Source organism: Mytilus trossulus, chromosome 8, assembly GCF_036588685.1.
Source record: "Mytilus trossulus isolate FHL-02 chromosome 8, PNRI_Mtr1.1.1.hap1, whole genome shotgun sequence".
In the NCBI taxonomy this organism is placed as follows: domain Eukaryota; kingdom Metazoa; phylum Mollusca; class Bivalvia; order Mytilida; family Mytilidae; genus Mytilus; species Mytilus trossulus.
The window spans coordinates 31221615-31293703 of record NC_086380.1 but is presented as its reverse complement, the minus strand read 5'-3'; the positions used below and the strand labels follow the sequence as shown (position 1 = coordinate 31293703).

The window sequence follows — 72089 nt, the reverse complement described above, 5'->3', positions numbered from 1 at the left end:
ACAAAGGAAATATTTTACTCACCTTTTTTTGTTTTAAGCAGACGTGACGAAATAAGATTTGGTGGTATTAGACATAAAACAGGTTTAATCAACCAACTTTTGTCAGGTCATGAATATGAATGTGTTTGAGCTTTTGATTTTCCCATCTATTGAGGAAATTTCGTTTTGAATTTTCCTTAGAGTTCGGTTTGTTTGTTATATTTGTTTGTTATATTTTTTGCTTTTATTTAAGTTCTTACCATTGCAACTTGAAACCATAGCATGGTGTTTTATTTCTTTTATTTCAACAATTTCATCATCCTAATAAAAGAGTGATATATTGCGATTAACATAAAATAACATGATACGTTAAATTACATTACAATAGAAAAATCTAGATTAAGAAGGCAAAAAGAGACATTTTGATATTTTTATTATGTAGGTCTATATACATTTACATATGTACCAGGTTTTTACACAATACTTGTCTTTTCATTCAAGATCTTTAGTAACTAACAACAAATTAGACCAGAATTTTTGTTTTTGTGAATTTTTTTGTGAAATTTATTAAAGTGCAGTGTCCAGAAATAATACATTTTACACTTGTCAATTTTCTTTCTTAGTGCTCTTTACGTTAAGACATCTGATAATATAAAAATCGGATTTTTTTCATTTAAATCAAAACTTAATATGTTCAAATCATAGTTAAGGTCTTCTACTTTTCTGTGTAAAGATATTTTTGATTTGTTCCGACTATTATTTTTGATTTTTCATTCTCCAATGTAGTACAGAGTTATTTCGCAGGATGTCATTGAGATGATTGGATATTATATCGAGCAGTTAGTGTGCTTCGGTATTTCAACTTGTATAGCCGAGTGATTGTTATTTTTCACATCTGAATTATTTTCATTTTATTTAAATGACCAAAAGTCTAAAGATTGACTGCAAACTAAAGATCACGTTTCACAAACTGCTTCAATCGATTTTCTGCCAAGATTTGGTTACTTAAATGGAAATTAAGTAAATGTAAAAAAAATAAACAAACGTGTACAAAAAATATATCCTACATCTCGCTTCTTTAAATCAGGTGAATTCCGCCATTTTCTATATGAGAAAATGCCTGAACAAATTGCAAGTCAGGAATATGACAGTTGCTATCCATACATTAAATGTCTTTATAATTTTGATGTACCTAATGGCTTGGGTCTTCTTGTTTAGAATTTTCCTCGGAGTTACGTATTTTTATAATTAAACGTTATCAAGAACTAAAACTGAGGGAAACATTTGTTACATTTCAACTCTCATATTTGTGTTATAAACGAACAGGAAAGGTTAACCGAAATCGCAGGAACTTTGAAAGGATCGATTCCGTGTGCATCGACATGGTAGCATCTCTTGCTATGTTAGAACAATATAGTTGAGTCACCGACATAGTAAAGGTCATTTACTACATGGTGGAGGATATTGAAACTTATGTAACGCCAATTTCAATCGTTCGTCCTTATATCTTTTTTTAATAGTTGTATGTCAGGGTTATACTCTATTGGTATACTTTACATCCGATATTTCCCTCAGCTCGTTTGTTGTAGCTTTATTCAAATTTTATAATTCTATAAATTTTAAGAGATTTCTTCTACAAAAGTGGTCTATTGCCTTGAACACAGACACAACAATAATTTAGGAAATTTTCATAACAAGTCTATGCTATTCGTTGAAGCTACTAAGAACGTGTGTCGTGAAGTTGATATATAAATACTTATCACAGTAAAAAAAGTTAAACACTTTACCTGTATATGTTCTATTCAACTTACATCCGGTAAATACAATAAAATAGTTTCACATGTATTGTTATAGAAAGTAGCAAAACAGTAGCTGGGATGGTCCGCAAATTAGTGGATCATGTTTGTTTGAATTTTAAAGTTGTATGTATCTGTAATCATCGTATAATGCGTAATTCAATACTGCATTTAAATCGCTTGTTAAGGTTGTAGATAACTTGAGATATGTCAACCAGAACTGGGTCTAATAAAACATGTAGAAGATATTGATTATTTTGTCAGGGTAGTGTGTATACTCTAATTTTATTGTGTTGTTTAAATATTATGATGTCAAGTAACTATTTACGGTATGTAGGCCGGTGAACAAGGTCTAAATTATTAGATTTTAATCGTCAAAACTACTGCATGCTAAATCAATTGATTAAAAAAATACGTGCACTTTGAAAATATTTGAATAGTCAAAATAAATATGATGCAGTTTTCAGAAATCAAGATCAAAGGTCATATGTCGTTTTCAAGGAAAAACAAAAAATGGAAATCTAATTTTAATTTAAATACCCTTTTGTAAAGTAGAATGATTAAAACATTGCCATGATGTTATGAAGATGTAATAATATTCAATAAGTTTGAACATCCCTTTGAACTCTGCGGTCTGTTTTAAGTAGTCAATAGTACACCCATGTTCATGAAATATGTACTGACTCAACATTCACTATCATATTATTACTGTATAGTCTAACCCCAAAATTCTCACTAGTAACTAGGGAGTATCAGATTTCTAAAAGTTGTTATGGTTATTAGCAGACAGTTTTTGAAAATTGTAATCAGTAGCACCCCACTGACCTGGTAGTATGTATAAGAGTTTCAGTGTCAAATATAATCTAACGGTTGTTTTGAACTGATATTATTATAAAGAAAAAGAAAGACAACGACAAACTAAGGCAATTTAAGGAGAAATTAATGATACAGGTTTAAAGACAGTTATTAATTGGTAGGTATTGAAACTAAATTTCATATATATGAATTATAAAATTGAGAATGGAAATGGGGAATGTGTCAAAGAGACAACAACCCGACCAAAATAAAAAAACAACAGCAGAAGGTCACCAACAGGTCTTCAATGTAGCGAGAAATTCCCGCACCCGGAGGCGTCCTTCAGCTGGCCCCTAAACAAATATATACTAGTTCAGTGATAATGAACGCCATACTAATTTCCAAATTGTACACAAGAAACTAATATAAAAATAATACAAGACTAACAAAGGCCAGAGGCTCCTGACTTGGGACAGGCGCAAAAATGCGGCGGGGTTAAACATGAATGAATATATTTTGATGAAAAAAAAATATGGTACATCTACTTTTATATCAGAGGAATATGTATATGTTAAAATATATTTAAGTTTATTTTTTAAAACCTGAATGCATTAGAAAGGAATATCCCACTTTAGTGTGGTCTGTTAAAATAGGATGCTTAATTTTGCAAATCTGTATAAAAAATAAAATTTCTTTTAATACGGTATATAAGTCGGTCTTTCATTTGATCAATCCTGACACCCCTTGGTGTGTTCTACGACAAGAAAAACCTTCAAATATGCATTATCTATAACGTAAACTATAAAACAGTATTTTCTGATGAAGAATTAGGCAAAATAACCATATTTGAACGTCAGTTTTGGAAGAACGATGGAACTGAATATGAAGATTCTTTAAGAAATACAACTTTTTTGGCTGAAGCTAAATTAGGCTGCAGATGTCGGAAAAAAACTCTCATTTGATGGTTGACGTTTAATCGATGAAACTCAGAGACGCAGAGAAGCATCGGAGGTTATCTATGGAGAGATCTTACACTGCATGATATTACACATACTTATGGTGGATTCCGAAAGATTTATTTTAACGATATTATATCTAATGAGTAAACAGTTGTCGCTGCAGAGGTTTTTTGCATTGACCATAGTCATGGAATTCATATTTTGATTGAGGTAGAATGAGCAACAGATTTTCAGACATACGATGAACATGCAACGCTTTTTATATCAAATATGCATACAAAACATAGCGTTGTTGTTCAAGAAATTATATTTATGGACGGAAAATACACTTTCAACACACAATTGTAAGAATTGCTGACTCAGCGCAGTGCACAAATTTCACTTACGCTATAATTACTTTTCAAAAAGAAGACAAAGTAATTTATGTATCAAGAGAATTTGAAGAGAAATTTGATTATAAGGATACATTGACAGGCCTTTGAACTAGCGACAATTTGTTTTACTCAAAGAATTGTATGTAGAAGTGCCATTGAAATTATTTTACTCAGTTTGTTTATGAATAAGAAAAGTCTCCCGAGATGATCAGGTGAAGGCGACAACTATTTATACAGTAAAATTGGACGTTTGCTTGCTCTTCTAGATGCTGGACTGAACATTCTAAACAGAAAGTATAATGGCATTGTACGGCAGCTTAACACTGAATAACTTAATGGTAAATTATCATGCAATATCAACAGATTTTTTCTGTAACTGAAGTACTCTTTACAGTAAACCACCATAAACGATGAACTTTCAACAAAACAAGTTTGCATCAGAAACTGTTATATGAAAAAAAAAGATGTTGTATGATTGCCAATGAGACAACTATCCACAAAAGACCAAAATGACACAAATATTAACAATTATAGATCACCGTACGGCCTTCAACAATGAGCAAAGCCCATACCACATATAGTCAGCTTTAAAAGGCCCCGATAAGACAATGTAAAACAATTCAGACGAGAAAACTAACGGCCTTATTTGTGAAAAAAAAGGAACGAAAACCAAATCTGTTACACATAAACAAAAGACAACCACTGAATAACAGGCTCCTGACTTGGGACAGGCACATACATCAATAATGTGGCGGGGTTAAACCATTTTATGTTATGCCATTTTATACTTGGACAATCTGTTTGATTAAGTGTAAATGCTGATCCAGACCTAGCTAGAATCGAACAAGTCAAATTTGCACTCTGCCGATCACTATAAAAGGGTTACCGAAGAATTCATGGATAGTAGGATAATGGCACGAGAAAGACTTAACAGGCGGTAATGACTGTCCATGTTTTGAAAGAAAACAACTAGACAAGATGACCACAGCCTTCTCTTCAACTGCACCAAAGATGAACAGATTGCTCTGTTCAGATTAAATGTTCAAACAAGCTTTGGTCCTGCCATGCAAATTTCAAACATAGAGAAATTGTTCGAAGACTGTTCACAATACTTGCAGATGAGCTTTCACACATAATCTAGTAACATAACTATTGATGATTTAAAGAAATCCTTTGATGCAACTTTCCTGCATGATGAACAATTTGCTGATGAAAATGAAAGATAATGCTATGGAAGGGGTCATAAAACGATTTCCTACCTATCTTTTTACTCCTTTCAACTATGAAATTCAGGCTTTAAGTGTTATCTAATATCATACTTTTTAGGATTTTCAAATAAACCTATTAATATCGAACCGACTGCTAGCAGCCGGTTGGATGTTGAATATTGAATATCTAAGAACGAACCGTCTGATAACTTCACATCCGTTGAAAAAATCTATGAATGATATATTGATGATGTATTGTCGCTGACAAGACCATTTAGAACAGTAGGAGGCTGATTTTTTGCCAAAACTGTCAAATGACTATGAGTCTGAAAAGGATGAATATCAAGCTAAACTTTTACCAGAAAATGAATTTATCGATGGCATCAAACCGTAAGACATTTCATTTGAGGAACCTGATATTTCCACCATCGCAAACATACACAAAACTCCAATGAATGTCACTGAAATGGAAACTGTCAAATCGCAATCAGTTGAAAAGAAACCAGCAGATCAAAATAACATGTCAGCACTTTCGGAAGAAACAAACTTGAACCTTTTGAACTAAATGAAGTAAGCTTAAAAGTTCAAAAAATTATGGTCCCACCTCTACTTGGCAGACATCCTATGCCAGCACAAGGAATAGATGACGATATAGCCAACCTAAAAGTAATTCTTCTTTAGATTTTGGTGAAACTGGGACAATATCCAGGAACTGTCTTCAAAGACAGAATTCTTTTTGCACCTGACCACCAAATTACAAAGAACCTACTCTACTGAATAAAGTTCCCAGTTCTCCATCTAAGAAAGTTCAAAATTACTAATGTGTTCCCTTGATACAAAGATGCAGAAATTCTTCACCTCATGAAATACATGTAAGAATTTCCATACAATTACCAATTCAGGGCAGCACCTCGACAACGGGATGTCCGATTCATCTGAAAATGTTAGGGCAGATAGATGTTGCCCTGATAAACAATTTAACTCCATGTCAAATTTGCTCTTAATGCTTTAGTTTTTGAGTTATAAGCCAAAAAGAGCATTTTACCTCTATGTTCTTTTTTTAGCCATGGCGGCCATCTTGGTTGGCTGACCGGGTCACCGAACACAGCTTTAAAACTAGATACACCAATGATGATTGTGGCCAAGTTTAGTTAAATTTGGCCAAGTAGTTTCATAGAAGAAGATTTTTGGTAAAAGTTAACGACGACGGACGCAGGACGACGACGGACGCAGGACGCAGGACGCCAAGGGATGATAAAAGCTCACTTGGCCCTTTGAGCTTAAAAGATAGCATAAATATACCAAATTATGTTTATAATTTTCGAAAAAACATTTAACGAAATATGTTTTTAAAAAAATGTATCACAGTGTTCGTATGGTATAACAGTGAGTAAACAAAGTTTTGTAAATAATTTAGCAAATAATTAACAATAAATATATTAATTGTTAAAATTATAAATATAGAACGACTTAGAGTGTTACATTTTCAATTCATGCTGAGGAAAAATACACCATATCGCTACTATGATTTGTAAATATGTTCCGCTTGAACTTTCGATGTCATACAACAATCACTTTTCCATTGTGGCGTCATTTATTTTCTAAACTTTATGACGTTAAGACTTTACAGGAACTTTTGTGATTTCCACTGTTGAATTTTACATTTTTTTCACCTACAGCATATTCGTAACTTTCTTAATTTCTTTTCATTGTGTTCTCATTTTTAATATGAATTCACATGCATCGTCATTTTATCTGATCGTTCAGCTGCTTCCGATGATAGCTTGTTTACAAATAGTTTTTGATTGACAGGTTACCAGAAGTTAACCTCGGGGGCTCGATATTGATTTCGAGGGCTGATATCGATATTGGCCCCGGGGGCTGACAACCAACCTTGACTTCCGGCTATTGTTGGCCGTTAAAAAAGGTACATATCAGTACAAAATATTTGATAAATAGTAATATACACTTTGGAAAAGTGATTTTTAAGAAGTTAAATTTTAAATAAACATCATTTAATATCATGATATCTTTTCTACAAACATTTTTTTGGAAGATATATGTAACTTTTAAATATTGACCTGCATATAAATATTTGTTTATAATTGTGTTCAGCTCATTTCAACATGTGCTTGTCATATAATCTGTAGATATTCTTAACTTTATCTACAGGGTATCTCACTGTGCCACTGACCAAAATTCATTAAGCAACTATCTATAACAGTAATTAATGTCATAATTCTCCAGTACAGATAAAACCAATCGAGGGATTGTCCTATACGTATTACAGCAATTGAGATACATTCACACTATACGATGGCGCAGAGGATATAGTACTATTGAGACATGGGGAAATTGGCAATTGCAAAGTTTGAATCGTCCTACACCGTTTGTCATAATTTTTGTTTGACGTCGTCAATCTGTGTTAATATCAAAGAAAATGTCAAGATATGTAACAGATATTCTAGTTTCTGTAATCTTCTTTATGACAAGCTTAATAGGATATTTGAAAAGTAAGTACTTACTGACTTACATGTGGGTTATGGATTGACAGGAATGTCTCAATTTGAAATCAAAGAACTAAGCAAAATTGTTTTCCTACTGTATTTGACTAGGTTCTGCATTTCGAATTGCAGTGTTAACACCGTTATATTATGAATAATTATACTTATGCATCATTCGTGTACACTTTTATAATAAACAACTTCCAAACGAATAGGATTATCTATAGTCAGAATCATCAACTCAGGTAATTTTCAGCATTACACCTATCAACTGTGTCACAATACCGCGGATTACTGTAAGTGTTAAATTAAGAATTATTGCACTTTCATTTTTATTAAAATAACACTAGTTAAGGGATTACACTGTATGTTTGGTTCTTTGAAAGGTTAAAGCAAAGTTTTAACGAACTTAAAAGTTTTGTCATCTTTTGGGGATTCTGTCGGATTCCAATTTCTTAAATTAAAACCTGAAAACCTTATTTTGCTTCTTTCATAAATATTAAAACTTTATCAACACAACCTACATGTACAAAAATAATGACGGACACCCAAATAATTCAACGAAACAATAAAACATCAAGAAAAACAAGTAAAATCAAGTCCCAAATGTTTTAGGAAAACTATGTATTCAGCCCAATGAGAGACACAACACAACTTTCATGGTTTTTTTTAAAGTTAATGTGCGAATAGAGATGTTTGAAAGGTTAAAAATATCTTTTTTAATAATCATACCTCATAAAAATTTGTGTATATGAAGAGACAATTATAGTTCTATTACTTTGTATTAATTACGATATAGATCATTCATCATGTTCATCAGCGCTTTATTACATGATGTTGGAATCCAGTGAAACACTAAATGTTCCCGATCACAGTAATATTCGCCTTCATACATTTTTTTAATTTTTCATCAAAAGGCTTTTTATCATTATCTTTTTCGCCTAATGAAAATAGCATTATGTTTGATGTTTGATTGATACAAAAAATAAAGATATTTGAGGGCTGCACTTGAATAAAACGCAAACCTGCATACTACTAATGATTTGCATTAGAAGTCAAATTTGCTGGCTAAACACTATAATTAAAAAAATGTTAACACGGCAAAAGGGCGACAATCCGATATTACAGTAAGAGAATTTATAATATCAACAAAACTATCAGATTGATAACGTTGTATTACAGACGTGGATTTCGACTACATGTACATGGGTCATTTTATTTGACAGTTTTTCCTATTTATAACAGATGAAAGATCACAACGAATACGTATATAAAGTTTTAGAGCATTGAAAACCAAAGATTAGGAACTTTCCTTTTTGAATTGTCCTTTTGAGGTCATTTTTTTGTGATTTATTTTGAACTGATTTGCCAATAATGGCCGAGGCTTCTTTGCATTAAATAGCTATTCTAAAGTATGTCGAAAATTATTCTCAAAACAGTTTATAGTTAAAAAAAAAGTTAGTAACATAAACCGTTGTTCTTTGCCATTTTGATACAGGTTGGACACATTCCGTGTTACAAGACAAACGACAATAATTGTTATAGTCTTTTCCGCTTTCAAAACGTATTTTATTAGTTACATAGTGTGTTAGTGACCTAGTACTATATATACGGGGTCAGTAAATTCCATATGGGATGAGAGCGAACCTAACAGGATATATACGGGATCAGTTAATTCAACATGGGGTGAGAGCGCAGCTCGAATTCTAAATGAAATTTACTGACCCCGTATATATCGTATTAGGTCATTAGAACACTATGTAACGAATGTATCATACCGACTACCTTTATTTGTTGAATTTAGACTAGAGTTGTTTCATTTGCTATCATATCACATTTTCTTATGTTTATATTGTTTTTAAAGTGTTTAGTTTTAAGAATCTACTTCCAATGCTCTGCACAAAAAACTAATGTTTACAATATCAATCTAATTTCAACAACCTTGATATGACATTATCAAATAGAACTTTCAATACATTTTAAAGGTAATTGAATAGTGCAAAAGTCGTTCCTCCACTACTAAATCTGTATTTAAATAAGCCCCGCATTCCAACTGACCTAATATGGGATATGCAAGGTCTCCACGCTGACGCTTTTAGCAACGGTTACCATAATCATATTCCTAGAAATGTATAGAAAGTAAGATAAGACAAACTGTCGTTTAAATCAATTATCTGATTTTTCCCTTTGACACAATATATACACAACGTATTTATTGTTTTTGGAGATGAAATTACGGGATGTTATCAGTTTTTTTTGGTATATTCAAAGTTTTATACATATTTAGACAAATTCGATTTTGAGAAATCATGTGGAAAGTATGGGATAAGAAATTGATTTCATATCCATTTGTCCATACGTATTTGTATGTATGTGGTTTTTACATATTGACATGCAAAACATGTTCCTATCGACGATTTCATTCTCATTTTCTGTTGTTTTACACCTGGTCTTATGAATTCTGTCTGAACATCAGATAAAAGCCTATGTTTTACATTTAGTTAAGTTATTTTGAAAGACCCATTGAAAGTACTTACCTAAATTGTAAAATTTCATATGTAAATAACGATAGATTGATTAAGTGTTGGTTGCTTAACTTCCAGTGGCACATGGTGGCACATCGTGGCACATTGTAAAGACATAGATTACCTTAGCCGTATTTGGTACAACTTCTTTTTTGGAATTTTGGATCCATAATGCTCTACAGCTTTGTAGTTGCTTGGCTTTTAAAATATTTTGATATGAGCGTCACCGATGAGTCTTATGTAGACACAACGCGCGTCGATGCCACTGCTGTCGGACGTTTAGTCCAGAGACTCACCAGCCCTAGAAATCCAAACTTTGATGTTGATATGAATATCAATTTTTCGAAACCTAAGGATTTTCTTATCCCAGGCATAGATTACCTTAGCCGTATTTGGTACAACTTTTTTGAATTGTGGATCCTCAATGCTCTTCAACTTTGTAATTGTTCATGTTGTTTAGTTTTTGAACTATTTTGATATGATCGTCACGCGCGTCTGGCGTATTAAATTATAATCCTTGTGCATATGATAACTATTTACATCACAGGGTCGAAGACTCTGCAGGTGGATGTTTGATCCCGATGGTATCACCAGCCCAGTAGTCAATACTTTGGTGTTGACATGAATATCAATAATGTGGTCATTTTTATAAATTTTCTGTTTACACTTTGACTTTTTGGGGAAAACTAATGATTTTGTTATCCTAGGCATAGTTAAGCCGTATTTGGTGCGCCTTTATGGAATTTTGGATACTCGTTGCTCTTCAACTTTGTAATTGTTTGGCTTTTTAAATATTTTGATATTAGCATCACTGATGAGTCTTATGCAGACGAAACGCAAGTCTGGCGTACTGATTTATAATACTGGTACCTTTGATTACTATTTACGTCGCTCGGTCGATGCATTTGCTGGTGGATGTTGCGTCCCCGAGGGTATTACCAGGACAGTAGTCAACACTTCGGTGTTGACATGAATACCAATAAAGTGGTCATTTTCATACATTTTCTGTTTACAAAACTTTGAATTTTGATAATTATATGCATGCCGGTTGCTGAGAATTAATAATAGACGATAAACAAATGTGAGCCTATGCAATTCTTACATTGGAACATATTGGTATCAAAATCAGACGTACCTATGGAACCTAGTCTTTCTTCAATGTTGAATGTATATATAAGAATGAAGGGAGTTCGCTTCTCAGTTTTAAAGTAATTAACTTTTCAAAACACTAGTTTGAAATAGATAGGGGATTAATAAGGGAATCCAAAGAACAAACAAAATATATAGGTCACCGTGCTTGTTTCCGCCATTGAAATTTTGGCGGGAAAATATTCTCTCTTGACTTTTCATAGCTTTTTCATTGACAAGTTGAAGTTCTCAATTACTGTAAAAAAGTAATTAAAATTTTATTAGACTTTTACAGATGGCTTATCATTATACATGTAAAAGATTTACAAAAAGAAAAATGGGGGTCGCCGGTCAAATTTTTTCAAGGCATTCAAATGGATAAAACCAGAGGATTCCGAAAATCTGACAAAAAATCTTAAACATGACAAGCCAGCTTCCTTAATCATCACTTTATATTATCAGCATCAATTATCGGCAGACCGATATATGTTATCAAAAATAGCTCCAATCCAATAAAGAATTTCGAGTTGATCCGAAGGAATATAAATTATGAACATTTCATGAAACAATGTTTTGGACAAAGACTTATAACATAATTATTCACGATTAGGTGACCCATTTGTTTAAAATAATAAAACTGCTAAATATACCTTTGATAACTAATTAAACAAATTAAATAATGCAACCAAAATCAATAATGGAATTATATTTCCATTTCAGATAATTATAAAATAAAGAAACTACGCCTTTTTCAAAAACTAAGGATTTTCTTACGCCCAGGAGTAGATTACCTTAGCCGTATTTGGCACATTGTTTTGGAATTTTGTGTCCTCAATGCTCTTCAACTTTGTATGTGTTTGGCTTTTTAATTGTTTTGATCTGAGCGTCACTGATGAGTCTTATGAAGACGAAACGCGCGTCTGGCGTATTAAATTATAATCCTGGTAACTTTGATAACTGTTTTAGTAAACTTGTGTATGAAACCTATCTTCATCAAGTAGGTGACCTTGGTTTTCCTTCCTATAGATTAAAACTTCATTGAGTTATAAACACGAGATTAAGGTATAGGGTCCGTCTCTTACATTCACATGAAAAATATTTTTGATTTCATTTACTGTTTTAATAAAAACAAATAACTTTTCAAGTTAAGCTTTCAATAAATATTGCATTGATCTCCGAAGAGAATTATCTTACAAAGTTTTAGTTAAATATCTAACTGAGATACGTCTAAGGGTGGAATAACTTAAACAAGACCATAACCGTAAATCAATCTTAAAGTTTCGCTTTTAGTTTGAAGCAAATATATGTAAACAATTTATTTGTTTTACAGTTTGATTAAGAAAAAAAAACGCTACAGCTAGATATTACAATTAAGAATCTTTTCACTAACACAATTCAATATAAATATTCTTGTAATTGTTATAAAATACATTAAATGACATAGTTACAAACCTGATCTTGAACATTCATTCAAAATTGCGACATTCTATTAAACTTAATAAAATCACAAGGCCTTTTGAACTCACTAGATAAGTGATACACGAGTTTAAAAAAAAAGGTGTTTTCTGTTACTGTACAACACACATGTACTGATGTAATTAAACCTTATTCAAGTGCTTCGTGTATGCCATTACAGAAATTATTTAAACTTGACAAAAATAAACTTTCACTTTTACATATCCTTTTTAAAAAGGTGACCAAGGATTGCTTTGAAATTTTTATATATTAGAAAGGATTCGGGGTACAACATAAATATGGGGTGGACTTAGATCAAATTTGGTTAGAAAAAGTAAATAAGATAAAAAGCTGTATAGAAGTTTGGAAATCAAGAGATCTCACATTTACGGGAAAAGTTTTAATTATGATTTAATCCTTTGAACTGTTTGTCATTGGATACGAAATTGAAACGAGAGGTATCCCAGATATATACGAAAAACACATAATTCATATTATATGGTCCGTTATATGAGATGGGAAAACAAACCAAATCGCAAAAACAGTGTGCTGTTTACCGAAAGAAAAAGGGGGGATAGGAATGTTAAACTAAATGAACTTTATTAAATCAAAACAGGTGAAAAGTATGTACAGTATTGTCATATCTATATCATACAAAGTCATTCTGATAGACCTATAAAAATAATAAATTCTTGTCAATATCTAAAATTTAGTTGTCCTTGATGCAAAAAAATAATGCCTTAAATATATTAGATACTTTTATGAGAATAATAATGCTCCAAATAACCAGTTCAAGTGGAATTTACATTTTGGAAATGAACTACCATGGAAATACATTTGGGTAACTTTACATAAGAATGTAGCTAACAGGAAAATTAAACAATTTCAATAGAAGTTACTTCAATATATAGTTTACACTGAAGAAAAATTACAAAAAAATAATCACTCAAGCCGAAAGTGTCACTTTTGTAATGAAAAAGAAATACTATTATATATTTTTTTTCTATTTATTGTTAACAGGTGGAAGACGTTTTGCGGGAATTCTTGAGAAAATGTGGAAATTTTGTTCAAAATTGAATATCGAAAAATTGCAAAAATCGGAAACAAGTATATGAAGTCATTAATGCAGATTCATCTTATACCCACAGATCGGTGTTTCTAAATATGATTAAACATGAAATGCAATTTTGCTCAATATCTTAAACCAAATACGAACAATGAAGCCTTTTCTACTTTGTGTTGAATTTTTTGTATACAAATATATATTTTGCGTGGTCAGGTCAGTGCAATGACCTCTTTTATACTGAATGATAATCATATGTACACTGCTCTCAACATGTAATTTCTATTGTGTATGTAATTCATGTATATCATCTAATTGTTACAAACATGTTATTATAAACAAATATTAACTCATCTTATCTTTGAAATAAATCCTTTTTGGGAAACAAAATCATTAATCCATTTTTTTTATAAATGAACTACATATTCCCTTTCAACTAATTTTTAACGAATCGCACGTGGTAAATGATCACTCGACAAGAAATTTAATGGTATTGAAATTAACATAACAAAAGAACGACTTGATGTACTATAAAATTAAAACTGCTTAAAATATACAAGCATCCTGTGTGAGAAATAAATAAAAATAAAACAATTACTTTATTCAAATAATTATATGAGGTATACATATATGTATATAGATTGATGATTATTGCATGTACATGTACATTTGTACAAGGATAGATAATATTTATAAAGGTAGATGTTAATAATTTATACTGGGAGGTTTTTTTTCTCGTTTGATTATCCCCCGACAAATGAGACTGTAAAACTCGGGGCCCCTTAGTTGCTTCCCTGGGCAACTGTGACTTGATGTAACCAGTGACTATTTATAAAATATGTACATGTTTGATATTAAAAAAAAAATTGAATTTAAAAAAAAATGATCTATTATCATGCTAACACTATGATATTCAGTAAGATCAATATATAACTGAGATAACTGTATAGTTTGATGAAAGTCAAAGATAATTTGAAAAAGAATTAAACAAACTTAACGTTTACTTTTTTTGCAGTACGATGGAAAATTCTTGCTTTTTTAACTTTTAATTAAATTCTCAAACTTGACAGGACTTATTTTTTCTACCAAACAAACGGCCATTCTGTAGGTTCAAATTATATTTCAGATAGCTGTAGAGTTTCAAGAAAATCCAAGTTGATTTGAATGAGTTTTAGAAATTATAAAAGATGGCTATCTGAATTTAATCAAACTGTTTTACCTTTACTGCTTTAATTTCACAGCAAAAAACCAAACTACCAAATAATCTGGATTTTTTTTTAGATCTATTAGTTAATATAGTTAGATTTAAATAAGTCAAGACTAGGTTTGAAGGTCCAAACTAATCGAAACAGCTCGAGACTTGTCGAGCCTTGGTCGATACCAATTTAGACTACACCAAGATCATCAAGAACTGAATCAGATTTATTAAGCAAAGTCGAGACCTACTCGAGTACAGTTAAGTACTGTCGAGACAATGTTTACACAAGTGAGTAAAATATGTGCTCGATTTAACTAGTCGAGCACAAAATCTGGACTATTCAAACTCTTAGCATGTTGTAGAGTATGTTTCATAGCATTTGGTTAAGGCAACACTATATTACAGAGTACGTATGGACGGACAGAGATAAAAACGAAAAGTCTTCTACGGATGTCGAGGGCATAACAATATTCTTGTAAGACTTAATCTTTCAAATTGACAAAATCAAATAACCTCTGTTCGTTTTCCCTCGAACAATATGCACGGTAGGTAAAGTATCCGGCTGGTATTTCGAGTAATTTGATTGAACTTTTTCGAGTAATTTGATTGAACTTTTTCGAGTTTAACCACTTTTTTTTGAGTGAATATGACCAAATATTTTAACCAACAGACTTGTTTTCTAAAATAACGGGATATAGAAGCTTGAGTTCGATATACAAGTTTATACATGATATGTTAGCATTTGAAATATAAAGATCTATCATTCTGACATTGCTTTTTGTTTAAAAAGTTAATTTAGCCTCAAATACTTTTATTCCAAAATATCGAATAAAGCCGTTTTTTACACATACCAATGCAAATGTCGACAGAAATGCATACACGAAATCTATATATCCTTAGGTATACAGACACTTTACAAAAACTATTGTTATTGCATTGAACACGACATTTTGAGACTAAATTCAGATTTTCATGTCTGAGTTTTTTCGAGAGCAGTCCGGGCTTTTCGAGTGTGTCCTTTTTTATCGAGTGATTATACGCTAAAAATGTTATGAGTTTACGTTTTTTTTTAAAACTATAAAATTAAGACTCATGGTGTATCAACACTTGCATTTTATCATGAAACAAGTATCGTTCATTTGTATATATTCTTTTTCTCACATCTTATAAATTGCAGGTACAGTTATATCCGTGATGTCAACAATTTAATGTGAGTGTTCCGGACCATATAAGTATATGGACCGCATGGGATAACTATTACTGAACTGCAAAATGTCGACTTGGAAGATAACTTCCAAAAATGTCTTCATGAACTGTTAAACAAGAGCTCAACTGTTTTACTACCTGACAAAAAAAAGTCGTATGATAAAGAGTCTAATACTAGTAGTTGGTACTAGAGACGGACAGAAAACAGATACATCAAACGTAAAACAATTAACTGAAAGACAATGGGTTTTAACTTGTAATTTGTGCTGTTTTGGGTTGCCTTTGAACTATAAAATTATAACATTTCATGTAACCGTCATTGTTATAAATAAGTTAATTGTATTATTGAATCGGTTCTAATGTATGCCTATATGGTCCCAAATTGATATATCCCTTGGGCACTTATTTTGTTAGCCACCTCTTTCGCAAAAACAATATATTTTTTCGCCGAGTAACATACATATATCTTTTGTTTAAAATTTTCTTTTTTTTCTACCCCACCCCATCCCTAAAACCGTTAGTTTTCCCGTTTATTAGGTTTCGAACTAGTTAATTTGGGAGACCTTCATAGCTTATTGTTCGGTGTGAGCCAATGCCCCGTGTTCAAGGCCGTACCTTGACTTATAATGGTTTATTTTTATAAATTGTTATTTGGATGGAAAGTTTTCTCATCGGCATGCATTCCACATCTTCCTATATCTAGTATATGATCCGAACATACGCGTATAGTTTGACCATATGAGTATACGCATATGGTTGTGACCATACACGTCTGGTCCTAATATATAATCATATGGTCCGGAACAAAAGCATACACAATTCGGATTGAGACTTATATACATATATTGTATAAGATGAGATTTATGATCTTAAAAGAGTATACATCTTAGATATTCAATTATTTATTTGTAATGTATCTTGTATTATTTATTTTATTGTTGAAATGGAAACCGATAATGACTAAATGCTACAACCATGACAACTATGAGGAGGATTCGGACTATGCAAATATGATAATTGGTCATACAGCAACTAAAACTTCCTTTCAATAAAGGAAAAATGGGAAAAAAGTGGAAAAAATGAATATTAATCAAGACATTACAATGTTGTTCCTGGTGTAGGTCGAGGCACTTAACAGTATAGCTGGTGATAGCATATAATATACACGTTTTGTATTTGTCTATCATTGCTAAAGGATCATAATTAGGCTTTTGTTTTATTAAAGACCAAGTTATTTCTAAATGAACACTGGCAATTAGTTGTATAACGCTCTCCAAACAGAAAATTTGAACACTTAGGACAGAGAAAAACATAAATGAAAAAATACTATTGTAGTACATTTCGACAGGGTAACCACAGAACAACAAAAAATACCTAAATGAGTTTAGGACAGTATCCAAGAACAGCATAACAGAATTAGTAACTATACGTCCTACGAATGTATCATCGCCACAAAAGTGACGTCATATGTATATATCTAAAAAATGGTATATAAATCGATATTTTGTTTTTGATTTATATAATTTGATGTATTTTATAACAATAACAAGAATATACAATTGTTTAGTTATTGTGTAATCAAGTGTAATGTCTGTGTTTTTCTAAATAAAACTGTAAACAATAAATCCTATATATATACAATACAAACTGCTCAGAGTCTGAATTGACCAGTTTTTCGTGCTCGACCAGTAAAATCGAGCCCATATTTTACTCGACTAGTCTCGACATTGTCTCGACTGTACTTCACTGTACTTAAGTGTACTCGACTAGGTCTTGACTTTACTTAATTAGTCTGATTCAGTACTTGATGATCTTTGTGTAGTCTGAAATGGTCTTGACCAAGGCTCGACCTGTCTCGACCTGTCTTGACTAGTCTTGACATGTCTCGAATAGTCTCGACCTTCAAATTTAGTTTTGAGTGGTGTAAATCAGCCCATCTAACTAAATTAAATATTGATCTTACAAAATTCAAGCTTATTAGGTAGTTTAATTTATTGCTGTGAAATGAAAGAATTTAATTCTACAATAGGTAAAAAATACAAATTATTATATAAATTCAGATAGGCATCTTTTTTAAGCTTACTGAATCTCATTTCAATTACTTTTTTGTTGCATTGCTGTATAATTTAAGAATTAAAGTAATCTTGGTAAAAAAAGCTAGGATTTTGAATTCGGACAAAATAGAGATAGTACACTTTAATTTTTTTAATTTCTTTTTTAAATCAACTTGGATTTTTATTAAACTATGCAGCTAAATTAGATATATATCAAGCTTACTAAATCCCATTTCATTTACTTTTTTGTAGAATTGCTGTAAAATTAAAGAATTAAAATCATCTTGGTAAAAATTAGCATTTGCAATTCGGACAAAATAGAGATAGTACACTTAAATTTTGTTAATTACTTTTTCAAATCAACTTGGATTTTCATCAAACTATGCAGCTATCTTAGATATATATCAAGCTTACTGGATCTCATTTCATTTACGTTTTTGTTGTTTTGCTGTAAAATTTAAGAATTAAAGTTATCTTGGTAAAAGAAGCTAGGATTTGCAATTCGGACAAAATAGAGATAGTACACTTTAATTTTATTAATAACTTTTTTCAAATCAACTTGGATTTTCATCAAACTATGCAGCTATCTTAGATATATATCAAGCTTACTGAATCTTGTTTCATTTACTTTTTTTGTTGTATTGCTGTCAAATTTAAGAGTTAAAGTCATCTTGGTAAAAATTAGGATTTGCAATTCGGACAAAATAAAATAGTACACTTTAATTTTGTTAATAACTTTTTCAAATCAACTTGGATTTTCATCAAACTATGCAGCTATTTTAGATATATATCAAGCTTACGGAATTTTTATTTCATTTACTTTTTTGTTGTATTGCTGTAAAATTTAAGAATTAAAGTCATCTTGGTATAAAAAAAAGCTAGGATTTGCAATTCGGACAAAATAGAGATAGTACACTTTAATTTGTTTTAATAACTTTTTCAAATCAACTTGGATTTCCATCAAACTATGCAGCTATCTTAGATATATATCAAGTTTACTGAATCCCATTTCATTTACTTTTTTGTTGTATTGCTGTAAAATTGACAATTAAAGTCATCTTGGTAAAAAAAAGCTAGGATTTGCAATTTGGACAAAATAAAGATAGTACACTTTAATTTTGTTAATAACTTTTTCAATTCAACTTGGATTTTCATCAAACTATGCAGCTCTCTTAGATATATAATACGCTTACTGAAACCCAGGTTATTTTGGTTTTTGTTGTATTGCTGTAAAATTCAAGAATTAAATTAATCTAAGTCCAAAAAAATAGAATTTGCAATTCAAACAAAATCATGAAAATAGAGATAGTACACTTTAATTTTTTTAATGACTTTTTCAAATCAACTCAGATTTTTACAATCTATGCAGCTATATTAGATATAGTCGACCTAGTCGAGTACACTTAAGTACAGTTAAATACAGTCGTGACAATGTCGGGACTAGTCGAGTAAAATGTGTGCTTTATTTTACTGGTCGAGCACAAACACTGGTCAATTCAGACTCTGAGCAGTTTGTAATGATATTTGCTTTAAACTAAAATCATATGAATGATCTTGGTAAATTATTTTCTTTATTTTCACATACGAATAGAATAAAATAACTCCAAATGATAAGGTATAAAACAATATTCGATCAGAATTACAACTAAAACATTATAAACAAACACATGAGCGTTGAATTAACAAATACCGAGACACGTCTTTTAGTACTGAGAATTCACACTCAGCAAAACAGAACAAATCGTAAATATGTCACATTCGATACTTAAATGACCAGACGAATTAAAAGCCCTAACTACAATCTGAGACGTAGTAAACATGTTTAAGTTAGTTTAGAGCAGACATATCGTACAGATCAAGATGTAAGGAATAGCTTAAATATAGGTTTCAGTGATAGGACATCATTAATATATTTGAAAGTAAAATTAAAGAATAACGGAAAGTGCTGTGTCTTTTTGTTTTTTAGACGATTTTGACTGAATTCTGCTTTAAACGAGCACACAAATAATTGGCTGGTAGGAGTGCACGATTAGAACCCATTGCAATATCGACTGTCTGTTGAAATATAAATCCTCCAAAGTAAATCAATATATTATATAAAAACGCTTAGTCCGAGATTGCACTGACGTACGACGGCTGTTGTGCCAGACAAGCTGGGGCCGTGGGACGTCAGAGCTCGTCCCATATCAAAAAGTGGATATTTGCCGACCCAAAAAAGATGCGCTGCTTCGTCGCTTCTGCAGCCGACTGAGGGCCTTGGAATTATATAAATCGGGCATCAATCTTTTCATTTTTTATTTATCTCTTCATTTATGTAAGTTTCACCTACCTGCCAACCTTTATTTTTCTATATTTTAACACTTTTCACAGGGATCCATCGGTTTCTGCATTTTGACTTTCACTTTCAAATGGACGTCAAGTTACGAGAGAGTTCGTGGCCTCGAGACTCAAATATGATATATTTTTTAACCTCCTTTATAGGAGATCGATGTTTAACATTTAGAAGCAACCACGTTTTTTCACCTCCTTTACAGGAGATCGGTAATAAGCATTTAGTTCCGACCACGATAGAAATCGGAAGCTCTCGGACATTTAGCTAACTTGCATCGTAAATGAACGAGGTGTTACATTATGGTCACTTGCACTGTTTTCTCGTGGTCACCTGATAATCTTTGAAAATGAAAGTCAAAATTCAGAAACCGATGGGTCACTGTGAAAACTGTCTAATTATGAGCAAATAAAAGTTGGCAGGTAGGTGAAACTTACATAAATGAAGAGATAAATGAAAAATGAAGAGATTGATGCCCGATTTATATAGTTCCAAGGCCCTCAGTCGGCTCCATAAGCGTCGAAGCAGCGCATGTATTTTGGGTGGGCAAATATCCATTTTTTTATATGGGACGAGCTCTGACGTCCCAAGGCCCCAGCTTGTCTGGCAAAACAGCCGTCGGACGTCAGAGTAATCTCAGACTAAAAAACGCTGTCCATGTATTTACAATCTATGTATCTTTGGTGAGATAAAACATTGCAGCGTTAATAGAAGGCTTTTTGATACGCTAGACGTGTACTGGTATCTTTTTCATATTAAAACGAATTCATCTTTTAGGGAAATCTGTGTTGACAGAAAATTAAGACACGGGAGATTTAGCGTATTCCATAGTGCATATGTTCCAGACCATATGGGTATTTTGACCGTATGCGTACTTTTTCAAACTACTCATACCTTCGAACCGTACGCGAACGGTCTGACTGATATTAGGAAGTTGTTCAAGTTTGTTTGATACAAATGCATATAACAGATCAACATATAACTTAACTCTCAATTTAATATAAAAAAGTGCAATCATTGTAATAGAAATAAAAACTTTACATTTTAACTATTTCAAAAATTCACGCTAATTGAATCTGTTAATCGCTTGTATTTAGCATGTCGATTAGCAACTTTACAAAAAAATGCAAATGCAAAGGAACCTGCATGAACTGCAAACTTGCAAACGTAAAAAATATTACGTTACCTGTGGTAGCAAGTGTCACCTAGCTTAGACTAGAGTACCAAAATAGGATTCAGATATACAATTAAAGAAATATTTAATTTCAATTGTTCGTTTGTTTATTTTATTCATCTACTGGTACTTGTAATAATAGCCATTTGTAAACCCAAAAATAAAGATTGTGATAAATGTTTGTTTAAGTTGAACCCATATGATCAAACAACATGTATGGTCAGTTTGTACTGGACCATACGCGTATACTCACACAGTCGGACCGTACGCATATGGTACGAGTATACGTATACGGCCCAGACCAAACGGGTACGGTCCAAATACTTATTTGGTGTGGAACACATACACATTTTTCTCTTTTTGAAGAAAGATTCTTCATCTTATGATCAGTTTTGTTTTATCAAAGTATAATAAGCATTTATTAATTGTATTCATATCAGTATTCTATGTTTCTCAATTTGTGATTTTTCATTTATATGTTTTATTTGTGTTTCTTATTCTTGACTTTGGTTATGCTCCGATTATCTTGAAATCAATCATTGGTGAATTCTCGTTATGGCCATTTGTAAACCTAGTTGATACATCAAATATAACTTTGAAACAATTTCAAATTATATACAAAAAAAAATCTTAAGAGTTCCGCGGAACCCAGTGTCTCGCCTACTTATGCTGTGAATCGCAGGCTCAACAAAAGAGGTATAAAATCAATAAAAATATGTCTCTTGATTATACTACATGTTTTGTATCTTATGATTCTAAGAAGCTTCTGTCCAAGTTTGGTAAAAATACAGAATGTTTTAAAAACTGCAGACTGTCTGTAATGTAAACTGGCAGAAAAAACTAAGTCCATTTATTAGTAAAATACAGATACAGGGGTACAAAATTTTAACAAAATTTTCTTTTAGATACTAGCTTTTGATCATTAACAAGCTTCTGTCCAAGTCTGGTACCGGTCCAAAATAGAGTAAAAAAGTTATTAAAAATTATTTTGCCACAGAGTGAATGCGTTGTTTCCTTGCAGAAAATCTAAGTCCATTTAAAAGTAAAATGCACAACAAAATGGATTTATTTGTTAACAAAATTTACTTCTGGACACGATGTTATGATCATAAGTTTGGTACAAACCCAAGTTAGTTTAAGAAAGTTATTGAAATTTCAAAAACATTAACCACAGGGTGAATGTAATGTTTCCTGGCAGAAAAACTAATTCCATTCTTAAGGAAAATATGGAAAAAAATTAAATTTTATTTTTCCAAAATGTACTTCTGGACACTATCTTATGATCATAAACAAGCTTCTGTCCAAGTTTGGTAGAAATCTAGTTTAGTTTAAGAAAGTCATTTAATTTCAAAAACTTTAACCACAGAGAGAACATCTATGGACGCCGCCGACGACGCCGACGACGCCGACGCAGGCGGAAATTAGGATCTCTATATGTCTCGCTTTTTTGACTGAAGTCGAAGGCTCGAAAAAAATGCATGTAGATCTGAGCAAATTGGTTATATTTATTCATCCATACAATTAGTATTTGACAATTGTAACGTTCTAACGTGGAAAAAAAACCCAGATTCCCTCAAAAAGTAATATGCTTTAACAACTTGAAATTCAAGACATCGCAATAAGCATCTGCACATTCATATGATAAACGTCATAAACACACTATGTTTTCCTGTTTTAATTCAAATTCGTATTTTATGGTGTAAATAGTTATCAATGTACCAGGCTTTTAACTTGAATTGCCATACGCGCGTTTCGTCCACATAAGACCCATCAATGACGCTCAGATCAAAATATTCTAAGAGCCGAACAAGTTTAAAGTTAAACCGACATAAATTCTTTCATGCTATCCAAGTTTCAAGCGATGCGTGGTCGTATTCGTCGTAGGAAGTTATTCGCATCGTTTGTTTGATTGTGGAGTAATTTCTAATTTGACCATCTAAACTAAACAGCCTCCGTCGAAAAAAAGTTTTCATATGAAAGATGAAATGCTTTTTCGCGATATTGCGTAAAATTGTTTTTGTTCTTTGATTTATCTAATGTTAGAGGTACACTATTACACTTATTGAACAATGTATCACTAAATTTCAATGACAGTAAAGGCTTTAAAACGTGAATATTTTCTAGTGAATGACGTATTTGCATTGTCATATATGTGTTCCCTTCATTAGTGGCCGGGGTAAATACGATTATGCCATTATTGCTTTTTTTGGATCCTGCAGATATGTCATAACTGTTCAAATTATTGATTGATTCAAATTCAGAAAAAATATCCGTAGTTTTATGGACAATACTTTTCGGTTCATAAACATGAACATTTGTTTCACTGGGTTGTTCTAATGCCAGGTATGGGTTCAAATACGCGGATCCATGTCTATCGAAATAACTGAAATCTTTTGAATCACAAGAACTTTTCCCATCTACACTTTCTTCATCTAATACATGGCATGGATCAAGATAGCTTCCGATATCAAAATATGAACTGTCCGAACTTCTTTTACTTTCAACTGTATCTGATTTATTTTGTTTCAATGGGAATAGATTTTCATCCATCATATTTTCATCAATTTCCTCGTATACGTTGTCTACTTCGATGTACTCATGATGTGGAAGAGATATATTTTTACCGGTATGTCTACCTTCAGCGACTCTTTTTTTTCTATCATTTTGAAGTTTCGATTTTCGCATGTATTTCCGAACTTGATGGTGTACACACACCAAAAGAGTGATAGCAAATAAAGAAAAGGATAATATCCATCCATCGCTAAGACTCTCTGAAAAGATAGTATACATTGCCATTATATTGAAAAGCATGACGTTAAGTCGGTAACAAAATTGCTAAATGTAGATATTTAACTTATGAGAAACAAAAATACACAATGAGGGGACCTAAAAATTTATGACAATTGTGTATTCGGAAAATTATACATTTAAAGCCTTAGCGCTCAATAAATGGAACTTACTATTTTCGTCACCGTTGTGAGTCATGGTTACTACAGTTATATGCATTGAATTTGTGTCTGTTTGAGCCGATCCTGCAATTTTAAAAATAGAAATAAAAATTGTAAAAGTGGATATAGGAAGATGTGGTATGAGTGCCAATGAGACAACTCTCCATCCAAGTAACAATTTATAAAAGTAAACCAATATAGGTCAAGGAACGGCATCCAAGACTGCATTGCTATTTCTTAGTTTGTGTTCTGAATATTGGATATGCATTTATAAAACCAGATCATTCTGTCTTATAGAAAATCAAGGATAAGGGGTATCCATCCAAAATCAGTAATTGCACAGAAAATAAAACAACACAAAAATGAAACACTGCAAGTTAACGACGGTTCCTTGCATCGACTTGAGGCGAATTATTTGAAAATATTATTCAGATAAATTTGTAACATGTTACACCATTAAATCGAACCCGGGCATGAAAAAGCACATGTTCAAAACAAAAAAGTTTCTACGCATATGTGTAGACTTTCTGCATGCAATGTGTACATGCATATGGAGTGCTATATCCTTTACGACGTGTACTCTCTATCTGCATTAATTAGGTTATTTGGTTACAGATATCATCTGATATTATTCCGATACGCCACCATACATGGTTGAATTATAACAATAGATTTTACGTTGTAACTATTTCGTTAAATATATATTACTGTCACAGTAATGACTAGTCTTAAGTTTGTGGTAAGTTGCTTAATCAAATTAACAGTATTCCTGTTACTAAATGAATCTATTTAAAGCAATCTGAGGTCTTCGAGAAAAGAGAGTTACATAATTGTCTGATAAATATAATAATATCTAAGGTTAGCTTATTCTATCAAGGTCGATTTTCAAAAGGTTTTAAATCAAAACTCGTTATACTCAATCCTCTTGATAAAGTGGTTACGTTCACCAGATACTAGACTTTCGGTTATCCGTATATCATTCCCTGAGTTCTATGACACTTAAACTAAGTTTTTGAGAATATTGATTTTCCTCATATCATACAGCAATAACTATCTGTCGAGCCTGCGACTTTAGTTGCAGAAAGCTCGACATAGGGATAGTGATCCGGCGGCGGCGGCGGCGTTAGCTAACTTCTTGAAAGCTTTATATTTTAGAAGGTAGAAGACCTGGATGCGTCATACTTGGTTTATAGAGGCCTCGTGTTACGAAGTGTCCGTCAGTCACATGTCCAATGTCCTTGACCTCATTTTCATGGTTCAGGGACTACTTGAAAAAGAAAAAAAAATAATTTTGTAATGTTAAATGTTTTACTTATTACTTATTATAAGCATGGTACTCATCCCCGTCAGACAGTTTTCACTTGACCTCGACCTCATTTCATGGTTCAGTGAACAAGGTTGAGTTTTGTGGTCAAGTCCATATCTCAGATACTATAAGCAATAGGTCTAGTATATTTGGTATATGGAAGGACTGTAAGGTGTACATGTACAACTGGCATGTGTCATCTGACGTTGACCTCATTTTTATGGTTCAGTGGTTATAGTTAAGATTTTGTGTTTTGGTCTGGGTTTTTTTTAATACTTTATGCAATAGGTCTACTATATTTGGTGTATGGAAGGCATATAAGGTGTACATGTCCAACTGGCAGGTGTCATCTGACCTTGACCTCATTTTCATGGTTCATTGGTTATAGTTAAGTTTTTGTGTTTTGTTCTGTTTTTCTTATACTGAATGCAATAGGTCTACTATATTTGGTGTATGGAATGATTGTAAGGTGTACATGTCTGGCTGGCAGGTGTCATCTGATCATGACCTCATTTGCATGGTTCAGTGGTCAAAGTGAAGCTTTTGAGTGTAGGTAATGGTTTCTAATAATATGTGCAATAGGTCAACTACATTTGGTGTATTGAAATATTTTATGATCTATATGTCAGCCTTGCAGGTTTAATTTGACCTTGACCTCATTTACACGTTTCATTGCTCAGTGTAAAGTTTTTGTGTTTCGGTCTTTTTTTCTTAAACTATAAGCAATTGCTCAACTATGTTTGTTGTATGGAAGAATTGTTAACTGTACATGCCTGCTTGGCATGGTTTATCTAACCTTGATCGCATTTTTATGGTTCATTTGTCAATGATTAGTTTTCTTGGTTAATGTTAAGTTTATGTGAAAGTTGAAATAAAGCTTTATATTTAGGACTGTCAACATAATATCAATGATTAGTAAAGAAGGCGAGATATGTCAGTGTGTGCACTTATGTGTACTATATATGGCGTCCAAACCTTTAGACGGTAAGGGATGTTCGGTTATCGTACAATTGGTAGAAAATAGGAACTTGGATTTATTGCTTGCTTTTAATGCTTGCTATTATTTTCATCTTTAGTTGACTTTTCACAACCTAATTGCGCGAAAAATTATGACAGGCTTTCAGGAAGATTTCATAAAATCGGTAGAACAAAATACCAATCGAACACTAATCTATATTATCAATAAACAGAATGCCTGTACAAGAACTGTTATAGTTCTAGGTTTGTATAGTATTTATTCGTAAACGGACAATGAAAGGAGAGCAAAACGAAAACAATAGGATTATCGTCATACAATTAAAAAAATGAGAAAGAAGATACTTCGGGGAATGTCGTTTACCAAATAGAACTGCATGTGAATAAACATACCGTTAAAACTGGATAATAAGAAATGCATTATTTAGATTACAGGAATAACCAAATTCTTATTACATGACAACAGAAAAGGAGAGCCGGTAAATACTGACCCTTCTAAAAAGGACATACAACGACAAACAACCATGAACAACGCCATGAATAGTGTAGATTGTTGAATACTGACGCTTTAAAAAACCAAAACAGTATTTAACGTTCACCTAGATGGAAGGAACTATCCGATTCATACTTCCATGCAGAATTTTTCACTGAGTGAGACTTGCATTTTTAAAAGTGTTTTGTGACTGTAGTATCGTTTGCGGAATAAAAGTTTTTTAATTGCGTAGTTTAAAACATAAATTATGATCTAAATATATAAGAAAATTGATATTATTATTGAATTGTAATATAAGAAGTTTGACATCATAAAGTTATCATTCAGCAACGACCGGTCATATGTTTCATGCAGGGTGAAAACATATATATTTAACTTAGCACTAGCTTTATCATTATGTGATAGGGTTGTAATTATTCGCATTAGTTTCTTTTTCATCTGTTTTTGAATAAAGAAAACGAATTTATATTCATGAGTATCTTCTTCGTATCCAAATTTTATCAACGTATAAATTACTTTTATATAGACTTTTAAGTCCAATAGCAGTTAGATGATGGCTTAATGGTTTGATTGTAAAAGTAAGGAAACCTAGCTGATTGTGTTTTTTTTTCTTTCAAAAATATCAAATAAAGTTCTTTTAATGTTAATATGTGAAGAAATATTTCATAATTTTAAGATTAAAAAAAAGGTGTCTTTAAACATTTTAGTTATATACAGTTAAGTTATTAATTGTGAAAACTGATGTCATAGGTAATTATTTTTCCGAGTCCTCTTTATATGAATGTTGTATTCACATCATAATTGAGATGAAGATTAAAAGAAATGTTACTTAATTGCTTAAAATGAAACGTTCCATATTTATAAACATTTTTGTGATAATACGACTTAACAAAATGATAAATTGTATTTGATGTATCATATTCTCATTTCCATTTCTTATTTCTTGACTCTAAAGGTAAATTATTAAGGCATCAAAACACAAAACTAGAGGCTCTAAAGAGCCTGTGTCGCTCACCTTGGTCTATGTGAATATTAAAACAAAGGAAGCAGATGGATTCATGACAAAACTGTGTTTTGGTGATGGTGATATGTTTGTACATCTTACTTTACTGAACATTCTTGCTGCTTACAATTATCACTATCTATAATGAAGTTGGCCCAGTAGTTTCTCTGGAAAATGTTACCGGTAGTAAAATTTTATGAAAATTGTTTTAAATTGACTATAAAGGACAATTACTCCTTAGGGGGGCAATTGAACATTTTGGTCATGTTAACTTATTTGTAAATCTTACTTTGCTGAACATTATTGCTGTTTACAGTTTATCTCTATCTATATTAATATTCAAGATAATAACCAAAAACAGCAAAATTTCCTTAAAATTACCAATTCAGGGACAGCAATCCAACAAAGGGTTCTCTGATTCATCTGAAAATTTCAGGACAGATAGAAATTGACCTGATAAACAATTTCACCGCATGTCAGATTTGATCTGAATGCTTTGGTTTTTGAGTTATAAGCCAAAAGCTGCATTTCACCTCCATGTTCTATTTTTAGCCATGGCGGCCATCTTGGTTGGTTTGGCGGGTTATGCCACACATTTCTCATACTAAATACACCAGAGATGATTGTGGCTAAGTTTGGATTAATTTGGCCCAGCAGTTCTAGAGGAGAAGATTTTTGTCAAAGATATATAAAATTTACGAAAAATGGTTAAAAATTTAATTTAAAGGGCAATAACTCCTAAAGGGGTCAACTGACTATTTTGGTCATGTTGACTTATTTGTAAATCTTACTTTGCTGAACATTATTGCTGTTTACAGTTTATCTCTATCTATATTAATATTCAAGATAATAACCAAAAACAGCAAAATGTCCTTAAAATTACCAATTCAGGGGCAGCAACCCAACAACAGGTTGTCCGCTTCATCTAGAAATTTGAGGGCAGATAGATCTTGACCTGATAAACAATTTTACCCCATGTCAGATTTGCTCTAAATGCTTTGGTTTTTGAGTTATAAGCCAAAAACTGCATTTTACCCCTATGTCAATGGCGGCCATCTTGGTTGGTTTGGCGGGTCACGCCACACATTTTTTAAACTAGATACCATAATGATGATTTTGGCCAAGTTTGGTTCAATTTGGCCCGGTAGTTTCTGAGGAGAAGATTTTTGTAAAAGTTAACGACGACGGACGAAGACGACGACGGACGACGACGACGACGACGACTGACGACGAACGCCAGACGCCAAGTGATGAGAAAAGCTCCCTTGGCCCTTCGGGCCAGGTGAGCTAAAAAGCAATCAAACACAAAGACAATAGAGTATCTCAAAAATAAACTTTGTATAGCTGTGTATTGGTTATCTTATAATCAAACAAATAATACATACACAATTTATAATATCAAAAGTGGTTGAAACTCGATTAAAAGTATTGAAAGGTATTTACTAGTTTTATAATGTTAAGCCGTTGGAAGACATGAAACGAAACGCCAATGTCAATCGAATAAATAATATGATCAGACAATTAGTAATTCGTAAAAAACTAAAGCAGGTTAACATGGTTAAGGTGTTTAAAAATGATTTAAAAAAAATTAAAGTTACAATAAGCAATTTACCAGCGATTAGTGTGCTGCTCTCAGATTTCGTCATTGAAGTCACACATCCAACATCAGGATCACATCTTTCAATAGATACAAACATTACAAATGTAAATTCTTATAAATAAAAATATTGTTTTCAAACACCTAGCTGAAAAATTATAAAACCGTTGATAATAAAGTAAAAGTAAAAATAAACGTTAAGCCACATTTGCTGGTATTTATGATGAGTTTATTTGCAAATGAGCTTTCTGTGTAAAATAAAATACTGTTTTGCTTATTCAATTTGTATTCCATATGACTGCCTATTAGAGACAGTCAACATATTACTGAATGAACTTTACGTAGACAGTTATGCCTTGTCTTACCTCTGATAATATTTGCAACTACAGGTTTTGAGACATTTGAAGCCATATGTATTGTCTTTACATGGCAGGCAAGGACCTCCGTCCCATGAAGTCGAACCTCGTTTACACTCTGAAATAAACCTATTATCTCTAATCATGCTTTCATATCAAATACTATCTTTTTCATTGGGTTATCTTCATGATGTTTTTCTTTGAATATTTCATAATGAATTATCGCATGTAGTGTTGTTTTTATAACTTTGGAACTTCAATGTGTTAAGGAGGTTGTCTCATATCTGTTTTTTTTTATACTGTCTGTTCATTTTGTACCCAATGTCTTTAATTTTCATAAGTACAGTTATGTCTTTGTTTTTTGTCTGATATTTCTACTTCCTTCATTTCATATAGTACATTCGCTCATGCTTTGATAAAACTATCATGTGCCACAATTTTTAGCGTATACCAAAGGTTTGTTATATGGTAATGTCTCAGAAGGAAATGTACGAATATACAAATTGAAAGAGGACAATAAAAGCATGTCATGAATGGAAGAGGGAATCTTGATCTATCAGGAGAGCCAGAAAGGAAACACATGATTTTTATATTTTTTAAATATTTCTTTTAGATGATGGGGTTTATTTTGGTTTGTGCAATTGATTGATTTTACGTGAATTTTTGTGACAGTTGTGCGTGTTATCTTTTATTTCCCTTCCTTAACCTGTTGTCTCTCTGGTAATATTTGTATGGTATCGGTCTGTTTGATCATTGTTTTGCTTTCTAACTTTTTTGGAAACTAATTTTTTTTAAACAAATTTTCTGATGTCAAATAATCTGTTTGCACAGGTAATAGTATACACCTATTGACTGGGTGTGATGGTAATAGCAAGTTTGTTGTCCCTGAGATACCAAATATTGCTCGAGGAAAAGCCAAGAGCAATAGTTGGTATGTGAAGGGACAACACACTTGCTATTACCCGTACAACCAGTCATTAGGTGTTTTATTATACTGAACAAAACAGCCATTAAGTGTTTTAAATACCAAATAACTAGTTTTTTAAAAGTGTAAATATATCATCTGAAAGAAAAGAAAAATGTCACACAACTTTTATAAATGCACATGATGAACTATATTTTTTTTATAATTCGTTTTGTATTTATCAATATTTCATTAATTTCAATCAAGACTAGAAATACTTGTGTTAAACTTGCCTGCTTTTAATAAATTTTAGCTAAATTACGACAAACGCAAATTTAATTCACTTTTAATATACGGGGAGCGAACCCATATTATGAATCTATAATACTAAAATTACGACGTCCAATTTATCAGCAGTCATTACGTAAAAACGACGAATCAAAGAATTCAACTTTATATATAACGTATATAGTACAAAGGTGTAGATTAAAAATTACACCACTCCAGGCTCCTTTGTTTTCCACGTAATTAATATTGCCAATAATTAATATGCTATATACACGTGTCATAATCACAAATAGTGTATTCATGATTAATATGCTAAATACAAAGGTCATAATCACATGGTTGACACTACTAAATTGTCAAATTGTTACTTATTGTAGTATTTTAATCAGTAAGACTAAGATCTAGACTAAAAATAAGGCGTATAGGTACAGTTTTCAATTTGTTAGCGGGCATGCAGTATAACAGCGAATTCAGAGAATTTTATCAGATGACAATACCCGCGATATCACGGGTGTGTTCTTGTAAGGTACTATATTTTAGATCTTTTAAAAACATTTCATTGAAGATTTTCTTTCTCTTTCATAATTGCCTCTTGTCAGTGAAATTACATTCAACACAAACAGATTCCAACGTTTACAATATAAAGGTGAGTTTGACGTTTCAAATCATACGTAAACAAGCAAAGTAGTCAATGACATCATTATCGTCCAATGAAAAACAAGCATGAAAAAGTACGGGAAAGATGATTATGGAACTATTGACCGGGGCAATAGTCTTTGAAACTATTGACTGTCAAATAGTTCTGTGGAATGAAATAGCACAACTATTTCATTACTTTTTATATAAAAAAACATACTGAGGTATAATAACATCAAATAACAACACACTATTTTCAATACGCCGTACATGTAGTCGTTAAGTTATTGAATATAAATCTTTTGTGAAAAGCTAGGTAATCAACTGACACATCTTCATAGAAAACCATTTTGTAAAATTTTTTTTTAAACGGAAAACAGTCATTTGAGTTGTGTCTTAATTTATACAAATCAATATAATCACCAATACATCCACCATTGAATTTTTCATAATTGAAACAGCAAATAGATTTTCTGAAAATGAATAAAATGAAATTTATTTTTTTAAGGTAAAACTTTTTATGTAACAATGTTAACCATTGTCATATTTAACTTTTTGAAACTTGACAGATTTTCTTCCCGAGGAGGATATCCATAGCTGTTTTGAATAGAATGTGTCCGATATAGAGCACTCAAAGCTCTTCAACTTCTAATTTCATTTGGCTTGTAACTTTTTTTATTTCACCGCGTGTCTTGATTACAAAATAATACGTCTTTAATCTTTTTGATGGCTTTATTTTATTGCGAGTTGTGTTTGAGAGTCGGTATAATTTTCTTGATTGATATGTTTAATGTTAACAATAGCAAGACTTCAACAACGTAAACATCCTAAGGGTTGATTATGGTATACATAAGTGGTCATCTGGTCTTCTTCATCCCTACGTTAACTACTTTTACGAGGTGATTAACGACATGTTCTACCTAAACAAGGTTTTTCAAAGTTGATTCTAAAACTTTCAACTAGTGATTAAGTAATCTGTCCGTATAAATATATGATAGTAGCTACATCGAACTGAAATAAAGATTTTAATCCCAACGCATAGCTAAAGGAGAGGTCTACGCTTCCTCTATTCTTAAAATCCGGCCTTGCAACAAATCTTAATGATTGTTTAGCACATACTTACAACTTTTCGTCCAATCAAATTGCTTGAATTTGTCTTCTAACTTTCATAGTACATACTTTTTCCTGTACTAAGTAACTACGCATGAATGACCACAAGGGTAAGATTTCATTGTATCGTAATCAAGATATTGAAGTACAAATTGCTACTGGCCCTTTTGAAACATACGTTGTGTTCCAAAATTCAACTAAATAGTTTGTTATTAGTTTTCAAATAAATTTTTAAACATCCCACTATTTAATCTTTGGATCAAAAAATGTTTTTGACATTTAAAAGTTTCTTTCAATTGAATAAAGAGTAACAAATATACGTTGTAGTTCGTTATAACTTGATTAGAGTACAATGCCATCTAAATTTGTAATCATTTATATTAACTTCCATGTAATTACTTTGTACACAAAAATAGAGTGAACCATGAAACCTTGTAAAGGGAAATAAAATCAATAATATGATATTTTTCGTCATGAATGGATTGATTATTAGTTGCTTAATGTCCAGTGACAGATATTTCATGCATGTAAACTATTCACTAGACTACCTATGGGTACATACATTTTGTATCAGGGGCAGATCCATCCATTTTTAAAGGGGTTCCAAACCAAAATAAAGGGGGAGGGGTTCATCTGTTTGTTCTTATTCAAAGCATTTATCATCCCCCCCTAATAAGCATTTTCCACCACCCTCTTTTGGGATCTGCCACTGCAAACTATCTATATTTTTTCAATTTTATCATGTATAGTTAAATACAGCTTTATACAACTATACCAATAAACATACTTACACCAGCAACTACAATCTTTTCCTTCTGAAGTCAATATCTTACAATGATAATAGTGAGTAGATTTATAAAACTATGTAAATGAGCTACAGCTAGTCAGCCAAAACATATCAATAGACTAATTACAGGATTACTCTAGTTGTAAATATGTGCTAAATTGGATATTGTAATGAAAGGTATATACTATGAAAATAAGAGCTCGGGGCAAATGTGTTAGGTGTTAAAAAAAGAATTCCGCCTCATTACTCGGAAGCAATTATACTTATAAGGGATTAATTCATTGTTATTTCATTGAATAATATAAATGTGCAGTAAGCCAATTTTCAGTATACGGATTAATTGATTGTTGCTAAATTATCTCCCGGTTGCAATTCTTTCATGAATTTTAAGGATGAGAAACTAGTATTAATTTATACACTAGGTAGGTTCGGGAAGGTAAGACGACAAAAAGTAGACATATAGACTGCCATCAAAGACAAATCAGTGGTGTATCATGCCACCAAAAAAAATCCTTAAAAATAATTTGCAAGGGTTTTTTATATCGATCATTCCTCCAACACGAGTAATCCGCTTTAAAATCCCCATTCTGACCGAAATAGACTTCGAGCTTACGCATATCGCAATGCCAAACGGAAGACCAACTTCAACGTAAGTAATATTGTGTCCGTCGGAAGAAGGTGTGACCATATTTCTACAGCCCGGGTACCCTTGTGGCTTCAGTGTACGATTTTGGACAGTATAACAGGCATTGAAATTTCCATACATATATTGGTGCCGATGGTTTAATCATGAACAATAGACAGGAAATATGGAAATCATTAAAAATACATTGATTATAAAAATATATATCCGCTGACCGAGTATATATTGTTTTAAAAATGGAACACATATTTGTCGTTTCCTTAAAGGTCAGGGTTTTAAAAAAATGAATTGTTCCCATCAGTTACAGCGTGATTATGCTTGTTTAAAGTGGTTTATCTGCCAAAATTTCAAAGAAATTTGTATTCAAAATTTTGCAGTAGTAAATCAATTTACTTGATTTTTCTGAAACACTCAATTCAAGGTCGATATCGCAGACTAATTTAAATGTACACTGACACATCATTCTAAATATATACTCCTACTTGCCACATACAAGCCGACAAAAATAAACAGTACCATAGTCAAAGCGGAAAGAAGAACATGATTTATTTATTAGATGTAACACAATTTGAGCTATCTTTCATTATTGCTCATTGTTGAAAATGGATAGTTGATACCATATTCGAAGTTAATTCGAATAGATTTTAATTCTACCTGAATTTTTAAATGAAACATTTTAACATTAATATATACAACTATCACTTAAGCTACCTATATAATCCAGTACATATTGTATTATGCAACACGTAATATATATATTGTAGTGAGATCATGCCATCTTTAATTATCAGTTTAGAAATCCGTTAGAACAATGAGATAATATAGATAACTATGTAATAATATTAAAGCTCTCCACACATAAAAAATAACTTTTACACAGTCAAGTCATTTTATTTTTATCAAACAAAGGATATAAAAAATACTTCAAAGCATAAGTTAAGTACATCAAATGACAAATATATTTCAAGGTATTGTGAAGTTTGTTTTATGAATATATGTATATAAATCATGTGTACTATACCCCATGCGATCAAAACAGAATTTGCTTCCACTCACTCCATAAAATGAATGTTTCGTGATTAAAATCGACACAAACACAACATAGCTTATAATTGCCATATTTTGTCTTTCTATAAAATTACTATATAATCAGGATATTTCAATTTTTATCACATGTAATTATTACATATTATGAGGAAGAATTATCGTACTAATAATAGAGCATTTGCATTATTCACGTATGTAGTGGCGTAGCCGTATCGACGCATGAGGACAGGATAAATTAAGCCAAGTTGTTCACGATGAAGATATCTTATAATACATTTAATTTTAATTTGGTTTTAATTGAGCTCGGGGATTTTTTATATAAAGCTGCCCGATTCGTATACGTCGATGGAGTTCAATTGTATGACACGCTATAGTCAAATTGTTTAACTAGAAGTAGTCCAGGTAATGGTTATCGTTTGTTGCTGAGTTCCTATCACTTTTTCGTATGTCAATAAACTCACCACAGATGCCTGGATCGAAAACTTGTGTTTACGCCAGACGCACGTTACAACTCGTACGTAGTCTTTCTATTTTGAATTGTTTTACACTGGTCAGTGTATAATTTTCAAATATAGCCTTTTCATGAGGTCGAAACAAGGATATATTGACCTGAAAGAAGTATATTGACTGATATACGTCTTTGGGTCGATATATCCTGTATTGACCTCATGAATATGCAATTGCAATATTATTAATTTCCGATCATATTTGTTTCAAATTCTTCATTATTTTTATAGATATCATATTGTCTCCTATACAATAATAACATATTAGTTGTTATTTCATTAATGTATTTGAAGATTATGTTTCTTCAAATAATAGATCATAGATATTTTTTAATAAAAACTTTTAATATAATGAAATTCATTACATATCGTCACAAAGTATATCGGGTTTTTGATATTCTGAAAATAACCGTGCAATATGCTTTTTGCCATCCGCCGTTTTCTCTCTACCTTTGAAAATATAGTATAAGATGCGACTATTTCTGAACGAATCAAATTAGTTAAAATATATGACTTGATGATAATATCACTATATATTGCATATATGGGTCAAGGCTTTAGATTGACGGCCGTACGATTTTTACTTCTTATTTGTATCTAAAGTACGATAGTTGTCAAAAAAGTGTAACGATTACATTGCTGTAGTTATTGTTTATCTGGAATTTAGTAGTAGTTGTTTATTGGTATATTTCATATTTGCTGTTCGGTTACTAATTTTTAATTTGATCAGGTTGATATTTTCTCCTGTTTTACACTGGTTATTTTCATGCCCTTTAGTCTAAATGAAATAATGCGCGGTATTAGCCAATGCTTCACGTTAAAGGTCATACTATAACATAAAGTTGCATCCATTAATGACATTAGGTCGTGGAGCGAGTTTTCTTATTTGCAATCATATATGATGACTCTACACATCTATAGTTGACGAATATGCATTAATACAAATAGATAACAAACCTTATTTAACTTTTTTTTAAATAATTATTCACTAAGAAAGCAAACAAGAAGACTTTGTTGGAATCCAAGCTGTTTTTATTAAATTCCTTATAATAATTTTACAAATTAAGTTTACCAGCAACAACCACAAATGTTCAAGACTGCTATTTTTGTTTCTCTCTTTTTTCGTGTGTTATATAAACCCTTAATCTGAACAAACGTTTTGGTCACAATGCTGTTTAACATTGCCAATGTCCATACTTCGCTGTTTAATTATTTTCTTGTTCAGTTATTTAATGCAAAAGACTGTCAAAATTGAAAGCGAGACTTGATTCAATTTGCTTCACTAATTGATCCCATAATACTCATTCTTAAGCAGGTAAAAAAAATCTATAAACACATTTTTTAACCAAAAATATGAAATCCAACAGACCTTGAGAAATCCATTTGCACGTGTTCGCTATATATTTATATCTATATTCATGTATATATTTGGTTATGTGACCGACGACAGTCTTCGGGACTTACATCGATATTTAATTAGATAGCGTTAAGACTATAATACACACTAACATAACTAAATGAGGATGCATATATCATCGATGTCTTTTGATAATGTTCATTCACCTCTTTTCATACTAAATGGTTATCAAATGTATCAATCTTATAATGTAATACGCCAGACATGCGTTTCGTCTATACAAGACTCGTCGCGGTGACGCTAATATCAATACAGTTATGAAGCCAAACAAAGTTGAAGAGCATTGAGGACCATTCACCTCTTTTTCATACTAAAACGGTTTCTCTCTAACATTAATGAAATGTTTTTAATTGCAATAAAATGCAAAATATTCCTAATTTATACATTAAATGTTAATTCACAGCATAATCATTCATTTTAAGACCATTGTCACCTTTAAATGTCTTCACATTCGGTCTGCAACTGACAAGTACTACTGCAACAGACTGATATATTTATTGTTGATGTTTGCAATCCTATCAGCACATTTGTTTATATCATGTCGGGTAACTTAATTGGTGTGTGAACTTGGATTACCACACGAAAAGCATCAACCTTCGGCGGGGTAAACTTGGAATTCTAGTCAATATTAAGTCGAACGCCGGTGCTACTGCCGATTACAAATGGCCAGTTTTCAAGATAAAAGACAAACCACAGAGCTTAACCATATGTTTAATTGATTGCAATGTCTGTCATGTTGGTTGGTAAGAGGGGTCGGCGAATATAATTCAAATTATGAATGAAGCAAAGTTCGTTTCCGATTAGCCTAGTAGTTTGAATTAAAAATGTCAATTTTTATACTAAGAGACTTATAATCTTTTTGACTTAGAAGTAATAATGAACAGATTACATTTGCACCACATTTTATCTAGTATTTAAAAATGATTATACGACTACTATGGCAAATGAACTAAATGATACTATCATAAATGATAGAGGTGTGAATATTTATTCAACTAAATATCATAATCAATGAACAATCAATTCATTCATTAATTAGGTAAGCATATAATTTTCTTGTCATAACTATGGGTTAATAACTTTATTAACTATTTTAATAATAAATGATGTGAATGGTGAAGGTAATATTTGATAGCCTTTGTATATTAGAATGGGTATTACTAAATGGAAAGTGAAAATTGTCAAAAAGAGTTGCATTAAGGTGGTAACTAACACTACCGGGAGATAAATCTGTAAAATCAGCTAAACGTTTTAATAAATCTGTTAAATCAGCTAAACGTTTTAATTATCTTGTTTTGTGAAGGGAAAATTAAGCTTCTCAAAACAAATTAAAACAAATAAAGGCATTAAACAATCACATCAGATACATGAATGACACATTGGGAACTAGAACTCCAAATTTATCAGCTGATATTCATCATAGAATCAATACAAGCAACAAAAATAGTTTGAACATAGCCAGAAATCAATATAACTTCAATCTGTATAAAGACGGCATCCATCCTTCAAAAAACCTTGCAAAAGTCTGGTTAAAAAAGATAACCCAGCAAATAAAAACTGACTGTTGGTAATTAACAATCCTGCTTTGAAATATTTGAATTTAAAGACAATCTGTATATATCGCTGCTGTGACATAGTGGGGGAACGGTGGGATTTTCCACAGTACTCTTACTTGCCACAACATATTTTATACTAAATTGCTGGTTGGTTAAAAATAAAAATAAAATAATATGGAGCTAGCCCAAAGAACTAAGCGAAGAACGTCCAACAAAGGCAATGATATGAGCCCGCACCAAAAATATGAAAACAACTATACTTTGAATATTGAAAAATCTTTGAAGAAAAAATTAGAAAGTACTAAAGTCACTGAAATAACATACTCAAAAACCGGAGGCGGTATCACTGGAAAATTTGATGCTATAACTTTTGAGCTTTTTTTATATGCATGTGCAATCTACTATAAAAATTCACAGGACATACTTGACTTCAGTAAAACTGCTGCAACTGACAAGGTGGGTAATAATGTACAAATAACCTATAGTATCACTGATACATCAAATAAAAGCTTTACTATAAACGCCTATATAACAAAGTGTACCTTGCTGATAAATGGTAAAAACGCAAATAGATTTGAACTGTGTGACATTTCAAAAATACACAATATAATGGCGGACACCAAGATATCTGGTATAAAGATAAACATAGTGAAAAGTAACAGAAAGCTCGCGGAGCAACTTGAAGAGGCAATTGCAACGCTGCATTCTGGGCTAGGATTAGCAAATACATCAAAATCTCAAATGGATATTGTGCCAAATATAAATCAAGAGGAGAGATGCCTCAAATGTAACAGAAATTGCAGAACAAAAGCTGTTCTTTGCATCTATGGTCACTGGGTACATTATAATTGTGAAAAGTTTTCTGAAGATGATGTAAAAAATGTGAAAAGAAAGGATTTTACTTATGTATGTATAGTCTGTACTCTCAAAAAAGCTAAAAACAATAATATTGTAAAGGCATTGGAGGCGAATGATAAACAAGACATAACCTTAGCTGAGTCACTTCTACAAGAAGAAAATGTACTGAACTGTCAGGCGTGTGATATGTCTATACTAAGCAATGTAGATTGCTGTTCTGTTTGTCTGATGAAATTTCATAATACTTGTATGGACACCACCAACCACACCTGCTTTGCTTGTCTAGGGCTTAAAGACCAAAGTGAAATTGTACAACCAGTTGACACACAAGATCAGCAAACTTTGGCTAAAACAATAGATGAAGAAGGTCTATTAGTAGACAACAAAATTGTTGACAGCTCAACGCAACATACAGAAAGGAATGAAGAAACTATAACAACAAGTAGTACTCTCTCATCATGCTCAAAGAACATCAATTCCACTGCGCAAGATCAAAATGAAACCAGTGCAAATTCCGAATTTCAGAAAATTAAAATGAAAGAACTTCGACAACTAGAACAGAGGTTGCGGAAAAAAGATGAACAGTTGAAGCTGAAGGAGACTGCTATTAATGAAAACATGTCAGAAAAAAACGAAAGTGCTGGATAGACTGTTTAAAGCTGAAGCAAGAAACCTAGAGTTGGAACAGACCGTAAAAACTATATTCACAAGAATTGAGACACTAGAGGCCTATAAGACTACACAGGGAAACGGTGGGACTATCCACAGTATCCCTAACACTGAAGACAAAGTTAGTCATGATAGTACCTCAAGTGATAAACTCATAGTGGGAATTAGAGACAAAGTCACCAACTACGTACTTGGTAAAGTGGATGAAGAACTCAACAAACTTCTCAACAACAGCGGTAATATATCATCAAATTCGGAACAGTTTAATTCTAGTCAACAATCGTATGATCAGCAAAAATCATTTGTGCAACCACATCAACACTCTCCAAATCAGCATTCAATTCGAAATCAACCATATGTTACAACTCAACATCCAAATCCTCAATACCCATATTACGGCCAACCTGTTTTTCACAATACATCTCATTTGCAACCAAGTCATCAGTGCTCAAATGCCTACTACCAATATGATCACATTCAAAAAAGGGAACAAGATACAGAATTTATTCATTCAGCTAACCTTCACCCCGATGTCAACTATGATAGAAACATATGTATAGAAAACTTACTTGAAATACTTCCAAATGAACAAATGAGTGTTAACAAGACTGAACTTTCACACTCAAATGAATCATACAGGAATGATAAAGAAGTGGTCAACAATCAACAGAGTATAGGGAAAAGTGATCCCAATTGGTTCCACATCTCCCTTGAAGGTGCACCTGTAAGCTATGAAGTAAACAACAGTGACATGCATTTTTTATACCAACAGAGCCTCATCCGTCCGACAATATAGCAATAAAACCTAGATCCATAGAATAGAAGGCTAAAAACTGTAAATATGTATTAAAGATTTTAGATTTTAATTGTAAAAACATTTTAACCTGTGGTCCACTATTTCATGAATTAAAAGACTCTATTGACATTTATCTACTTCAAGAACACTGTCACAATGTCAGTTACAGATGTTGAATGACATTCTACTTGATTATAAGGGTATTGGTAAAGCAGTAGACTCCAGCGACCCAATTACTCCATGGAGAATGCCAAGAGGTTATGGTGGGACTGCTATACTATGAAAGAAAAATCTTGACTCCATAGTCACTCCACTGTCTATAGGAAATAATCGAATACAATGCATAGAGATCAATGGTGACCCAAATTTATTAGTCATTTCAGTATATTTGCCGTGTAAAGGTTCAACAAATAGTCAAACAGAATTTCAAGAATATCTAGATCTTTTGAATGAAATATTGACAACCTATGAACTAACACACCAAATAATAATAGGTGGTGACTTTAATGAGGAAATCTTTGGATCTAATGACTCGATAAGACAGAAATATATAGTGTCATTTATGGACGAACACTGTCTGTGTACAAAAGATACTGGAAAAACATTCATTAGAGCTAATGGGAGTGATTGTACTGCAATCGACTATATACTTTTTCAAGAAACTTTTAAAGAATCAATCATTAATATTAGGAAATGTGATTTAGTTGGGAATGTTTCTGACCATTATCCTCTTCTATTGTCTTTGGATTTCAAAACAACTAAGAGTTCAAATACGAAAACAGAATTTAAGACTAAATTGAAAGTTAAATGGGATAAAGCAGACTTGTTGAAGTACACTGAGATAATTAATGAGGGACTTATTACATCTCTAAAAGTTATAAATACAAAAGATGATATAGAAACAGGTTTTCATGATATAACAGCTGTAATAACAAAAGCCACCAATGAGATAGCACAAAAACCAAAAATTCGAAAGAATAAACCAAAATTAAAAGTAATGTCTGACGAAATTTTAAAAGCTATTAAGAATAAGAAATCAGCATTTTATTATTGGAAAGCAAATGGACGGCCAACTGATTGCTTAGATCCTTTTCTACTTGAAAAGAAAATTACAACACAGGAACTGAGAAAAACTTGTAGATTGGAAATTGCACAAAAACGCATGCAAGAAAGAAACGAAATTATTGAAGCAAGTTCATCAAACAAAACTCTCTTCTATAAACTTATCAACAAGCAACGTGGAAAACTATCTAGACGTATAGATGAGCTGAATGTAGGTGACAACATTTATAACACTCCAGAGCAAATAATGGAGGGGTGGAAAATACATTTTGGTCAACTAGCAGAAAACACTCTTGATGAAAATTTTGATTCCAATTATTTAAAGAATACTGAAAATGAATATAAAAACATCATTGAACTCTGCAGTGAGCAATTTATTCATGTTAATGTAACACAGGAAGAAATTTTAAAAGCTATAAACAGTCTGAACCGAAACAAGGCAGCAGATTTCTATGGCATTACAGCTGAGAATATTATCCACGGCGGTGCCAACCTTTTAACATACTTACAAGCTTTAATCAACAAATCATTTGAAAAACATTTTATTCCTGATTCACTCAAAATTGGAACCCTCTTTCCGGTATTTAAAAATAAAGGAGAATGTAAAAATGCAAAAAACTACAGAGGAATTACTGTAACACCAACATTCTAAAAAGTTATCGAGAAGATACTAACAATTAGAGAGAACTGTAAAATAATAATATGTCAAAATCCGTTACAAAGAGGTTTCACAGAAAATTCATCACCATTACTTTGTGAACTTATAGTAGAAGAATTTGAAAGAGAGAATAAAGATCTTAAGCGCCCAACATATATAGGCCTCCTTGATGCAAAATCTGCCTTCGATGTAGTGGTTCACGCAAACTTAATTAAAAGACTTCATCAATATGGTTTTTCAAATCAATCAATATTATTGATAGACAATCTTTACCAAAATGCAGTGTCATATGTCAAATGGGACAATAGCTTCTCAGAAGATTTCTTTAAAATAGAACAAGGTGTTCGGCAAGGCGGCACTCTCAGTGCTGATTTATATAAACTATATATAAATCCTCTTTTGAATTTTCTATGTGACTCTGGACTTGGTGGAAAAATTGGAAACTAATTGCTGTGCACCGACATGTGCAGACGATGTTGCACAACTTGTCTGTAACCCATTAGATATACAAACAATGGTAGATATAGCCGTGGATTTCAGTAAGCGCGAAGGATACCATCTACAACCTTCAAAAAGCGTAATTTTACCTGTAAAAAGCAAAGCTAAAACTATAGAAACTAATTTAGGATTTTGGAAATTGAACGATACTGTAATGCCAGTGGTAGACAAAGCTTCACATATTGGAATAACGAGATCTCAAAACAATTCTGCACAAACAACTGTTGACGAAAATTTAAATAAAAAAAACAGAAGGGCTATCTACAGTCTAATGGGAACTGGTCTACATGGGGAGAATGGTCTTGATCCTGAAACATCAATTGCAATGTTGAGAACATATATTCTTCCAATACTAACCTATGGGCTTGAAATTGTGATACCAAAAGGCAAAATTCTTGACAATTTACAGATCCAATACAAAAAGTTACTTAAGCAAATTCTTTCACTAAATATTAATGTGGCTGACCCTGCTGTATACTTAATATCTGGTTTACTACCTATAGAAGCAGAAATACACTTAAAAATCCTCTCATTGTTTGGAAATATTGCAAGATCAAATAAAAATTCATCTGAGTGGAAGCTAGCAGAAAGACAACTACAGATTAAGAGCTTTGATAGTAACAGCTGGTTTATAGACATGAAAAAGATATGTATCAAATATAGTCTAGAAAACCCATTATCACTACTTTATATTGAAATGTCAAAAGGAAAATGGAAGAAATTGACTACCACAGCAGTACATAAATATTGGACAACAAGAATTAATGAAGAAATAATGTATTACTCAAGCTTGAAATACATTCCAACATCTTTATTTAAAGTTGGGAAAATTCATCCTTTGGCCTTAGCGAACAGTGCTAATCAAAGAGACATCAATAGAATTCCAATAAGAATAAAAATTGCAACTGGATCCTACATTCTACAAACGAATAAAGCAGCTTACAATCAAAACAACGTTGATCCAACTTGTAAATTGTGTGACCAAGCAGAAGAATCACTTTCACATTTCTTGCTGTGTTGTAGAGCACTTGACCAATTTCGTACACCAATTTTGAAAAACATTATATATAAATGTAGTGAACATTCTAATATTCAGCTAGACATTTTGCAACTAATTATTAATCCATTCCACTATGCTTGCAGTGCTGAGTCAGAAAATGATATAAGCTATAGAATTGAACCTTTGTGTAGACAATTAATTTATAAATTACACAATAAGAGGTACGAAATACTTTCAAAAATGGACTTGATAAGTAGCAGGAGAAAGATGAACTTTAAAGTCAGTTAGATAGGTCAAATAGGGTTTTTGCAGATCGCCTAGGCTTAATATTTAGTTTTATAAATAGAATTTTAATAGTATAAAGACAATTTTTATCTTTTACATATAAAAGGATAAATAAATATCAAAAACTGTGAACTGTGTACATAATCCTCACAGTGTATATATATTGATGGATTGATATTCTATACTGTTGCGTTGGTGGAACTATTTTTATTGTTTTACTCCATATAACGGAGGTGTGCCTATATTGGCAGAAATTCATAGGATACAGATACAGAATGATCAAAATTAGTGTGTGTCAAACTGCTATTTAACCAGTGTAATTTTGATAAATTGGTTGGTTCAAGTTTTTATGTTTTTGTAAAAGGGTTAAAGCAAATAATTTGTCATACTTTTATGAAAATTAAACGAGCCAATTTAATTTAAGTGAAGGTGTTGGGTACCACCTTAAATCACAAATAATACATTCGTAATATACTATGCAGCCAAAATGTTACATGTAACATGTGTGATCTTTCCAACTTAGAAGTTGTCTGCTTTATTTTAAATGTTTTTTATAGAGTTTGTATGATCTAATCCATTTCTTTGCATTGTAAAACAAGATTTGTTAAATTTATGTTTATAAGAGCTAGTATATTCCTGTCTTACACAAGATTTTAGAGGACGTTATAAGACTCATTTAAAATAAGGAGATCTGGTAGGATTGCCAATGACCCAACAAAGTCCATTTCTTTGTAAAACAAAATAGTTAATGACATTTATAAGACATCTTCCTTTCCTGTATTTCACAAAATGTTAGAGAATGTTTTTATAACAGTAGTCCTTCACTTTATCAAACAAGATTTCTGATGACGTTTATAAGACCTAGTCCATGCAAAGATTTTTCCACAATGACAAATAATCTGTTGTTTCTTATGTTTCCCCTTTATATGCTCTTGCAGGAAACGTAAGCTTTTTGTCTTTGTACCACAGTATTCACAACTATATTCTTCTCTATTTTCTTCAGGTGAAAACTTGCATTCCCTTTTATGTCTGTCTAAGGAAGTTTTATATGAAAACCCTTTATTACAATGTTCACAAATGTGGTCACGTTTGTTCAAATGCACACTATTTATGTGCCCTTGATAATGCATATGTGTACTGAAGCTTTTTCCACACTCATGGCACACAAAACGTTGATTTCCGTCGTGCCTTCTCATATGCACATGTAATCCTGAACTGGACATAAAAGTTTTACCACAGGTATCACAAACATAAGGTTCCGAATGACGTAAAATATGATTTTTCAATGCCCATGGTTCTGTAAATTTAGCAGAACAAGATGGACACTTCAAATGATGACCATGAGTACGCTCATGACGTCGCAAGGAGCGTTTACCTACAATTATATCACAAAGTTTACACTTTACTCTTTCGTCCATGTTTTTACCCTCCTTTGACAAATCTTTGGTAGTGTTCAAATGGTCCTTCGTGTCAGTAATTGACATTACATCCTGTTGAATTTCTGGTAATGAGGGTAAACTGTTTGCAATTTCTAGAATTTGTTCTAAATTTTCTAACGGTTGTGGATCTAAAATATCGAAGTCTAAATTTTCAGATGTTGTTGCTTGATTTGGAATCCTACTTGTACATGATTGTCTTATTCCTTCCATTACAACAGAAGTTTGGTCACTGTTGATTTCAGTTTGCCATAGTTCTTTGATACTTTTTGATAAAGCGGTCCTTTGACTTGTGGGCAATTTTTCTGTAAGAAAAAGATCAACAGCTTTTAATAAATTTACAACACAAATATACAAACATAAAATAAAACTAACAAACCAATATATACCAATATACTAATAGCAGTATCTAGATTTCGATTTGACGCTATTACTATCTTACATAATGAATCACCTTTCACACAAAACTTACTAATCTCTTCGACAAGGACAAGCATTGCATATCTCAATTTATTATCTGTGACGAGTGTCCTTTTAAATATGGCTCACATCGTACCCAAAGATACACTTTACCAAGCCGCAATGTTACTGAAAGTATTTGTAGATATATCTTTTCTGTGTTCTAATACTCTTTTAAACATTCTGTATTTGGTTTTAAACCCATAGAACGGAAGAAAATGATTGAATTTTAAAAGCAAACATAGTGCTTTCAGTTAGCTTTGGCATTTAAATTTTATTTATACCTGTGTTGGAATCATTTCTTTCGTGAGGTTTCCGCAAATTGGATATGATACTTGACTGGTCAAGTTCGTCACTGTCGGATCTGAAAAGAAAAAAAATATTGTAAAGGTGAGAAATTGTTATAAAATAGCTTGAGGATAAAAATAAATGTGTTTTGGTATATAAACACCCTCTAAATTGAATATCCCAGGGTGTTTAGTGTTTTAATCAAATTATTTCGTATCTATTGAAAATGTCTGCATAATATCAAAATGTTATTCATTAGAACACAATGATACAGTTTTTGCAGATGTAAAATTAGCCCCCAAGACCTACATATGTATTCGATGATACATATATTTAAAATATCGTTGAGATTAAAGAGAACGGGATGAAAGCAGATAAAATTTGACCAAAAATGAATTGTGTACACGTATTTAAAGGTATTGTCGAAGAACATCTATATCAGCTACATGTATTTACCTATTTATTTCTAGGATTTTTATAAGAACTTAAAAAGTTATAATAGTTCAAATTTATATATATAGAAAGTTAAATTGTCTCAACCAGTCACTCATGATTTTATGGAATTGTATTTGACACTGATCACTCGTTCAAGATCGTACTTTGTTTGTCGACATACCGAACTCCAACGTTAATTCGAAACGTAAAGTCCCTAAGAAATGCCAAATGGCAAAATATTAAGCTCAAAAGTCATGTTCCCGACTTGCTCCAGCTATTGCCTTATATAGAGAAATAATGGATGCCTTATATAGAGAAATAATGGATGAAACCTGGTTTAGCAGCTTTCTAAATATATCACTGGTATGACAGTCGCATTAAATTCCATTATATTTACAACTATTTTTGAAAAGAACAAATAGGGGTTATGCTGTTAACAAAGTGTAAATAATTGTCATTACTATAAAACAAACAAATATGGCAACACAGAAAAACAAAAAGGCATACATGTATTTGTATAGAGAAAGCACATTAGCAAGACCAAAAGACAAGAAAAATTTACCGCAGCACAATAACGGTATGTAAAAGTACCAAGCAGTGCAAAAAAGTATAATAACAAGAAGACTGAATTCCGAGGAAAATTCAAAACGGAAAAATCCCTTATCAAATGGCGAAATCAAATGGTAAAACAGATCAAACGAATGGACAAGTGTCATATTCCTGACATGGACAGGCATTTTTGAATGGACATCATAATAATTCTACTAAACAGTAAAACTAATAATATAAAAATACAAATAAAAGGATTCTATAACACGTTATCAAGATGATAAACAACGCCAGTATCTACAATCTATACTTCCAGACCAACGAGTATTATTTGTGAAGTTGATACAGAATATTTATCAACACGGTCTTAGTATCTTCTGATGAACTTTTATTTGATAAACGATACTTTCTTTAATGCCCTTTGTTCGTCAACGGCTTTGTATGATAATTGTGATGCTTTACAAAGTATGGTTATCAGTTACAAGCTTTAAATACCAAATGAGCTGGGATGGTATAATGCTACTAAGATGGATTGAAATTTCACAATTTAAAACGTCTCATTTTTCATAGATTCTTGCACTTATATGACCGCTGAAAGTGAAATCAAACATCTGACTTCTTTGGTCTTGCTTTTGCCTAAAAGAATTCCGATTCGATAGAAAATAAAAAGAGGTCAGAAAGATAAGGCGCACAGTTTTTTCTAATATATATGCCCATAATTTGTTGAAAAAGTCCGCCTCGTAATTTAAAGAATGTGTTGTCAATAAAATACTCCAGCATATATACCAATCACTTGTTCCTCTGTGTAACTCAGGACATATTTTAAGCTAGATCTGTTCGTGTCTATAAATTGGGAAAAAAAGTCAAAATCTTCAAAACCTCTAAACTCTTTTATCTTTTCATGAAATTAAATCATTATGTTTTTTGTTTTTTTTATCTATTCAGCATTTCCAATTACTTATTTGTAATTGGTTTGAAGTATATAAGGTACAAAAACGGTTCATAATTATTTAAAATTTCCTTAGAGCTATAAAATGTATTAATCCATTTGTGCTATATGGATCGATTTGTGCTAAAGGGAAGTTTATATATATCATAAATTGATATTTTCTTCACGCTAAAAATAAGAATGATCATATCATATAGATTCAATTAAGTTGCACTTCAACTTCATCAAAAACTAACTTGACTAAAAACTCAAAGGAACTTATGCGGGACATACAGATGAACGGATGGACGATAAAAATCTGTTCAACTCTTCGTCAAAATCAATCTTCAAATCTATATAAATGAGACTAAGAAGCATGAGTTTTTACCGTTGGATGTGCAGTCTCTCGTAACTTCAATCAAATAAACCAAAATCGAGATAAAAAATAAAACTTATGGAAATCGCATGAACTTAAAACTGTCATTGCTATGCACATTATACCTGCATGTATCCTCATTAGACTCAATCCTCGGCCCTTGGTGGCTAAGTGGTCTTAGAAGTTACTATTGTAATCACTAGACAGTCAACACTAAAGTTTTGAATTCGAACTCAACTCTTGCGTGTGCACTCGACTCCGATCTTTATTGACTAGGATTATCAGTTTTTCTATTGAAGGTAAGCGGTCGTGTTGCTTATGTTATATAGTATAATTCGGTAGGTCACATTCATGAAAGGGAATGGGATTGTAGTTACGACGTAAGGAACATTTCCGAAATCATTTGTAAAACGGTTATTTCATAACAGTCAACCAACTCCTGATGGCGTCTGTAAAATTTAGGGAAGATTTCAACTTCACCATTTGGAACTCTTGGTTTAATAGCTTCCTTGCGAGCAGCAACCCTCTATCAAGAAAATCATGATAGGAATTCTAATGCAACAACGTTTGTAACGTTCATTTTGATTGGATAACGTCACTTTTTTACATGGCATCAATTGACAATTGATGCTATGGGACGTACGCGCAAGCGCAGACGGCATATGACAGATTTTAATTACATGTTTTAACGTTGTTTTCTGTCAATTTCATTAGAATGGAGATAACAATATTGTATTTTAAGCTCCGACGGCATCAATTGGGGATTTGATGGTCGCAAATACCCGTTTACTGTCTCCGCTAACGCGTCGCCAGTAAACTTAATTTGCGACCATCAAATCCCCAATTGATGCCGTCGGAGCTTAAAATACAATACAGTTATCTCCTAAATGCAAGCACGGGAATATCGTATCAATCGGGAGATATATACCCTGTATGTGAGTGCTACTTGAATGTTGGTTCTTAGAAATGGAAAGTTCAGAATTTAAAAGCTGAATTCATATCTTTTGTCGTAAAGTTTTGTTTTCAACCGACCCTAATTGTCTATTTCTAGATGAAAGTCAAGATATGAGGCCGAGTCAACTGTATCTGTTGTTACCTGACTTGTTTGATGTGATAGATGCGTTCAACTTAAGTCTGTACTCAGCTTGGGTAATACCTTTTTTCTATGTCAACTTCATTAAAATCTATGAAAAGCAAATATTATGAAGGCTTCAAATTCTAAATATTTTTGTATTACAATCCATCATGGAATCTTCTTGCGTTGTTTGTCATAGTTTTTAATGCATTCAAGGACAGATTCTTTAAAATTTTCATACAGTTTAACATCAGGATGTACAAGGACAAGAGTAGAAAAATAAAATCCAAATTCTACGTTTAAAACAAGAATGCTCAATCTGCACTTTCATTTTCTATTTTCAATGGACCGTAAAAAATGCGAAAAAATCTCTATTATGGCATTAAAATTAGAAAGATCATATTATTGGAAACATGCGTATAAAGTTTCAAGTAGATTGGACTTCAATTTCATCACAAACTACCTCGACCAAAAACTTTAACCTGAAGCGATACAGACGGAGGTAATAACAAGCAGATGAACGAATGAACGAACGGATACGACGTGCTATATGGAAAAAAAAAATGTCATACAAATACTAAATAACTCTTAAATAATATTTTGAATCATCACCAAAAAATGTACAGATCTTTAGATTAATAAAACTAAGAAGTGTGTATAGTTTGAAGCAAGTCATTACAGGTTATGTTCTTCTCATATATTTTATGATAGTATGATACTTAACGCCTAACAGGAGGGATTGTGCCTGATATTCATATGATAAAGACATAATCTTTCAATCAGTTTAGTTGAGGTCTGGAGCTGGCATGTCAGTTAACTGCTAGTAGTCTGTTGTTATAAATGTTGTCATTTTATTTCTTTCTTTTGTAACATCTTCTGATATCAGACTCAGACTTTTCTTGAACTGAATTTAAAAATGCGTTTTGTTATGTGTTCACCTTTCTACACTGGCTAGAGGTATAGGGGAAGGGTTCATATCCCAAGTAAGGAGTTTCTGGCCTTTGTTAGTCTTGTATGATTTTTAATTTTAGTTTCTTGTGTATTTTTCGGAATTTAGTATGACGTCCATTATCACTATACTAGTATAAATATTTTTTAAGGGGCCAGCTCAGCCGGTATGGGTGCAGGAGTTTCTCACTACATTAAAGACCCATTTGTGGCCTTCGGTTGTTGTCTGTTCTAAGGTTGGGTTGTTGTTGCTTCGACACATTCCCCATTTCCATTCTCAATTTTATTTAAGATAAGATGCAACATGTGAAAAATAAACACCCTGTTTTAGTTATAAAATCCTGTAACTCAAAAAGCTTAAATCCTATTTTCATTAAAAAGAATAGTTAAGTTTCATGAAATTTGGATGAGCGATTCTCAAGTTACGGTGTGACATTTTGATAGGCATATAAAACATGATCACATCATATCAAATATAGCTTTAAATTGATGACTATACTTTCATGGTACAACATTTACCAAATCCTTACAGCAAATGTATAAATAGAATTAAGGACTGACAAAAAAAGTAGAGACCAAAAACAGACAATACGTTTCTTCTTTTAGAGACAGGAGCTCAGAACATGTAAACACAAGCTCATCCTTTTAAAGTTTAAGCATGTTTAAGTACAAGCTGACATTGAGTTGAATATGTTTGGGCAAATAATGAACAACATTAACAAGTAGCAAATTTATCTGTAAAGGTAATTTTAATCAAACATAAGGCTATTCTGTACATTTTTTATACACTTTTTCAAATGATATGCCAATGAAGATCTCCATTTAAACTCTTTTCCACAATATTCACATGTTTTCCTTTTTAAATTGTGCACAACAAGTGTGTGTTCTCTAAGTCCATCTTTTGATCCATATATTACGTGACAGATGTCACACTCAAATTTTGTATCTTCTTCTAGTGTACTATGACGTGCCTTTTTGTGTTTCAAAAGAGACTTCCAGTACTGAAATGAGGCATTACACTGGTCACATTTTTCTCTCAACAAATTGTTATGTGATGACATGTGACCATTAAAGTTATATAAAGTTCCAAAACCTTTTCCACATACATTACATGTGAATTTGAATTCTTTCTTATGAATAGTTTTATCGTGTAAAGTTAATCCATACTTTGATGTGAATGACTTTCCGCATGAGCTACATAGAAACATTTTGGTTTTTGAACTTGGTTCAGAATTTATAGATGGGTCAACATTCAACTTCTGTCTTTTATTGGTTATTGTGTCTGCATGACTAGTATGCCCTTTACGTAAATGTTTGTAATAATAACATTTGATATTTGTTGTATATTTACACAGTTTACATGTGTATTTTTCCTGGATGGATTCATGTTTAACTACTGCATCTGTAGGTCTATCAAATTCAATATCGTCATCTTTTGGTTTATTTGGATTCCTGCAAGAGAAAATGGAATAATATCATGAATATTACTGAAAGAGATTGGAAAGGATATTAAGTCCATATTTAGTTTTGCAGTCAAAATATTTTACAGAAATAACAACAAAATCCAAGGTTAACTACAAAAGTGCAAAAAAATCACTCACTGACAGTTAAAAATTCTAAAAAAAAGTTATGTTTTTAATTTTTGTCAAGTTGTTTTCCAAAAACTAAGCAGCATAACCAAATAATTGACGAGGACAATGATGAAAAAAACAACAGAATTGAGACAATAGCTTTGAGTACAATGATATTCTATGTAAGTTGTATACCTACCTACAGATGCCATTCTCTGCTCTAATTTAGTATGTTGATATTCATAATATTCAGCAGAAGTCAGCTCTAACATTGTTTAACCTGTATCCAAATGTCGGTAAAAATGACACTCTTTTGTGCATTAAACAATATTTTTTTGCAAATCATTTTCAATCTTTAGCTTTGTCACACAAAGTTATAATCCCAATTCTCATTTCCTATTTATGTACATTTTCATAAACATAATAAATATCTGTCTAGCTCTTCCAACAGAATTCACATATTGCAATTTGGAGAAAGTTGTCATTGACATTGTCAGATGGTATTCTTCAGATGCAAGCGTTACAAAAGATTTTCATGAGGTAATTTTTTTTTATTTATTTGTTCTTCTTCCAACACTTTTTTTTTATATTCTTGTGCAATATTTGTTATTGTTTTGCCACATATTCATGACGTTGATAACATACTTAATGCACATATCATCGTATTTTGGGTTTTCTTTCTATTAGAATTCATTGTGATGTCACAATTTCCATTCAAAAAGTGTGCATAAAAGGAATTTATATGAAGTACAAATCTGACAATATATACATGATATATGCATATCAAAAAAGTATTTGTGTTTTGGAAACCCTCCCCTTTCAGCAAACACTTTATATTCATCAGTTTTTACACTGATTTTGTGATGAACACATGCATGACATGTAAACAAAAAATCCTATTTTCATGATTTTAAAAAACTTTTACACATTTTGGTCAATTTATCGCCTTTACCATGTTTACTATTTTCATGGAGATCACTCCACCATTTAACTAAAAACAGCAGCCTACAATGTATCATTGAAGTTTACAAAACCTTTAAAAATAAAAAGCTTCATTTAAAAGATAGGACTACTTACAGCTGGATGTGTTGTTGGAAAGGTTCTGCTTGTGTTATATACATTAGTTCACTTTCTTCAGACGTTTCTACAGTCTAAAAATAGAATAACATACATGTAATGCAATAATGTCTGTATTTAATTTATTTAGGTTGTATTAAAGCTTGTAAGGTGCTACGGCTTCTCCCCATGGCCTTTTAGCATCCTGGAAATTTGATGCTATATTTCTTGAATGTGATATTGATGCTGTCTGAATTGGTTTTCTTATCATGCTTATAGCAAATGTAAAGACTATGTTATAAATGTGATGCTATAATTTTTAGAAACAAGATCATTTTTTTTATAAATATTCCCCATTTACAATGTGCTTACCAGGATGCTAAATGAAATATCTTGGGAGAACACGGCATCTCTTCCATATCAATTAAAAGACAGGGTCATTTATCAGTTGTGCCACTCTTAATCAGTTATCCACAGTACTTGACACCACTGAGAGTATTAAACATGATAAACAGAAACCGGTCAGGCTATGAAATATCACCAGGCGCTGTTAATTATGTGTATTGGTATACAGTCAACTGAGTCAAGGGTCTAACTTAAATAAGTTATCAGAGAAAAATAACATGCATGTGTTATAACAGACACTTTCAAGAGTTGTCTACTCTTTTTTCCTTCATCTGTAATAACATATATGTTTGTTATCAGTTAAATGTATCATAATTATTTTATCTTTAATGGGCACTTGGGAATTCTTAAAACTTTGCGCAGTAGTTTAATATATTATCTTCATCATGTTCATAACAAATTTTCTAATTCCATTAATACAATTTTGATCAACCATGGTAAATCAATCAGACAAGACCTTTATGGGCAAACTAAGCTATAATAACAAGGCTTAGGTTATCACAAGCATGAAACTTACAATATGAACGTAAATCAGACACTGGGAATCTTGTGCAGTGCCTCATTACAAGCTGATCATTATTTCTTACAATGAATTGAAATAAATTGTTATGTAAGTCAGAGCAAAGCCTTTCAAGAGATATAGAGAATCAGTTATAACACCCTTTTGTTATTGCAGGAATATATTTTCTGTAATAACATAGGTGTGCTATGCATGTCAGATTGGTAAACTATGAGCTGTTATATCTTGGCAAAGATTAGTATGCATAAAGAAAATAATAATATCAATAGAAATAGAGAAAAAATTAACAAAATAAAGGTTGTATATATATATATTTTTCCCTTTGAAACAAGTAACATACATATGTTATCACAGTTTTTTTTATAATTTAGCCCCAAATAACAACATGTATGTTATTTTTCCCTTATAACTTATTTAAGTTAGACCCTTGACTGGTATATATGAATGAATATCGAATGAATGAATGATTTATTATAGTGCAACCTGTATATACAATAGATACATATCAATACAATATTACATTACAGCTAGCCAGATAGGCTTACGATGCACTGACAAATTAAAGTTCAAAATTTTGAAAAATAGATAACACATAGTTTTGGACGAATGTCTAAATTATTAGAAAATTCAACAGTTCAAGTAAAATAGTTAAATAATCTCTCTTCTGATACGATCTCAGTCCAAGATAAAGTTCGCTATACTTTTGTTGTTTTTAGATAACAGTTCATTTAAGGCAGCATTTGGAGGAAGTTCATTTATGCGTAGAGGATAAGCAGGATCTGGTGATATTGAAGTATATATATATATTATATCTTTATGATAAACTGAATTAATCAGTCATGTTTGTGACTGTTACAGATACTGCATCAGGGGTTATTTTTTTTTTTTTTTTTGAGTCAGTGTTGAAATAGTCATGATAGTTGTTAAAATTTTATGCAATTTTGCAGGAATTGGGAAGAAAAATATCAGAAAAAAAAACTATAAATTTAAAGTTCTACACATAATTTTTAATCACTTTTCTCTCCAAAATATCGAAATAAGACCTACATTTGGCATAACATTCATATTACATTAAGGTGGTACCCAACACCTTGACTAAAATTAATTTGGCTCCTTTAATTACCAAACAATTTTGACAAAATATTAACTTTGACCCTTTAAAAGAAATTTAAAAATTTGAAAACAAATGAACCTATCGCTTTCTGTCAAAAAATTGGTTGGATACATAGCAGTTTCAATGACAAACATTAATTTTGATCATTGAAAAGCTTAATATTTCCTTAACAATACGACATGATTAAAACGTTTAGATGATTTACAGAGTTATCTCCCTGTAGTGTTAGGTACCATATTAAGCATGTGCTACAGATTTATGATTGAGTATTACCCTTTAATCATTGATGATGTATAACTGTAGTTGAACTAACCTTAATGCCACAGGTTTTTTTTGATGAGATCACAACTTTGTGCTGGCTATGCATATGATCAGATAGATGACCAATTTGATGTCCAATCCAGTCACACATAGGACAAGCAAAAAGACTATGTTCATTTTTCATATGTTTCAAATATTTGGTTATCTCTAAAACTTTATTACATTTTGAGCATGTTCTTTTTTCCATTATGTTACTTTCATCATCAGAAGTCATTTTACAGACTAACTTATAAAGCCTTTTTTCAGTTTCAATATCAACCACACTTTGGTTATTTTCTGATAGTCTTTGCCTTTTTTGAGGGCTTGCATTTTCATTGTCATCATCTATATCAATTGATCCTTCAACTGAAATGGTTTCATTTTGGTTTTCATTGTGCTTCTCCCTTTCTTGACCTCTTTTATTGTTTTCACATGGTGAACTGGATCCCAATCTAACATTCAAGGTACCAAAATCACCAGTAATTTCTTTTTTCACTTCTTCTATAAAGTCAGAATTTTGCTGTATGAAAGAATCTTCAAAAGTTTCAGACTCATTGTTTTTGTTGGTAATAAGAGAGACAGGAACTGGAGGCTGTGAAGTCCTTTCAGGACAAAAACCTGAATTATTATCAAGATATGTCACTTCCTGTTTTACATTCTTGTTCAAAAATTCCATTTCAGTTTCCATCCCTAAAACAACACTGTCTAAATGAAGCAACTTACAGAGTTTAATAAATTCACTGATCAACTCCACATCAATTATTACTTCCCCAGTGTACAAGTATCGTACAAGTATCAGTACGATGGAACGAGCAAATCTACTACAAATATCTATAAAGTTACTGATAGGACTGGTTCCATCTTTTACACTGGTATTACAAAGGGGACCAGTGAATGCTTCTAACATCAGTCTGTGAACTGGTACCATTCTTGTTTTGGTACAGATCCATATGTCACACAAACAATCTGCTTGTTGTAATTTATATAATGCTGTAGATAAGGATTCTTTGTATCGAGATTCTTTCCACTTTACTTCCTGCATGGTTATCAACTACAAAATATATTTATCAAGGTAATCACATTAACAGATGTTTTATAGGGATTCTAAAATTGTAACTGAAGACACATACCAAGTTTTATATCATTTTGATGCAGAAAAATGTTACAAGTAAAAAATTGTTACTACTGATGCTGTACAATGTATCATTGTTTTTGTATTGTATGCAAATTTGCTTATTTTGAACAGTATCGCTGCTATGGATACTATAAGTTTATCTTAAAAGGTGTATCATGCTCATGTCCATTTTGTTGTATTGAACCTTTTGGTATAGAGATTCAAACATTTAAACCAAAGTTATTGTCTGGAAACCAAATGATCTTGGAAAAAAACAACGCTGTAATAGCAATATACAACCCAAATTTTTTTGGCAGCCGTATAGGGTATAGGATAGGTAAATGTAGGTTGGTATTTCATTTCATTTTTCTTTTCTTTGCATGGTTTTTTATATTGTTTCGTTCTGTCTTGCTGTCATAAAACCTACAAATCTCTTAATGGCAGAAACATTGGTAGGTGTTGACATTTTCATTACTGCTTTACCTTTGTTGGGATCGGCTTGAACACCTTCAGTTGTCAAGAGGTGACCTACTAATCAAACCTACTTTTACTTCAAAATTATTTTTTTCCCATAAGCAATGGAAAATATCCTAGCGGTTACAATACTGCTATAGACTACTTCAATTAAGTGTGCATCAGTTAATGACTGCAGTGTCTTAACATGCTTATACAATCAGTTATTAAATAGCCTTATCAAGATCATACATTGTCATAGGTGTCTAAACACATTTTTAACTTGTTTGTATTTGCGATAATCACGAGATAGTTTACCCACAGAGTCAGCTCAGTAACTGGAGTAATGTTATAATTTCTTGGTGGTTTAAGGCTGAACTTAACCCTTGTAGAGCATGCTTCTTCAGTTAAGACAGAATTCTTTTGATCCAATAATGCATGTTTTAGTTTGTTATTATTTTGTGATACATTGTAATCAAGTGATTTGCTGATTCCACCGTTCAATGCACAGAGACCCTTGTCACATGAGCTTTGACTCTGGAGTCTCATGAATCAAACTTAATTTGCTTTCATTATGTTCATATGTTTGCATGCTTTATTACTTCTATTTATTAGTATATGCATGATTTTTTACATAAAAGTCGGTTAAAGAACTCACCATGCAGAATTCATCATGTTTTGTATTATGTGTGAAGAAAAAGATTAGTATGGTACTTGAACTAAAGTGTGTATTCTTGTGGTTGTGTCAAGTATACTCTTAATCAGGGTTATCCTTGAAATTTACTTCTTGTAGTTTGAACAAAGTCTTGTTAGTGAACATAAACACAAAGTCGAATGAAAGTTCAATACTATATTATGAAACAAAATCACACGACTAATTATATTAAACAAATTACAAGTATTTATATAATTAACACAATGTACATCTAACTTCAGGCTCTACAATACAGCTGTCCTCTGTACTAAATAGACACAACTGTCTTCTCCTCACTTAAATTCTCTCTCTCCTTATCTCACGCTCTTTCTCGATTTATATGTCAGACTCCTATAACTGTACAAGCTCAAGCTCAGATACATGTACATATATAGACAACGGAGCTCTCAGCTCCAGAAATCCAGTTTCTCTGGTAATCAGTGCTTCTAGTGTTACATAAATTTACTAGGGCACCATATAATGCAAACTATTAGGGCTCACTAGTCAGTCAGGGGACTTACTGAAATAAGTGATTTTTAAATCACTTATTTGAGTAGCAAATTCAAGGTCTTTTCAAAAATTGGGATTTTGTAGTTTTTTCAAAATTTTAAACACATATATAGGTTTAAAGAACATCTTTTAAAATTAAAAAATATGAACTTTTTGGCTTCTTTTAAGTAGCAAGGTTTTTGCCTTTAAGGCTAGTTTTTACCTGAAAATTCTATTTTAGTTGAAAAAATGCTATAATAATGGCTTTACACAATGAACTGATACTTTCTTAAAAGATTTTTCACAGCAGTGGGAGTATTTTTCCTGTGAAGTTCAAGGTTTCATCTTTCAGATTATGTAATAAAATTCTGTTGTTTGCGGTAAAAATTTCACTTTTCGGGGTGTTGAAATTAGTGGGGGTTATTAAAAGAATGATACTTAAAGAAGTGATTTTGGGGAAGGAAATTGAGGTCTGATACTTAAACAAGTGATTTTTATGTCATTATCCTAGATTCAGTACAAGGTCATCACCTGAAATGACCTGGTCATCCTAGACAACACAGATGTTGGTTCTGATAAGTTTACATGGTTTAGAAACATAATTACTCCCTGGATCATTAGTATTCTATATTTAAAGCACACTAATATTAAATCACTTCTTCTAGTGATTAATTTGTACTACTTAAGGAGGCTCGAGGGTACATGTATAAAAATTTCAGAAAAAAAATGAAACATTTATTTTTCATTACAAATTTTATTTGTTACCTTTTGTAGTTGTTACTTTATCATATGGTACAAAAATCATTCAAAACAATCAATTTGTGTTGGCCCCAGAATACTTTTAAAATGTATACATCATTGAAAAAGTTCCAAATTATCTCCCTTTGGTGGAAACATGCCATTTTTTGGCTTTAAAATTGAAATATCTTTTTCAACTCATCGGTGACCTATATTTTTTAAAAGAATTTCCATATAAGCTGTACTTAAACTAAATTATTGTAAAATTTGAGCGATTTCTGTAATAAATTTCTTTTTTTTATTTCGATATTAACGTTATTTCTCCTATTACTTCAACAGAAAAAAAACACTTTTACAAAAATGTATGCTTCTTTCGAAGGCAGATTGTAAGCGCAAATGAACGGTGACCCCACTTTTTTTAATTTATTTTTCTATTAACTTTAAGATAAAGTTCATTTATAGAAAAATATAGAGAAATCCTATATAAATGATTATAATCCTGTATAAAATTATAATCCTGGTATTTTTGCTAACTATTTACACCACTGGGTCGATGCCACTGCTGGTGGACGTTTCGTCCCCGAGGGTATCACCAGCCCAGTAGTCAGCACTTCGGTGTTGACATGAATATCAATTTTGTGGTCATTTTTATAAATTTTCTGTATACAAAACTTTGAATTTTTCGAAAAACTAAGGATTTTCTTACCCCTGGAGTAGATAACCTTAGCCGTATTTGGCACAACTTTTTGGAATTTTTGGTCCTCAATGCTCTTCAACTTTGTATTTGTTTGGCTTTTTTAACTATTTTGATCTGAGCGTCACTGATGAGTCTTATGTAGACGAAACGCGCGTCTGGCGTATAAAATTATAATCCTGGTATTTTTGATAACTATTTACACCACTGGGTCGATGCCACTGCTGGTGGACGTTTCGTCCCCGAGGGTATCACCAGCCCAGTAGTCAGCACTTCGGTGTTGACATGAATATCAATTTTGTGGTCATTTTTATAAATTTTCTGTATACAAAACTTTGAATTTTTCGAAAAAACTAAGGATTTTCTTACCCCAGGAGTAGATTACCTTAGTTAGCCGTATTTGGCACAACTTTTTGGAATTTTTGGTCCTCAATGCTCTTCAACTTTGTATTTGTTTGGCTTTTTTAACTATTTTGATCTGAGCGTCACTGATGAGTCTTATGTAGACGAAACGCGCGTCTGGCGTATAAAATTATAATCCTGGTATTTTTGATAACTAATTAGACCCGCAAACCCCCTTAAATAGGTGATTATTAAAGAAAGACAACTCTAACTTCCAACCTTTAAGGAAATAATGTTACTTGAATTAGTGATTCAGAATTTCACTTGTTTAAGTAAGTCCCCTGACTGCTAGTCAAACAATTTTTTTTCGGTCTAAGGCTAAGTTCAGTTCTCAACTTTTCGTGGAGGGTGGTAAAGGGAGAGTGCTTGCACGAAAAAAACGTGAAATAAGACATAATTTCACGTTGAACATGAAATAATTTCTGTGATGAACGTTGCATGAAAAATAAATACTTTTATGTGAACCTTTTGTGATTGAGTCACTGTCTTCTTGTATATATTAACTCTTTGTTTTACTTGATATTCCCGATTTACAAATGTAGTATACACATTTATGATATAATTGGTCTACAGCTTTTAAAAAAGTATTTCTTGACGATCCCTGCCAAGTGTTTGAATTATATTTGAAAACAACCGAGCACGCAAAATAAAACCTTGAAAATCACGATGCATGTAAAATATAAATAAGCAGAACACGTTGAACGAGGCTTTCGTCTTGCACAACTGAACGTCAATTAAACTAGAGGCTCTAAAGAGCCTGTGTCGCTCACCTTGGTCTATGTAAATATTAAACAAAGGAAGCAGATTGAAAATTGACTACAAAGGTCAATAACTCCTACAGGGGTCAATTGACCATTTCGTTCAAGTTGACTTATCTGTAGATCTTACTTTGCTGAACATTATTACTGTTTACAGTTTACCTATATCTATAATAATATTCAATATAATAACCAAAAACAGCAAAATTTCCTTAAAATTACCAATTCAGGGGCCGCAACCCAAAAACAGGTTGTTCATTTCATCTGAAAATTTCAGGGCAGATAGATCTTGACCTGATTAACAATTTTACTTATGTCAGATTTGCCCTAAATGCTTTGGTTTTTGAGTTATAAGCCAAAAACTGCATTTTACCCCTATGTTCTATTTATAGCCATGGCGGTCATCTTGGTTAGTTGGCGGGGTCAACGGACACAGTTTTTAAACTAGATACCCCAATGATGATTGTGGTCAAGTTTCAAATAATTTGGCCCAGCAGTTTCAGAGGAGAAGATTTTTCTAAAAGATTACTAAGATTTACCAATGGTTAAAAATTGACTATAAAGGGCAATAACTCCAAAAGTGGTCAACTGATCATTTTGGTCATGTTGACGTACTTGTAGATCTTACTTTGCTGAACATTATTGCTTTTTACAGTTTATCTCTATCTAAAATAATATTCAAGATAATAACCAAAAACAACAAAATTTCCTTAAAATTACGTCGTCAGGGGCAGCAACCTAACAACGGAATGTCAGATTCATCTGAAAATTTCAGGGCAGATAGATCTTTACCTGATTAACAATATTACCCCATGTCAGATTTGCCCTAAATGCTTTGGTTTTTGAGTTATAAGCCAAAAACTGCATTTTACCCCTATGTTCTATTTATAGCCATGGCGGCCATCTTGGTTAGTTGGCGGGGTCACCGGACACAATTTTTAAACTAGATACCCCAATGATGATTGTGGCCAAGTTTGGTTAAATTTGGCGTAGTAGTTTCAGAGGAGAAGATTTTTGTAAAAGTTAACGCAGGACGACGACGGACGACGCCAAGTGATGAGAAAAGCTCACTTGGCCCTTCGGGCCAGGTGAGCTAAAAAGGAAAAACATGTTGAACGTCAAATAAAAAACGGCGATCACGTTGCACGAAAATAACCCTTGACCACCCTCTTCGTGTAATCAGTGGTAATTGGACAGTGGGACAGGTGTCTTGCACGAATTTTATGGTGGGTGCACATCTGTTCTCAAAGTTCCATCTACACCATATATTGAAATGTCGTGTTCCCTTAATCACTTTTGTATTCCCCCAAAAGCTTGAAAAACTCTTCACAGGAAAAGGGGGTTGACATTTAGACATTGGTCAAAATTTGGGACATGTCATGACTCTTTGCGTATATCACCATTTTTTGTGTCTTCCACTTTCCATTTGTTTAAACGTTTTTACTGTATGTTCTTAAATCTTACCTAAACCTGCAAATATTAATTTCGGGGTATTTTGTTTGGACCGGAAGCCATATTTCAGTAGTGTATTGAGGGGAGATAATAAAGACTGTAGGTAATTTGTGGCGGGAATTATAAATTCAGGGCAGGTTAACGGTCGATTATTTTGTGTTTTAATATTTAACAGTGATATAAGAATAAGAATAAGAATACTTTATTAATCCAATTATGGACCATTGCGGGTTTTAAATTTCATACAATGATTAAAATGATTTGTCATAACAATGAAATAATAAAATGAAATACATGATATATATATGTTTATAGAATCCGAGATCGACGTCCGTTCCTCAAATCGACGTCCGTTTCACAAATCGACGTCCAAATTTGACGTCACATTCTTAAATCGACGTCCAATATTTTGATACTCTAATCGTAACGTCCAATGATGTGACGGCATTACTTTCCAAAACTACACCCAATTGATTGTTGTCGTCAAGTTAAATCAATGTCCAATATCGATCAATATCACTGAATAAATAATAAATTATTGGTCACATATATGATCATATATATAAAAGGCTTTTAGTTTATTCGTTTGAATTGTTTTACACTGTCATTTCGGGGCCTTTTATAGCTGACTATGCGGTATAGGATTTGTGCATTGTTGAAGGCCATAATTATGTTGACCTATAGTCAGTGTGGAGAGTTGTCCGTCATTGGCAATCATACCACATATTTGTATTATATCAATTGTTCACACTTATACATGTACATAATTTCTTTTTCAATCCGAAATAGGTATCTCATGCATGCATATTAAAGTTTTTCTTGATATAAAGTTAATCCAATTGATCCGCATCAAGGAGCGAGTGTCATTCCTGACCCCATTCCTATTCATAATAACAAGATTTGTATAGTTAGATCTAACTATACAAATCCTTGATAATAATAAAAAAAAAACATGCATGTACATGTAAAGAGGGGGGGCAAGGGGTTTAACTGTTATGCTGTTATGAGGCATTTTAATTCTTTGTTATCTGTTATTCTGAAAATATATTTACTGTTAGCTGTTATTATCTTATTCTTTGTTAGCTGTTATAGGACTTTTATCTATTTTGTTATCTGTTATTGTGAGAACCTATTAGCTGTTACCTGTTATTGAAAATTCGAATGTTAGCATCATTTGAAAGCCAATCTTCCGTAGAAATTGAAGATAATTGAAAATTGTTATTTGAATGGATAATAGTCTCATTGGCAAGCTTACCACATCTTCTTACAATGTATATCATTGATGTCTTTCTACTAGTAGTATTGGGTGACCCTGTATGTGCAGAAGAATATCAGTAACATACATCACATAAACATATTAAAATCAATTGGACCAAGGACCATTCCAGTATATATTGTTATAATCCTTTGTAATAAATTCCGTTGTCTGTGAACATGTAGCATTTTGTACAAATTATAATTCACTCATTACTTGTACAATAACTTATAGTATGGATTTTGTTATAAAAAAGCATTGGTACACCCAATAGATATTTTTTATTCAATGACCACATAATAATCTTTATGTTGTACTATTACACCACTGTCCCTGATTAGGGGAGGATGAGACACCAACTAGCATGATTAAGTTGACGCAGGCACACTCTGTATGTGACTATTTCCAAGTCAGGAGGGAGCCTGGATTCAGTGGTTGTAGTTTGTTACTGTGTTACTAAATTTCCCGTTCACTATTTTGTGGATAAATTAGGCAGTTAGTTTACTCCTTTGAATTGTTTTACATTCCTATAAGTGGTAAGGGCTGAATTATGGCTTTGGAAACTATACAACATCTTTTTCTTTTAGCATTTATATTATCAGTGCTATTCCCTAGCTCTCTTTTCACTCACCATATTTTAAAAAGCTTTTTAACTGCTTCACATGGCGAAAATTGAAGCTCAGAAACCATTGATACAAATAAAGATGTGCCTTCAGTTTAATTTTTCTACAAATACCCTATTTAAAATCCTACAGCTTCTCTAATGCTGTACCCAAATTTTCCATATTCTATAATTTCACGTAAGATGCATGATTGGTGTTTCAATAGGACCAATCTCTATTATACTATCAGAATATTGAAAACAACACGTTATTAATTTCATGCGTCCGAAGCGCTTTTCTGGATTTACCTTCATCAGGAACACTCAATGCCAAACATTTGAAATCTGAAGATGTATAAGTACTGAAACCGTTGAAGTGCTGTATGTCAAAAATACCTAAAATAAATAGCCAAATTCATCTAAAGCCAACTTTGCCTGAGGGAGTTGAAACCTTAGTTTCTTAATAATTTATAAATTGATAAACGGACAAATTTTAGTAAAGTTTGTTAAATCATGTCAGTACCGAAATACTGACTACTGAGCTGATGATACCCTCGGGGACTGATAGTCCACCAGCATTGTCACTTGAGTCAATTTCTATTATCAGAATAACCATAACTGGCATGCGTGTGTCAGTTACTTGTCCTGTCTTATCTGATCTGGGTATTTTTGTATTTTATAAGTTAGTTTCATCATGAGGTCATTAAATAAAAAAAAATATATAGTGCATCAATGTTTTTTGTATTACTTGTAAAGTATAAATATTGCTTTTCAGAAATAAAAAATATAAAAATATAATCGTGATAATAAAGTGTCACTGGCTGCACTACTTTCAAAAATTAATTAAAAAAACCTAAATCATTAAAAATTGATCCCTCAAATGCCCTAGATTAAAAATATCCCTATTTCAAAAACAGAAACTAGTGATTTCGTTCAGAAAAAATCAACATCCATACTAAAACTTATTGTACAAGTTACAGAAAAAAACTCAACCAAGGCAGAACTGCCTCAATGACCGAAACGTCTTGTTTACACAAATTACAATTTTCTAGGTCCATACCACAAGTTACATGCTAAGATCTACGAGTCATGTACTGTAGTCCGAGATTACTCTGACGTCCGACTGCTGTTTTGTCAGAGTAATCTCGGACTAATCTACTGGATTGGTCGTGGACAGATTTATTTTCATATTTCATTTACTGTTATCTGTTATTGTCCCTTTTCAATTCTTTGTTATCTGTTTTTCACCAAATCAATTCATTGTTTTGCTGTTACTTATTGGGACCCCCCTTGCCCCCCCCCCCTCATTATTGTGTGAAAAAACGTCCCCTGCGTTTACAGGTGTGTCCATTTATGAAAATGATTCATATTTATTGCAATCTTTATTTTGTAGCACTGATTTTGACACTGTTGTCAAAGATAACAATTACATGAATTACAATGTTGTTGATGAAACTAATAATGTACTTTTAGCTTCATGGTATTTGTTATGGAACGCCGTAACTGCCTTATGGTACTTCATTGTTTATCATGATGAGCTTTTTCTTTATTATTATGAGCTTTTTCTTTATTATGATGAGCTTTTTCTTTATTATGATGAGTTTTTTCTTTATTATGATGTGCTTTTTCTCTATTATGATGAGCTTTTTCTTTATTATGATGAGCCTTTTCTCTATTATGATGAGCTTTTTCTTTATGATGATGAGCTTTTTCTTTATGATGCTTTTTCTTTATGATGATGAGCTTTTTCTTTATGATGATGAGCTTTTTCTTTATAATGATGAGCTTTTTCTCTATTATGATGAGCTTTTTCTTTATTATTATGAGCTTTTTCTTTATCATGATGAGCTTTTTCTCTATTATGATGAGGTTTTTCTTTATGATAGTTTTTCTCTATTATGATGAGCTGTTATAAGGGAATCATGGGAAATTAAGAGAATCATGGTAAATAAAGAGATTTAAGATCAAACTCAAAGAAAAATGACAGAATCAGAAACGTTAAAAGTTCTTCGGAATGTTGGCTTGCTCTGTGTGCGAGAAATGTTTGATATAAAGAAAAAAATAACACCAAATATTGTCAGCATGCTTTCAAACATGAACTGGAATATCTAGGAGTTACCAATCTAGCGCATTTGATGACACTGCTTCTTACTTTTGTCACCTCCAGCTTTGCTTCTTACGACTACAAATACTTTTAAAAATCTTTCCTTAATTCTTCCATATATAGATATAAAGATTAGGTTTTAAAGTAAGATGTATCTTAAAACTTATTTTAAATGGGATATATGTAGCACATACTTTTTATTTTACAGAAATGTTGTTTATCGCACGGAAATTTTCAAACGTTCCTGGTAAACTTATAAATCATTAAGATAAACTCATTCTAAAAGGTTACCAATTCAGCGCTGTAATTAGATCTTTGAATATTGTTTTATTGATATTGATATTGATTTTGTTATCAGTCAAATCTATAGCAAACTAAATACTAGATTCATGAGGGTGGTAAAGGGTTATTTTCTTTTATATACATATACACATTCATCCATCTGCAATATGTCGAATCCTGTATCTTAGCAAAGCACAAGGTCAGGTTTTTCTCTGACTTCTTATTGACGTCTTTGCATTAAATCCATTGGATGTTTGATGTGTACGGATTGATAATTTAGTCTTAAATGCATGACTTTATTTATTCGGTTTTTTTTTGTCTTTTTGTTGTTAGGATGTACAAGTATCCAACCACGTTCACTTGTATTTGTACTATTTGTATTTTTATCCATCTGATGAGTTCAGCCTTTTCACCTTTTCAACTGCTTTTTTTTTATAGTTCGTTTTTATGTTGTACCCGTGAGTGTTCCAGATTAGGGGAGGGTTGGGATCCCGCTAACATATTTAACAGCGCCACATTCTGTATGTATGTGTCTGTCCCAAATCAGGAGCCAGTATAGTTCAGTTGTTGTCGTTTGTTTATGTGTTACATATCTGGGTTTGTTTTGTTTTTTTCATTTTTTGTACATAAATTAGGCCGTTAGTTTTCTCGTCTGAATTGTTTTACATTGTCATTTCGGTGCCTTTTATAGCGGACTATGTGGTATTGGATTTGCTTATTGTTGAAGACCGTAAGGTGACCTATACTTGTTAATTTTATATATCATTTGGTCTCTTGTGGAGAGTTGTCAAATTGGCAATCATACAACATTTTCTTTTTATATAGGTGTATACCGGATGAGTTATGTGATGAATATAACAAAGACAAGACTAAATCGTAAATCGGGGGGGGGGGGGGGGGGGGGGGGGTGGAGGGGGGTAGGCCAAGAAATAGATAATGATCATTTATAACATTGTTGTTATACACCAAAAAATACTGAAATAGTGTTTGTGCAGAAAGGATTTCGACACAATTCACAAAATCATCAATGCCAAAGTTGGTACCTGTCCTATTGAAATCTGCTTTCATTATTCGTTGGTTATTAATTGCAATGTTCATGGGCTCAACAATTGGCCTTTCGTCGTCCTTAAGATTAGCCGCATCAATGTTTCCCTCTTATCCATAATAAACTAAATCTCGTTCACTGAGTTGTGTACCAACAGGATTCTGTATTTGACAGGCGATACAAATATTGACAGGTGTTGCTTTTGTAGTTCTCAGTCTATGGCTTGCCCAGGCTTGAGTTCAAATATCAAGTCTTCTGTTAATTTCTCCCTGTAAATGTAGTGCAGGGCTATCAGATGCAGTTCATTTAGTGGATCAGGAATTCCCTGGTCTCCTTAAGGATAGAATAAGTTGTAGAAATAGCACAAAACACCCTCGTTAACGTCCCTCTACAATCTCTCTATTCTCTGACTGTATGTGCTTGGGTCTGTAATCATACTGCCGTCACCATGTTTTGCAAATATAAAATCCGGTACAGATATATTTTGTAGTCCCTTATCTGACAAGAGGCGGATTTAGAGGGGGACCCGCCCCCTTTTTCTTAGAAACATTTGGTTGATTATATAGGTAAGCACTGAAGCATGACCGGAGCTGACCCCCTCTTAGGCAGTCAGTGGGACCCACTTTAATATGTAATTTTCTGGATTCACCACTGCTGACAGAACCTATACACAAATCCATTGTTTTACAGTCTCTCATAATTCTTAACAGAATGGTACTTGTATTTTATATTTGTATTGTTTGTTTTATATTGTGTATATATACTCTGTATGTACTGTATATTTATGTAGTGCAAGTAGTGAGACTTTAATAAAATATTGAATCTGAATCTGAATCTACTCCAGAGAGGAAGCTACTCAGTACGGTGGCGGAAGTGTTGTCACAACAATGTAGAAATATAATAAGCCTACTGAACCCATCAACTCCACCCAGTTTAATGAATCTCCATCTTACTAATTAATGATTAGTGTCTATGTGTCATAAGTGATTCGGTGCCGTAAAGTTGTATACACGTCTGTGCATATTTCATTTACTGTTATCTGTTATTGTCCCTTTTCAATTCTTTGTTATCTGTTTTTCACCAAATCAATTCATTGTTTTGCTGTTATTGGCCCCCCCCCCCCCCCCTTGCCCCCCCTGTAAATGTAGGCAATTAGTAATGCAACCCAACGACAAGGAAAACCAAACGACATCTAGGAGCTTTGTTCAGTCTTCATCAATAGACAAGATAAAGAAGCACAGCCAAGTGTTTTGAGAGTATAATAATTAATTCGGGTTTTGATTTTAACAAATTTCTGTGTTTTACACCAGGAGTGAAACGTAAACGCAAGATAATTGGCATATATGTTTACGTATGTTATGCTTTTACACACCACTGTTCTAGGTTAAGTGCTCACACACACGTGTAACCCTCAAAACACGGCATTTAATGAGCAGCCATACAGTGGCGGATCCAGCTATTTAGAAATGAAGGAGGGGTCCAACTATATGTCCCTATTCAAATGCATTGATCGTCCAAAATAAACCAGGGGTTCCAACCCCCGGAACCCTTCCCATGGATCCGCCACTGCCATATTTAGTAAATCATTAAACAGACCAGAGAGAAAAAAAATTGACGATTATATAAAGATTTGTTAAGCAACACTTCTACGGGTGCCACACGTAGAGCAGGATCAGCTTAACCTTTAGGGCTGTTTATTCTTATATGTTGTATCATGGACTGTCATGTGTATTATTGTTTGTCTGTTTGTCCTTTTAGGCTCACCTGGCCCGAAAAGCCAAGTGAGCTTTTCCCATCACTTTGCGTCCGGCGTCGTCCATCGTCATTAATTTTTACAACAATCTTCTCCTCTGAAACTGCTGGGCCAAATTAAACCAAACTTGGCCACACTCATCATTGTGGTATCTAGTTTAATATATGTGTCCGGTGACCAGGCCAATTAACCAAGATAGCTGCCATTGCTAAAAATACATGTAAAACATATATATAGGGGTAAAATGCAGTTTTTGGCTAATAACTAAACAACCAAAGCATTTAGAGCAAATCTGATATGGTAAAATTGTTTATTGTCAAGATCTATCTGCCCTGAAATTTTCAGATGAATTGGACAACCCGCTTTTGGGTTGCTGTCCCTAAATTGGTAATTTTAAGGAAATTTTACTGTTTTTGGTTATTGTCTTGAATATTATTATAGATAGAGATAAACTGCAAACAGCAATAATGTTCAACAAAGTAAGATGTACAAATAAGTCAACATGACCAAAATGAAAATGTTCAGTTGACTCCTTTAGCAGTTATTGCCCTTTATAGTCAATTTTTAACCATTTTTTGTAAATCTTAGTAATCTTTTACAAAAAGCTTCTCCTCTGAAACTACTGGGCCAAATTCATCCAAACTTGGCAACAATCATCTTTGAGGTAATTAGTTAAAAAAAATGTGTCCGGTGACCCGGCCAACCAACCAAGATGGCTGTCACGGCTAAAAAAAGAACATAGCGGTAAAATACAGTTTTTGGCTTATAACTCAAAAGCCAAAGCATTTAGAGCAAATCTGACAGGGTAATATTGTTTATCAGGTCAAGATCTATCTGCCCAGAAATTTTCAGATGAATTAGACAACCCTTTGTTGGGTTGCTGCCACGGAGTTGGTAATTTTAAGGAAATTTTGCTATTTTTGGTTATCATCTTGAATATTATTATAGATAAAGATAAACTGTAAACAGCAATATTGTTCAGCAAAAAAGATGTATAAATAAGTCAACATGACCGAAATGGTGAATTGACCCCCTAAGGAGTTATTGTCCTTTATAGTCAATTTTTAACAATTTTCATAAAATTTGTAAATTTTTACTAATATTTTCCACTGAAACTACTGGGCCAAGTACAATTATAGATAGAGATAATTGTAAGCAGCAAAAATGTTCAGTAAAGTAAAATGTACAAACACATCACCATCACACAAACACAATGTTGTCATGAATCCATCTGTTTCCTTTGTTTAAAATTCACATAGACCAATGTGAGCCTCTAGTTATATGTAGCCATGACATTGTCAGTTTATTTTCAATTTATCAGTTTGACTGTCCCTCTGGTATCGTTCGTCCAACTTTTTTACGATAACGATATATATAAATATATATTTGCGTAAAAAACTATAAAATCGTGCACAGAGGACTAAGTTTATGATATAGTCATGCATTGGTTCAAGAATTGGATAAACATTATTTTTAACCAGTCACCCGTTTTATGCGACTTTAATACAAAATTATAACTGCATGAATGGTAAATTTTTACTTGTATGTTACATCAGCTCTTTCAAAATATTTTGGCCTCCCGAAACACTGACGTGACACAATAATACTTAATGGCTATTTAGTGTTAATTGTTAAACTGTTTATTTAGTG

The 72089-nt window shown here is 32.3% G+C and overlaps 2 protein-coding genes across 2 annotated transcripts; one reads left to right on the top strand and one right to left on the bottom strand.

Moving 5' to 3' along the window:
- Positions 1-42204: 42204 nt before the first annotated feature.
- Positions 42205-43356, top strand: LOC134727578 (uncharacterized). The gene has a single exon (XM_063591958.1). The coding sequence runs from the start codon at positions 42205-42207 to the stop codon at positions 43354-43356; it is 1152 nt and encodes a 383-aa protein (XP_063448028.1).
- A 2507-nt stretch (positions 43357-45863) lies between these two features.
- LOC134727576 (zinc finger protein ZIPIC-like) lies at positions 45864-63489 on the bottom strand. The gene is made up of 5 exons (XM_063591957.1): positions 63412-63489; positions 56619-57656; positions 54288-54361; positions 47325-47404; positions 45864-46886 (listed from the first exon to the last, which is right to left on the bottom strand). Exons 2-5 carry the CDS (start codon positions 57645-57647, stop codon positions 45967-45969), a joined length of 2103 nt encoding a protein of 700 aa, XP_063448027.1. The 5' UTR covers positions 57648-57656; positions 63412-63489; the 3' UTR covers positions 45864-45966.
- Positions 63490-72089: the final 8600 nt, after the last annotated feature.

Excerpts from the sequence above, each read along its gene's own strand:
- LOC134727578 (XM_063591958.1), top strand. The coding sequence starts at position 42,205 with ATGGACGAACACTGTCTGTGTACAAAAGATACTGGAAAAACATTCATT.
- LOC134727576 (XM_063591957.1), bottom strand. The coding sequence starts at position 57,647 with ATGCAGGAAGTAAAGTGGAAAGAATCTCGATACAAAGAATCCTTATCT. Across the intron at positions 54,362-56,618 it reads AAAAAACCTGTGGCATTAAG|ACTGTAGAAACGTCTGAAGA; the intron begins GTTAGTTCAACT and ends TTCTATTTTTAG. Across the intron at positions 46,887-47,324 it reads AAGAAATGATTCCAACACAG|AAAAATTGCCCACAAGTCAA; the intron begins GTATAAATAAAA and ends TTTTTCTTACAG.